Consider the following 72,089-nt stretch of genomic DNA (forward strand, 5'->3'; position numbering starts at 1 on the left):
ATCCCCCACCATATTTAATTAACCCCTGTCCATAATTAATTGATTGATTCCCCAGACCACAATTAATTATTTCCCCAGTCCATATTTATTGATATTATTGATACTTATTGATCCCCAGTCCTTAGTTAATTGACCCACCGTCCATACCTATTTATTTGCTTTACCCCCCATCCTATTTAATTAAACCCCCTGTCCATAATTAATTGATTGAATCCCTAGTCCACAATTAATTATTTCCCCAGTCCATACTTATTGATCCCAGTCCATAGTTAATTGACACACCGTCCACACTTAATTAATCCACCTGACCCACTCAGCTGATCCCCCGTCCATACTTAATTGATACTTAATTGATCCCCCGTCCATACTTAACTGATCCCGCGCCGATATCTAATCGATACACTTGCACATCCCTAATTGATCCCCGTCCATACACCTATATATAAATAATTGTGTTTTGTACTTGTACATATATACTGACTGTATCCCCATATTTAGAATGACGTCCATGTTGGCCGGAGCCGTGCAGTGTACATCTTGCGCAATGTATGCATTCCCTGAGCTACCGCTCAGGGATCCATACTGCTGTGAGAGATGTGAGCATATCGTGCACTTGGAAGCCCAAATCCTGGATCTAAGTGCTCAGATAGCGGTACTGAGGAGCATCGACAACATGGAACGGAGTTTGCTGCTCACCGAGCAGACACTCAATGGGTCAACACTGGGGGTGGAGCTTAGTGGGGAAGCGCAGGCTGAACAGGCAGGGAGCTGGGTAACGGTTAGAAGGGATAGAGGGAAGAAGTATAGGAAGGCTGGTTCAGAACCGGCATTATTGGAGCACGACAGATCCTCTGACCACCGGGGGAGTGTATGCTCCAGTAATGAGGGGGAGGGGGGAAGTGTAGGGCAGGCTAGACAGGTCCTGGTAGTGGGTGACTCTATTATTAGGGGGACAGACAGGGCAATCTGTCACAAAGACCGGGATCGCCGAACGGTGTGCTGCCTCCCTGGCGCTCGAGTCCGGCACATCGCGGATCGGGTTGACAGGTTACTGGGTGGGGCTGGCGAAGACCCAGCGGTCATGGTCCACATTGGCACCAATGACAAAGTGAGTGGTAGATGGAGGGTCCTTAAAAATGATTTCAGGGATCTAGGTAGGAAGCTTAGGGCAAGGACCTCCAAGGTAGTTTTCTCAGAAATACTACCAATCCCGCGAGCCACACAGGAGCGCCAACGGGAGGTTAGGGAGGTGAATAAGTGGCTAAAGAGTTGGTGCAAGGCAGAAGGGTTTGGGTTCATGGAGAACTGGGCCGACTTCGCTGTCGGCTACAGGCTCTACCGTAGGGATGGGCTGCACCTCAATGGGGAGGGTGCAGCGGTGCTGGGGAAGAAGATGGCTAATAGGTTGGAGGAGTTTTTAAACTAGAGACGGGGGGGGGGAAACCAAGGAAATAGGTGGGATGTGAGGCAAGCAAGGGGGAAGGGGAGAAGTGAATATAATGAGGGTGGAGAGGGGGGTGGGGATAGTACAGTTAGATCGTTAGAGAAGAATAGGATGCTAAATAACCCCAAAGTTTTATCTTGCATGCTGACCAACGCAAGAAGCCTGACCAATAAGGCAGATGAGCTGCGGGCGCTTATATCGGAGGAGAGGTATGACATCGTAGGTATAACAGAGACTTGGCTAGACGATAGCTACGACTGGGCGGTAAATTTAACAGATTATAGTTTATTTAGAAGGGACCGGAAACAGGGGAAGGGCGGAGGAGTCTGCTTATATGTAAAGTCACGTCTAAAGCCCAGACTAAGGGAAGATATAGGAGAGGGAGAAGAGGGGGTCGAGTCCATGTGGGTAGAGATAGAGGGGGCAAAAAATAATAATAAAATATTACTGGGGGTCTGCTATAAGCCACCCAATATAACAGAGGAGAATGAGAAACTGCTATTAGGACAAATAGACAAAGTAGCAAAACATAATGAGGTGATTGTAATGGGGGACTTCAACTACCCGGATATTGACTGAGAAACAGAAACCTGTAGATCGAAGAAAAGAAAAAGGTTCTTGACAAATATCAAGGATAATTATCTCTCCCAACTAGTGCAGGAACCAACGAGAGGGAAGGCAGTGTTGGACTTAATATTGACTAATAGGCCTGATAGAATAACTGAGGTACAGATAGGGGGGCACCTAGGTAATAGCGATCATAATATTATCAATTTCAATATGCCCTTCAGTAGGGTTATCAATAAGGGAACAACTAAAACATTAAACTTTAGGAGGGCGAAGTTTGATCAGCTGAAAGAAAACCTTCAACTTATAGACTGGGACAAAGTTCTTAATCAAGGAAATACGAATAGTAAATGGGAAACCTTCAAAAGAATTCTGAATACTCAGTGCGAGAGGTATATACCGTATGGGAATAAAAGGGCCAGAAATAAGAGGAAACCAATATGGTTGAATAAGAACGTAAAAGGGGCGTTAAATAGCAAAAAAGAGGCATTCAAGAGATTAAAACAGGAAAACAGCAAGGAGGCACTAATGTGTTACAAGGAAAAAACTAGAACCTGCAAAAAACAAATAAAAATAGCAAAGGAGGAAACAGAGAGACGTATTGCTAGGGAAAGTAGATCAAATCCCAAACTGTTCTTTACGTATATAAATAGTAAAAGGATTAAATCGAATAATATTGGACCGATAAAAAGTGATGAAGGCAAAATCATAGAGAAAGATGAGGATAAAGCTAATCTATTAAATAAATTTTTTTCGTCAACTTTCACAAAGGAAAAAGAACTAACAGGCGAAATGAGAAGTGACAAGCTTAATCCTCCACTAAGTATGACAAATCTAACCCAAGCTGGGGTACAGAAACGCCTCAGTAACATTAAAATAAACAAATCACCAGGACCTGATGGCATACACCCATGGGTACTAAGGGAACTAAGTAATGTGATAGACAGACCGTTATATCTTATATTTAAGGACTCTGTTGAGACTGGGTCTGTACCACTTGATTGGCGACAGGCGAATGTAGTGCCAATATTCAAAAAGGGAGCAAAAAGTGACGCCGGAAACTATCGGCCGGTGAGTCTGACGTCCGTTGTGGGCAAAATTTTTGAAGGCTTTATTAATGAGGCAATCATGGAGCATCTTGACGCTAATAATCTATTAACCCCGAACCAACATGGATTCATGAGGAATCGCTCCTGCCAAACAAACCTGATTGACTTCTACGAGGAGGTTAGCTCTCGAGTAGATCAGGGGGAACCAGTGGATGTCGTGTATCTCGACTTCTCAAAAGCGTTCGATAGCGTGCCACATAATAGGTTGGTATACAAAATGAGAATGATGGGGCTGGGGGAAAATGTCTGCAAGTGGGTAGCTAACTGGCTAAAGGATAGAAGGCAGAGGGTGGTTATAAATGGAATATACTCAGATTGGGTAAGCGTCACTAGTGGGGTACCACAGGGGTCTGTACTAGGCCCAATGTTATTTAATATCTTTATTAACGACATAGTCAACGGGATAAATAGTAAAATATCAATATTTGCAGATGACACAAAGTTATGTAAAACAATTAATACAAAAGAGGATAGTGAAGACCTACAGAGGGATTTGGATAAGCTGGGTAGGTGGAGCATTAAATGGCAAATGAGGTTTAACGAGGAGAAATGTAAGGTCATACATATTGGAAGGAAAAATGGAAGTCACCAGTACTCACTGAATGGGAAATCATTGGGGAATTCAGAGATGGAGAAGGACTTGGGCATCTTGATTGATAGCAAACTAAATTGGAGTGCCCAAAGTCAGGCCGCTGCTGTAAGGGCAAACAGGGTAATGGGATGTATCAGAAGAGGTATAGCTGCAAAGGATGAGAACATTGTTCTTCCACTGTACAAAGCACTGGTCAGACCACACTTGGAATACTGTGCTCAGTTATGGGCCCCAATATATAGAAAGGATATAAATGAGCTTGAAAAGGTACAAAGGAGGGCAACAAAATTAATAAAGGGAATGGAGGGACTGCAATACCCAGAGAGGTTGGCAAAACTAGGACTATTCAGCCTGGAAAAGAGAAGGTTGAGGGGGGACATAATAAATGTGTACAAATATGTTAGGGTACAGTATAGAGACCTTGCCCGGGATTTGTTCAAAAGGAGGGATATTACGGTAACAAGAGGGCACTCACTAAGACTGGAAGAGAAAAGGTTTCAGCACCAGCATAGGAAGGGGTTCTTTACGGTAAGAGCAGTGAGAATATGGAATTCACTGAGTGAGGAGACGGTAATGTCAGATTCACTACACCAGTTCAAGCGGGGACTGGATGCTTTTCTAGATACCAGGCAGATTTCTGCATATACTTAAAAATAGAATAAAATAGTAGGTTGATACAGGGATTTATTCTGACTGCTGGTTTCAGAGTCGGGAGGGAATTTTTCCTCAGGTGAAGATTGGCTAAATCATTTGGGGTTTTTGCCCTCCTCTGGATCAACTTTAGCAACTACAGAACTTACAGGTCGAACTTGATGGACGCAAGTCTTTATTCGGCTTTACAAACTATGTATCACAAGACCTATAAGAGCCTTAGAATCTGCATCTGCAGTCTGGTGGCTGGAGGAAAATTCTTCCAGATAGCAACTCACTTCAGTGGAGATATTACGGTACTTGGGCTGCGCTTACGGGAATGAAAAATCCTCGATGGTATAAAATTAAGGTTTTTAATCAACCAAGTGTTTTGGCATCAGACTGGTGACTTTTTCAAGGTAAAAAACAAAGTTTTTTTTTTTAAGTTGAAAAAGATGTCAGTTCTGTTCTGAAATGCGTTGGTTGAATAAAAATCTTAACCACTTTACAACCTGTGCCGTATTTGTACGCACAGGCTGTAACCCCACGGTTCAGTGCGGGCTCCGGTGCTGAGCCCGCACTGAACCGGGCACATGTCAGCTGATTATTACAGCTGACATGTGCCCGCAACAGCCGCGGGTGGAATCGCGATCCACCTGCGGCTCTTAACATGTTAAATGCTGCTGTCAATCTCTGACAGCGGCATTTAACATTGCTGCGCCGGAGGCGCGTCACTTCGCCCATCGGTGACCCCGTCACGTGATCGCGGGTCACCGATGGGTGGGCATGACAACCCTGGGTCTGCAGCAGACTCCAGTGGTTGTCATGAGCTGGTCGCTATGAGCGCCACCTAGTGGTCGGCGCTCATAGCACACGACCATTTCTGCTACATACAGGTGATCTGCTGATCATCAGTAAGTAGCAGAGACGATCAGACAAGTGCTGCTTCTAGTCTCCTATGGAGACTATAGAAGCAAGCAAAAAGTGAAAAAAAAATGTTGCTCTCAGTCACCATCGCTGTGAGTAGACTATATCACTGGCCAATAGAAAAGCTACCATTATTGTTGTTGGTAAAAAGGGGACATTTAAGTCCTACCCCCACTTTGGAACACCCCAGAGGATGTCCACAAATTAAATACTACCACTAGTGTTGAGTGAGCACTAAAATGCTCGGGTGCTCGAAGCTCGGGCCGAGCTCGCTGTGATACTCGGGTGCTCGACCCGAGCAACGAGCCCAATGTTAGTCTATGGGAGACTCGAGCATTTTTGCGGTGGCACCACTGGCAGTCTTTTAAAAGCCTAACAAGTGCCCAAAACGATAATGACAGTGCTCAAATGACATGGGGTCAGCATGGGAATTGCCCCAGGAAGCATTTCTGACCCCCAGGTCACTGCTGTCAACAACGTGGTCAGAGGTATTAAGCCACTTTTACAGGCTCACAATGAAACGAAAGTGAAACTTTTTTCCTGTGAAATATGTTAAGAAACATCCTTTCCAGGGAAAAGACTTGTGTATAAGTTAAAATAAATGACCAAAAACAAAAATACTCCTCCACACCTTCGGCTATGTTCACAAGTAGCATTTTTTATGCGTTTTTGCACTTTTGTATTGCTTTCAACTATGACAAATGCGTTCACCGGGAAATGTCATTTTAACATTTTATAACCTTATCTGGCCATGTGCTGTGTGACACATGCATAAAGTGCTGAAAAGACATGGGAACAGCATGGGGAAGACCCCTGGAAGCATCTCTAACTCCCAGGTCACTGTCTAAAAGTGTGCCCATCATAAGTGATCCTTGCCGCATCAGAAGATGCAGACTTGCAACTATCCCCATGCAAGTTCTAGTCCCAGGGCAGAGTTCAATTGTACCTCCCCCATTCCTTGCAATACAAGCGCAAGTATGCAGCCTGCCACCCACCCACCCCCAGGCTGCAATACCATACTAATCAAAGTTTCTCAGCAGGTGCATATTAACTAATAATTAGAGCTCCATGGCTAGCACCTAATGACATTTACTGTAGGCAAATCGCTAATGATACATATACCGCGAAGGAAAAAATGCGATCAAAGCTACACAGCAGGTAGTTGATCATAAAATATAGCTTTTATTAAATATATGATTTAAAAAAGAATACATCACATAATATGGCAGAACAGTGCACAACGTACATAACAAAAATATCTTAAAATACCATCATGCTCAATGGACAAAGAAGTCCACACGTGAGGCGCCCACCAAAAATATATATAGTATAGACACTAGTGGTCCTGATCAACAGATCTCTAATGTATATGTCCAAGTAGTGTATCATTGGTGGTCAGCTTTTATTTAATAAAAGCTATATTTTATGATCAACTACCTGCTGTGTAGCTTTGATCGCATTTTTTCCTTCGCGGTATATGCAATACCATACTGCTTGCTTGCTTGAACTTGAAATTGGGCCTTTCAGGCATGTGGAGGCGGAATCTGGCCACCACGTCATGGCTGTGTTGGCGGCCTGGAATCCATACTCAGTCCCCAGCCACCTGGCGGCCGGGTGTCCATACTCAGTCCCCAGCCGCCCCGCGGCCGAGTGTCCACACGGTCCCCAGCCGCCTGGGGGCAGTCGGGTGTCCATAAACGGTCCCCAGCCGCCCCCATTTCTCCTTGGAACATCCCCCCACACACTTTTCTTAGCCCGGCCTGCTTTAGGCAGCATTGGACGAGCCCACCAGAGAACCAAACTCCTCCTGTGGGCCCTGACTTCTCCATCGGTGGAGTTGAGAGTGCCAAGGTGAGGAGCATGATGATGATGACAGAAGTTAGCATCTGCTATGTTTTCTTTTAATGCAAGTGTAAGTGTGCAGCCTGCCACCCACCCACCCCCAGACTGCAATTCATACTGCTAGCTTGCACTTGAAATGGGGCCTTTTAGTTTAGAGGAGGCCGAAGCTGGCCACTACCTCATGGCTGCTTCGGCAGCGAGGTATCCATACTCAGTCCCCAGCCGCCCCTATGTGTCCTGGTGTGCCTTATACATAAGATTAAGCGCGTATACCAAAACATTACCTGTGCCCTCCCCAGTGCATTTAGTGGGAAGGAGAGCCTATTCCGCTGTAGTGTGTGCATGCCAAACCCCTGTTCATGGTACATGCGAAGATGCCTCCCACCTTGCACCTGTCGTTGCAGACTTGCAACTATCCCCATTCAAGTCCTTGTCCCAGGGCAGTGTTCAATTGTACCTCTCCCATTCCTTGCAATGCAAGTGCAAGTATGCAGCCTGCCACCCACCCACCCCCAGGCTGCAATACCATACTGCTCGCTTGCTTGCACTTTAAATTGGGCCTTTTAGGCATGTGGAGGCAGAATCTGGCCACCACGCCATGGCTGTGTCGGCGGCCTGGTATCCATACTCAGTCCCCAGCCGCCTGGTGGCCGGGTGTCCCCGCTTGCTCCCCAGCCTCCAGGGGGTGGCCGGGTGTCCATACTCGGTCCCCAGCCACCCCTATTTGTACCGGTAACCTTTCCCACACTTTTCTTAGCCTGGCCTGCTTTAGGGCAGCATTGGACGAGCCCACCGGACTATCAGACTCCTCCGGTGGGCCCTGGCTTCTCCATCAGGGGAGTTGAGAGTTCCAAGGTGAGGAGCATGATGAGGATGATAGAAGTTAGCATCTGCTTTGTTTTGTTGTACTGCAAGCGCATGTATGTAGTAGCTGCTAGGCCTGAGGAGGTCAGCGTTTTGGCGCATATCCTACCTCCTCTCAGGATTGCTGGATGTTTTCCTGCTACTATCCAAGTTCTATGACTCCCATTAAAACAAAGCTTCAGGTGATAAATGATGGATGAGGTAGTGGCAAAGGAGAAAGAGCAGGAGGAACAGGGACCATTCACATCAATATCAGGCCAGTCAACCAGATATGTCTTGTAGGATATGTTTCTGTAACAAAAGGAGCGGTTCGGCTACACAGTTGTAGGGCATACAGTGAGTGCAATGCCTACAAAAAATTTCGAGGCACTCCAATGCCCCTTGGAAATGACATGGAGGTCAGAGGGCGTTGACTAAACCTTTTTTTCCATTTATAGCAACTGGGTCTCCTGTGCACTGTTGGCCTAAGGAGTGAATGGAATGCTTTCCAAAAATTATGAGGTACTGCAATACCCCTTACAAGAGCCATGTGTAGCACCCCAGGGGTCTGGTCACCACAGTAATAGAGATTACGTCGGAGAGCAAGTGGGAGGTTTCCTGGTCAGGATCCCTTAAACATGCAACATCCTCCTGCCCCAGTCCTGGGAGGGGAGAATTCTGCCCTTATAAACTGGATCCGGGGCGGGGTTGAGTGAGTCAGAGAACAGAGAACAGTCAGAGTCAGAGTGAGAGCAAGGGAAAGTAACAGCAAGGAGCTCTGTAGGAGCTAGGAGCTAAAGACGAGGGGCTGGAAGCTGAGCAGAGCTCGCCCAGGCAGAAGACAATAGGAACCGGACACAGGAGTCCGAAGCTGTGAGGACTTATATATCCAGCAGCAGAAACTAGCCGGCAGGGGATTTCAGGTCCTCTGGCCATAGAAGCTCGGAGGCTCAGTCACAAGCAAGGGACCAGCACCGCCGTCGTGGAGCGGAGGCTAACAGAAGGCCCCAAGTCACCAGCCATACGGGTGAGCACTACACGGTACACTCAGGGACGTGGGCTACTTCTACCCGCTTACAGCAAGGTAGCCAGGAAGAGTGCAGACAGACGGGGAGGCCTACAACTCCACCTGGCTAGGGGAACTCCTGCTTGCTCACAGACTGACCAGGCCTCTTATGCTAGCCAGTACTCCCGGGAGGGTCTACCTTATAATCATCAGTAAAGACCCTGAACTGCACTGCAAAGACTCTGAGTCATTCCTGCTGCGCTCGTGCACCATCACCCCCATCATCCACACTCACTGCCCTAGGCTATACTCGTCCCGAGGGGAGTTATCCCATTTTATGCTGCGCACACAACACCAGCCTCAGCGGTCTGCCTCGCAGCGGTGGTACTCCCTGACCGCAATCCACGGGTGGCGCAGTCGGACAATTAACCTCAAAATCTAAGAAAGATTGCCACTGGTTTGACCAGCCTGAGCCACGGGACCGGGTCACCGCCACGGAGACTACAGACCCCAGAGACCCGGCACCGAGTATCCCACACACGTGTACACACGGCCCAGGGGGCGCGTCACATGCAGTACAGCATATTACAAACATAAGTCCCATTATTGGGGATTGGGTCTCCCATAGTATTTGCTTATGCTTTCCCAGCAAAAGCTGCCAAAAATTAGGACGGAGCAACTTGCAATGCCCCTTACAAGAGTCATGCAGTACAGCATATTACAAACATAAGTCCCATTATTGGGGAGTGGGTCTCCCATAGTATTTGCTTATGCTTTCCCAGCAAAAGCTGCCAAAAATTAGGACGGAGCAACTTGCAATGCCCCTTACAAGAGCCATGCAGTACAGCATATTACAAACATAAGTCCCATTATTGGGGAGTGGGTCTCCCATAGTATTTGCTTATGCTTTCCCAGCAAAAGCTGCCAAAAATTAGGACGGAGCAACTTGCAATGCCCCTTACAAGAGCCATGCAGTACAGCATATTACAAACATAAGTCCCATTATTGGGGAGTGGGTGTCCCATGGTATTTGCTTATGCTTTCCCAGCAAAAGCTGCCAAAAATTAGGACGGAGGAACTTGCAATGCTGGCACCCTGGTGGTATAGTGGTGGTGGAGGCTGAAGATAAGGAGAAGAAGATTAAACAGCCGAAACGAGGAAGCGTATACCCATGTGGGGGTGTGAAGCGGTGCATGTGAATACACCTCCCGAAATAACACAGTGGATTTGACTTTATGTTACTCTGCTGTCATTTGGTGGTGATGAGAAGTCTGGCCCAATCCAGCCCTTGTTCATTTTGATGAGGGTCAGCTTGTCAGCATTGTCAGTTGACAGGCGAGTGCGCTTATCAGTTATAATTCCCCCAGCGGCACTAAAAACACGCTCCGATAACAAGCTAGCGGCAGGGCAGGCCAGGACCTCCAAGGCGTACAGAGCGAGTTCATTCCAAGTGTCCAGCTTGGATACCCAATAATTAAAAGGCACAGAGGAGTCACGGAGGACGCTGGTACGGCAAGGTACTCCCTCACCATCTTTTGAAACTTTCCACTCCTTGTGAGAGTACCCCGCGCCTCAGGGCCTGTAAGCTGGGCGTGTGTCAGAAAACTGTCCCAGAATGTTGACAGTGTTCCCCTGCCTCTGCTGGATTGGAGTTGCATCTCTCTCGCCTGTACGCCTTGGTTGGGCAACAAACTGTGACCTCTGCCGCTAGCGTGTTCAGATGGGAATTTTTTTAAGAGTTCTGCAGCAAGGGCCTTCTGGTATTGCCCCATTTTTGTAGACCTCTCCACCTCAGGAATAAGAGAGTGAAAGTTCTCCTTGTAGCGGGGGTCTACAAGTGTCACCAACCAGTAATGACTGTCACCCAATATTTTGACAACGCGAGGGTCACGGTTAAGGCAGCGTAACATAAAGTCAGCCATGCGTGCCAGACTGGTAACGGGCAAGATTTCTGTGTCCTCACCAAGATGATGACTGACCATGCTCTCCTCCTCCTCCTCCTCATCCTCCTCCCCCCTGTCCTCAGGCCATCCACGCTGAACCGACGGTATGACACTTGTACAGGCACTACCGTCTACAACGCATGATAGCAGCTCCTGTTCTTCCTCCTCCTCCTCTCCCTCATTGTCCCCCAATGCACGTTGGGATGAGATGAGGCTGGGCTGTGTGTAATCGCCCTCTACGGCTTCTTGATCCATCTCATCATACTCTGGCTGCAATGCCTCCTCTTTAATTCTCTGCAGAGAGCGTTGCAAAAGACAGACAAGTGGGATGCTGACACTAATGATGGCGTCATCGCCACTCACCATCTTGGTGGCCTCCTCAAAGTTTGTCAGGATGGTACATATGTCAGACATCCAGGTCCACTCCTGAGGTCTTATGTGTGGAGTCTGACCTGAATATCGACGGCCTTGTTGCAGCTGGTACTCCACAACTGCTCTCTTCTGCTCACAAATCCTTTGCAACATGTGGAGGGTAGAGTTCCAACGTGTGGGGACATCACACACCAGTCGGTGTGCCGGAAGCTGCAAACACTGCTGCAACACAGCAAGGGCGGCGGAAGCTGTAGACGACTTGCGAAAATGAGCTGACAGGCGGCGTACTTTCACGAGCAGATCTGGCAACTCGGGGTACGATTTAAGAAACCGCTGAACCACGAGGTTAAGCACATGAGCCAGGCATGGTACGTGTGTGATCTCACCTCGCCTCAGAGCCGCCACCAGGTTACGGCCATTGTCACACACGACCATGCCGGGATGTAGGTTCAGCGGTCTCAGCCACAGGTCTGCCTGCTCTTTCACAGCTGTCCACAACTTACAAGCAGTGTGAGGTTTATCACCTAAGCTTATGAGTTTCAGCACAGCCTGTTGCTGCTTGGCGGAGGCAGTACTGCAATGCTTCCAGCTTGTAACTGATGTGGTGATATCTGAGATGGAGGCTGAATATGAGGAGGAGGAGGATGAGGTGCAGGAGCTGTACACTGTGGGCGCAACTCTGACTGACATAGGGCCCGCAATCCTCGGTGTGGGGAGGATGTGTTCCGTCCCAAGGTCCGACTGGGTCCCGGCTTCCACTATGTTTACCCAGTGTGCCGTCAGAGAGATGTACCATCCCTGGCCACAAGCACTTGTCCACGTGTCCGTTGTCAGGTGGACTCTCCCAGTAACTGCGTTGTTGAGGGCACGGCACATGCTTTGGGACATGTGCTTGTGTATTGCGGGGATGGCACACCGGGCAAAATAGTGTCGGCTGGGGACCGAGTACCGAGGGACGGCCACCGCCATAAGATTGCGGAAGGATTCTGTCTCCACCAGCCTAAAAGGCAGCATTTCCAATGCAAGCAGTCGTGAAATGTGCGAATTTAGGACTGTGGCCTGTGGGGCGTTAGCTGCGAATTTCCGCTTTCGTTCAAAGGTTTGGGATATGGACAATTGAACGCTGCGGTGGGACGTGGACGTGGATGTTGATGCTGTTTCTTGAGAAACTGCCATAACAAGTGAAGACTGAGAGGAGGGGGCATCTTTACATGCAGTATGGACAGGGGATTGCCTTGCACACACAACAGGGGGTTCTATTGCACGCACAACAGTGGAAGAAGCAGTGGTGACACCGGCTGACACTGGTCGTGGACCCTGGGTTTCGCCCCACAAAGTCGGGTGCTTTGCTGCCATGTGCCTGATCATGCTGGTGGTGGTCAGGCTGGTAGTTTTGTCACCCCTGTTGATGCTGGCATGGCAGGTGGAACATATGGCCTTTTTGGGGTTATCAGCAGAGTCTTTAAAAAAATTCCAGACTCTGGAAGACCTACCGCTTGTACTGGCGACGTCTCTCGTGTTGGTGTTACGGGGAACAGTTGCCTGCCTTCTGTCTGCGGCCAGCACACTGCTTCTTCCTGCCTGTTGGGGTACTCTGTCTCCCTCCCCCTGTGTGCTGCTGGCCTCACTCTGCATGTCCTCCTTCCACGTTGGGTCAGTTACTAGATCATCCACCACCTCCTCCTCTTCCACTTGCGCACCACGATCCTCCTCCTCACTTCCTGGCAATTGTGTCTCGTCATCGTCCACCTCTTGTGACAGATTGCCAACGTCGACTTCCTGTGGCTGTGGCTGTTCAAATATTTGGGCATCGCAACATGGGATCTCCTCTTCCACCACTTCAAGCGTATCGGGCGAGGGGCCCAAATATGGAAATGGACCAGTGAACAGCTCTTCAGAGTGTCCAAGTGTGGGATCACTTGCTGTCTGACGACACTCGGCATGGTGGGAGTAAGGAGCATCAGGGTGAGGAGGAGTATGCGGTCGAGACTCACGGCTACTAAGAGTTGACTCTGTGGAAGTCAGACCGGAGGTGGTGGTGCCCAGGTAACTGGAAGTATTGTCTGCTATCCAATTAATAACCTGTTCACACTGATCAGTTCTCAATACTGGTGTTGTTCTGTGCTTCCCTAGTAATTCGGTCAAGAATTGGGAGCGAGAAGATGTGGCTGTTGGTTGTGGCACATTTTCACCTTGGCCACGGTCCCGTCCTCTGCACGAACCATCACCAGAACGTCCACTTCCACGTCCCTTGCCATGCGCCTTGCCCATTGTAAATGAAGTAAAATAGCTTACACTTGCACTATCAATGGAAAAAGGGTAATAAAGATTAGATTAGAACCGTGGAAGAGGAAAACCACAGTTATTGTTTACTTGGGTATACCACGCTTTTTAAATAGAGATATTTGCGGCTGAACAGTGAGCGACACACTCAAACTGCTTTTTTTTTAGATACCAAAGGCCCAAAACTGGATAGTACAGTGATTTTACCCGTGGAACTGCGAAACCACACTGGGATGTCGGGCCTACACCAGACTATTTTCAACAGATATATTTTTGTGCCACAACAGTCAGGAGACACTACTGTTTTTCTTTACTGAAAAAACTACCAAAACCCGAATAATAGCGATTTTTTACCGTGGAACAGCAAAACCACAGTTATAATTTACTGGTGTATACCAGGCATTTTAAAATATATATATATTTGCGGCTGAACAGTGAGCGACACACTCAAACTGTTTTTTTTAGATACAAATGGCCCAAAAGTGGATAATACAGAGGTTTGTACCGTGGAACTGCAAAACCACACTTGTATTTCTCGGGCATACACCAGACTATTTTCAACAGATATATTTGTGTCTGAAAAATCAGGGAGACACTATTTTTTTTTTTTTACAGCAAAAAATGCAAAAAGCAGGATAATAGAGATTTTTTACCGTGGAACAGCAAAAGCACACTTCTGTCTCTCTGGCCTACACCAGACTATTTTCAACAGATATATTTGTGTCTGAAAAATCAGGGAGACACTATTATTATTTTTATACAGCAAAAAATGCCAAAAACAGGATAATAGAGATGTTTTACCGTGGAACATCAAAACCACAGTAATAATTTACTGGTGTATACCAGGCTTTTTAAAATATATATATATTTGCGGCTGAACAGTGAGCGACACACTCAAATTGTTTTTTTTAGATACAAATGGCCCAAAAGTGGATAATACAGAGGTTTGTACCGTGGAACTGCAAAACCACACTTGTATTTCTTGGGCCTACACCAGACTATTTTCAACAGATATATTTGTGTCTGAAAAATCAGGGAAACACTATTTTTTTTTTTTTTACAGCAAAAAATGCAAAAAGCAGGATAATAGAGATTTTTTACCGTGGAACAGCAAAAGCACACTTCTGTCTCTCTGGCCTACACCAGACTATTTTCAACAGATATATTTGTGTCTGAAAAATCAGGGAGACACTATTATTATTTTTATACAGCAAAAAATGCCAAAAACAGGATAATAGAGATGTTTTACTGTGGAACATCAAAACCACAGTAATAATTTACTGGTGTATACCAGGCTTTTTAAAATATATATATATTTGCGGCTGAACAGTGAGCGACACACTCAAACTGTTTAGATACAAATGGCCCAAAAGTGGATAATACAGAGCTTTGTACCGTGGAACTGCAAAACCACACTTGTATTTCTCGGGCCTACACCAGACTATTTTCAACAGATATATTTGTGTCTGAAAAATCAGGGAGATACTATTTTTTTTTTTTTACAGCAAAAAATGCAAAAAGCAGGATAATAGAGATTTTTTACCGTGGAACAGCAAAAGCACACTTCTGTCTCTCTGGCCTACACCAGACTATTTTCAACAGATATATTTGTGTCTGAAAAATCAGGGAGACACTATTATTATTTTTATACAGCAAAAAATGCCAAAAACAGGATAATAGAGATGTTTTACCGTGGAACATCAAAACCACAGTAATAATTTACTGGTGTATACCAGGCTTTTTAATATATATATATATATTTGCGGCTGAACAGTGAGCGACACACTTAAACTGTTTTTTTTAGATACAAATGGCCCAAAAGTGGATAATACAGAGGTTTGTACCGTGGAACTGCAAAACCACACTTGTATTTCTCGGGCCTACACCAGACTATTTTCAACAGATATATTTGTGTCTGAAAAATCAGGGAGACACTATTTTTTTTTTTTTACAGCAAAAAATGCAAAAAGCAGGATAATAGAGATTTTTTACTGTGGAACAGCAAAAGCACACTTCTGTCTCTCTGGCCTACACCAGACTATTTTCAACAGATATATTTGTGTCTGAAAAATCAGGGAGACACTATTATTATTTTTATACAGCAAAAAATGCCAAAAACAGGATAATAGAGATGTTTTACCGTGGAACATCAAAACCACAGTAATAATTTACTGGTGTATACCAGGCTTTTTAAAATATATATATATTTGCGGCTGAACAGTGAGCGACACACTCAAACTCTTTTTTTTAGATACAAATGGCCCAAAAGTGGATAATACAGAGGTTTGTACCGTGTAACTGCAAAACCACACTTGTATTTCTCGGGCCTACACCAGACTATTTTCAACAGATATATTTATGTCTGAAAAATCAGGGAGACACTATTTTTTTTTTTTTTACAGCAAAAAATGCAAAAAGCAGGATAATAGAGATTTTTTACCGTGGAACAGCAAAAGCATACTTCTGTCTCTCTGGCCTACACCAGACTATTTTCAACAGATATATTTGTGTCTGAAAAATCAGGGAGACACTATTTTTTTTTTTTTTTACAGCAAAAAATGCAAAAAGCAGGATAATAGAGATGTTTTACCGTGGAACATCAAAAGCACACTTCTGTCTCTCTGGCCTACACCAGACTATTTTCAACAGATATATTTGTGTTTGAAAAATCAGGGAGACACTATTATTATTTTTATACAGCAAAAAATGCCAAAAACAGGATAATAGAGATGTTTTACCGTGGAACATCAAAACCACAGTAATAATTTACTGGTGTATACCAGGCTTTTTAAAATATATATATATTTGCAGCTGAATAGTGAGCGACACACTCAAACTGTTTTTTTTAGATACAAATGGCCCATAGAACTGCAAAACCACACTTCTATTTCTCTGGCCTACACCAGACTATTTTCAACAGATATATTTGTGTCTGAAAAATCAGAGGCACACTTTTTTTTTGGGGGGGGGGGGGCACCAAAAGGTTAATAAGATGGGTATTTGTACATTGTGAAGGAGGAAAAAAAAGGAGGATTTAGATGAAGAAAAAAGGATTTTTCCTTGCCCCCGGGACCTGGAGCTAAGTCCAGCAATTTCAGCAACAGGAGCAGCACGCAGGACTGTAATGCAGCGTTTGCTGGTATAACCACTGCGTCTCCTATACAGCCTGCCTGCCTGCCTGCCTGATATACCTGGGATGGATATTAGTCCTGAGAAGGACTGTTTGTTTGATCTGGCAGCCTTTACAGACCCTACACTAACTATTTTGCAGGATATATCTCTCCCTATATCAGCAGCGCTGTCCCTACACTGTCTGATCCGGAGCGTCTGTGGCGGCGCCCGGCTTTAAATACTCGAGGTGACGCTGTGCGGCCAGCCAATCACTGTAATGCCCACAAACAACATGGCTGCGGCATTACAGTGACTGGCTGGCAATCCCTGCATGTTCATTGGCTCTGTAAAGAGCGCCAAACATGCAGGGCGGAGACCCGAGCTCCCGCCCGAGTAACCCGGAAATGCTCGGTGCTCGCCGAACATCCCGAGTAGCGTGATGCTCGGGCGAGTACCGAGCAGTGTCGAGCATGTTCGCTCAACTCTATCTACCACATTTTGGGTAGGGTTTTACACAAACCCCATCCCTTTCAGCTTGGGAGCACCAAACTATATGGGGAGTGTTTGGGAAAAATGGGACAACTCCTGCCAAATCCAGGACTGCTGATAACTATGCAATAGTTGTTAAGTGACATTCATCAGTTCATGAATTGTCTCTTTTTCAGCAGGATGTCATTACATTACATCACCCCCCCACCTCCATATATTTAAAGCTTTTGATAACCACAAGATTATCTAATAGATGCCAAAATAAAATACACCAGTATTATAGAGAACACAGTGTAAATGGGAGTCAAAGAAGCTTCAGGTTCCACCTCTGCTGAAGGGCCACTGTATCATGTGCAGCACTCCTTTAAGCCCTGCACTAAGCATATCATACATCAATTTTGCCTGGAGTGTCCCCTTAAGTTTCTCAGACAAACTAAATCAAGTCATGGGGTGGACTTTATATATTAGTAGGTTTTCAGCTCTGTGTCATGTCATGTTCCAAAACCCGCTGGGTCCAGCTGTTACAATTACTATGTAAATTGTATTTGGTAATTTGTTCTCCTGAATAAGAATGATTGGATATTCTCCCTAACTTTTTAATGTTCAGGTGAAGTATTACATTTCTACAGACAGGAATTAATTAAACTTCTATAGATTTCATCTTCCAACTAAAAAGAAAAAATCGGATTTGAAAGAAGTGACATAATTACAGTTCATAGTCGGTTTTCTAAGACAATTTATTAGTCTCTAATGCTTTTATTCTTTGTCAATTGAGCAAAAAAGTGTGCTGGTAAACATTACAGCTTACAAACTAGATTTTACAGTCGTTTCACTGGAGTCTCAGATATAGAAATTTTAGGTACTTAATCAGGCTCTATACGTATTTCAGCTTTCAGAAATTAGATATTTACTCTTTTAATGTCTTCTTGTAATTGATGTGAATACTCCACTTTCCTCATGTTGTGTAATGCTAGTAGTTCTTTCTATAGGACCCTATAGGAGTCCCTCATTTTTGTTAACATTGCTTGAAGGAATTATGTGCTTAAAATTATATATTACATTGTCACATATTATATTTTACTAGCGGATATTTTCCCATAAGATGACAGGAGTGGAGCTAGTGGGTTTAACATTATCTTTTAGGTTCTTAATCTATCAAGTTTCTATATAATTTAACTAGGGTTTCTCTTTCCAAAAATACTTTTATCACCTATTTATGGTTTCTGATTACTGGGAGTCCTGGTACTGGGATATGTACCTGTTCCTCTTCATTCCAATCAGGATTAGTGGTGCAGTATAACTGTGCATGACTACTGCTGTTCCTTTTAGTGTCTATGGGATATATAAAGATAGCTAAGAACTTAAACATGTATAGAACAGCAGTGGTCATGCAAACCTTAGTGTTTAAAGGGACTTTGCCAGCACAAAATGACTGTTTAAACCAAGTACAGGCACTTGTTGTATCATGATATAGCCAAACATTTAGCTACACCCTCCCCACCTGCTTGTTTTCCCTCTTTCCACCCCACCTCTTCTTTGATTGACATCTTTGGCTTTACAGAACTAGAGAAGGTGGGAGATAGATGGAAAACAAGAAGCAAATGGGAAGGTACACTTAATTGTTGACCCCACCATGATGCACTGAGCACCTGTACTTGGTTTGAATAGTAATTCTGTGCTGACAGACTCCCTTTAATTTATTCTCAACCATAGTGAGAAGGAATAGGGCTTGGAGACCACTATTCTAATGTACAGTGGATGTTTCAGAAATGAGGTCTCCACTCTAAAGCCCAGTATCAGAGATAACTTCAATCTTGGTCGTTTGACCCCTTAGATGCTGTGGTCAATGTTGTGATCATTGCATCTAACTGGTTAAACAAAAGCAAAAACTGCTGTTATTACTTTTATACTGTCTCCATGAAAAATAAATGAAAGCTCTGCAATACACTCTAGCCCCAATTCATCAAGACTGGCAATTCTCACACCTGTCTTAATGAAGGAGCATGGTGGAGCCAGATGCTTTTGATTCATTGAGAGGCGCAAGCTTCTCAGTAAATCTGTCACGTCTAAGAAATGGGATTTGCCTTCGTGTGCCTCAAAGACTGGAATAAGATTACTGCTTATCATCACAAGCTGTGATGTCACGCACTTAGACAGCTCTACCCATTTTGACGGAGGTGGGTGAAACTGGTGAAAAAAATGGCAAAAGTTGCAAAATTCTTGCACAACTACGTGTAGCACAAACCTTTTTCCACTTTTTAAAAAATGTCATGCCAATTTTCTGGTGTAAAAGCTTTTCACTCATATGCTGGATATGTAGATTGAATTACTTTGCTATTGTACTTACCTTCTTTCTTTTGCAAATAAGACTATTAAATTCTCATTTTAATATTATCTTACGGGGAACATTATGTTATCACTATTTGTGCTACTAAGCCACACCCAACCTACTGTATATACCGTATTTTTCGAACTATAAGACACATCAGACCATAAGACGCACCCCAAATTTTGGGGTGGAAAATAAAAAAAAAATATTTTTTATAAGATGGGGGTCCATCTTATAGTCTGAATAGATAGGGTATCTTACCTGGGTGGTGGTGGAGCGAGGGTCACAGGAGGCAGGGTCCCTCAGAAAGCCAGCGGCTGCAGCTGAAGAAGTGAGATGCTGAGTAGCCTGTGCTGGGCCGGGGCCTGTGCCTGGCTGGGGCCCTTAGCCTGGTCGGTTCCTGTGCTGGGGCCTGTGGCTGAGGCCAGGGCCTGTGGCTGATGCCTGGGCCTGTGGCTGATGCCGGGGCCTGTGGCTGAGGCCAGGGCCTGTGGCTGATGCCTGGGCCTGTGGCTGGGGCCGAGGCCTGTGTCTGGGGCCTGTACCAGACTGGGGCTGGTGCCGGGTTGTGAGCAGCATCGGGCGTCAAAGCAGAGTGGCCTGCGCAGGTTTCCGGTGTGCGCGGCCATCTTCCTAGAGCTGTGATCTACAGGAAAATGGCTGCCGGAGCTACCAGTCTGCGCATGCACCGGCTCGGGCGGCCATTTTCCTGTAGATCACAGCTCTAGGAAGATGGCCGCGCACACCGGAAACCTGCGCAGGCCGCTCTCCTCTGCCGCCCGATGTTGCTCACTGCCCAACACCGGCCGCAGCCCCTGTACTGGCCAGGCACAGGCCCCAGCCGCTCAGCCTCACCTCTGCTGCCGCGGCCGCTACCACCACCGTGCTCCTGAAGGAGGGAGGGCCCTACGATCCCACTTCACCACCACCGCAGGTAACGTTCGGACCATAAGACACCCCCCCCCCATTTTCCTCCCAAATTTGGGTGAAAAAAAGTGTATCTTGTGGTCCAAAAAATATGGCACTTACCACACATAATCTATGTACTTACCCTCTTAGCAGGCTGCCAGGGACTATTGTGATTACAGATGAGTGAATCCTTTACGATGCAATTTTCCCCAGAATTTCATTTGCGGTAAATAAACTTGCGTGCATCTCAATATTGGAAAACTTGTAATTGTTTGGAAAGAATACACATAGTGGAGAGAAAACTCAACTGCACATAAGAGCTTACACTTTTCAGGCGAGAAACAGAAGACTCTGCTGATGATAAGATCTTACACTCTACAGGAGAGAGAGAGAGAGAGAGAGAGAGAGGACCCTGCTGACCATAAGAGCTTCCACTCTATAGATGAAAGAGAGAGAGAAAGGACCCTGCAGACCATAAAAGCTTACACTCTACAGGTGAAAGAGAGACAAAGGACCTTGCTGACCATAAGAGCTTACATTCTACAGGTGATATAGACTCACTTAGTGACTCTGGAGATGGAATATTACTCTGCAAATTGTGCACTGAGAACCACGGATCTGTGAAGGACCAGGTACTGACCACCACTGTACAAGATATGATAATCCATAAGATGTCATAGCTGAAGGGTATTATGAGTAGGCCTATATTGCAGCACAAATTGATGTTTTCCTGCTCTCAACAGTGTGGGAAATGGTGCTTGTCAAGTTTTTTTTTTTTTGGCGAATCAAATCTTAAAGTGTTAGAAATCACATGAGACCGTTAATGTCAGTTAATTCAAGTTGACCTCGATCTTCCGTGGATCAATTTGCTCATCTCTAATTTTGATCTGTTACTGCTCTCTGACTGGGATGAACGCGCCTTGCCTCTGGTCTTCTGTGCAACTGAACAGGCATTAAATCCGCCTCTGAAACATACGTCAAACAACCTCAAATTTTGCTCTTGTTTCTGATGTTGGAGTTAGCATATGCAAATTACATCATTGCACTTAAGCCTAAAGATATGAATAATAGATATAGGAATAATTCGTATATATGACAATTTCAAATGTAGAATTTTTAATAAAATTACTTCAAAACAAAAAAAATGGCCAGAATCTGCTAGAAAAATGAATCAAATGTGAAGAGAGGCATGCTACTGTGACAGCAGTTACTACTGTTTGCAGGGACAGTAGTTTGGTCTTGTTAACATTTGACTAATTTTGTCAGGAGGTGTTACTTTTGAATTTTGTAGTATACACTTGGGGGAAGTGAGTGCCTTGGTATGGGGCTAAGTACTCCTCCCAAATGCCTAAGGCTGATGTTAAATGAGAACTGGATCCTACCTTCTCTTTTAATTTGTAGGCAACATAGTAACATAGTAACGTAGGTTGAATAAAGACCTAGGTCCATCAAATTCAACCTTTCTCCCCCAATTGTACTCTCTACACTAACACCACACTAACTTACTGGGACTAGGCCTCACAAATGTATTACCATTTTTATTATTGCTGCACTATTGCTATTACAAATGAACCAGTTTATAATCTTTTTAATTAGTTGTATTTTTTGTATTACTCTTATGATTCTAATAATAGTATTACTAAAATCCCAATACCTAAATCTGTTGATCCAGAAGAAGGCAAAAACTCCAGAACACATTCAGCCAATTTGCATCACGGGGAAAAATTCTTTCTTGACCACGAGAAAAGGCGATCAGTAAAAGAACCCTGGATCAAATTTACTACTACTATAGGTGTTACATTTTGTCTAATTTAACTGTAACCCACAAAGTTATGTGTATCGAGGAAATCGTCCAGCCCTTTTTTGAAAGCTGTTATAGTGTCTGCCAACACTACCTCTTGTGGTAGGGCATTCTACAGCCCGACTGCTCTGACTTTAACCCCTTAACAACATCTGACGTACTAATACGCGTCTGTGCCCTGGGATTTAAGAGCCAGACCCGTATTAGTACGTCATGGCGATCGCGCGCGCACACAGGCTGTGCGGGCGCGATCGCCGCCGGGTGTCAGCTGATTGTCACAGCTGACACCCGATACTATGTGCAGGGAGCGGTCCTGCACCGCTCTCAGCACATTAACCCCCGCGATGCTGCGATCGAAGTCGATCGAAGTCGATCGCAGCATTGCGGTGGGAAGGGGAGGTGATCGCAGATACTCACCTCCTCTTCCGGCTTCCAGCGCTGTCTCACGCGGCTTCCCGGGTGTTGCCATGACGACCCGATGTCGTCATGACAACATCCGGGTCACCAGACAAACAGGAAGATTGTTTGGACATGCGCAGTGCATCTCCAAACAATCTTCTCCCTGTCCAGCGCTGATAGCCTGCATGGCACAGGGATGGTGCTGCATTCCTGTGCCATGCAGGCGATCAGAGAAAAAACAGTGAAAGTCCCATAGTGGGACAAAGTAATAAAGCATATAAACTTTCAGAAAGCGAAAAAAAAAAATATATATATATATAAAAAAATAAATAAATAAATAATCCACCAAAAATAAAAAAAAATTTACCCATCAATAAATATTATTATAAAAAAAAAAAAGGAAAAAACAATAAAAGTACACATATTTGGTATCGCCGCGTCCGGAACAACCTGACCTATAAAACTGTCCCACTAGTTAACCCCTTCAGTGAACACGGTAAAAAAAAAAAAAAAAAAAACAAAGCAAAAAACAATGCTTTATCACCATACTGCCAAACAAAAAATGGAATAACACGCGATCAAAAAGACAAATATAAATAAAAATGGTACTGCTGAAAACGTCATCTCGTCCCGCAAAAAACAAGCTGACATACAGCTCCATCAGCCAAAAAATAAAAAAGTTATAGCTCTCAGAATAAAGCTATGCTAAAAATATTTTTTTCTATAAAATTGCTTTTATTATGTAAAAGTGCAAAACATAGAAAAACGATATAAATGTTGTACCGCTGTTAACGTACTGACCCGAAGAATAAAGCTGCCTTATCAATTTTACCACACGCGGAACAGAATTAAAAAAAAATAAAAAAAACAATTCCTGAATTGTTGGTTTTTGTTTATTCTGCCTCCCAAAAATCGGAATAGAAAGCGATCAAAAAATGTCACGTGCCTGAAAATGGCACCAATAACAACGTCAACTCATCCCACAAAAAAACAAGCCATCACATGACTGTCTGCCAAAATCTGGAAAAATTATAGCTCTCAAAATATGGCGATGCAAAAACTAGATTTTACAAAAAATGCATCTTTTAGTGTGAGACAGCTGTCAGTCATAAAAACCCCATATGATTCTGGTATTGCTGTAATCACACCGACCCGAAGAATAAAGTCGTCTAATCACTTATACCGCACAAGGAACGGCGTCAAAAATAAACTCTCGGGTTAGGGTTGGGCTATGGTTAGGGCTGGGTTTGGGGTTAGGGTTGTGATGGGGTTGGGATTTTTTTCAAAAGTAAGAAAAAAAGATGACGATATGGCGACTAGTGTTGAGCGCAAGTGCTCGCTACTTGAGTTTGCATCGGATGCTCTGGTATGCATTGAGTATCGTGGGTATTTAAGTGACATGCTCGAGTCTCCGCCCCATATGCTTCTCGGCCAAAAAAACTTTACGGGGATTGCCTGCCATGCACGAGCGATCCCCGCATGTTTTTTTTTGGGTGTCTAATAACCGTGAAACATGCGGAGCAGGGACTCGAGCATGTCACTCGAGCACACGCTGTACATGGTGCATACCTGAGTACCCGATGCAAACTCAAGTAGCGAGCACTTGCGCTCAAGACTAATGACAACTTATTCAATATGATGACCTAATGTTATCAAATTCTGTGTCGTACCTCTGGGTTCAAAATGTTCACTATACACCTTAATAAAATCCTTGAGGGGTATAGTTTCCAAAATGGGGTCACTTGTGGGGTAGCTCCACTGTTTAGGCACATCACAGGCTCTCCAAACGCGACATGGTGTCCACTAACAAATTGAATGGAAAATCGGCTCAAATTGTTAGCGGACGCCATGTTGCGTTTGGAGAGGCCCTGTGTGCCCAAACACTGGAGCTCCCCCACAAGTGACCCCATTTTGGAAACTAGACCCCCCAAGGCACCTATCTAGATGCATAGTGAGCACTTGGAACCCCCAAGTGCTTCACAAATTGATTCATAAAAATGAAAAAGTGTTCTTTTTTCACTTTTTCATTTTTATGAATCAATTTGAGCCGACAATTTGTTAGCGGACACAATGTTGCATTTGAAGAGTCCCTGTGTGCCCAAACATTGGAGCTCCTCCACAAGTGACCCCATTTTGGAAACTATACCCCCCAAGGCACCTATCTAGATGAATAGTGAGCACTTGGAACCCCCAGGTGCTTCACAAATTGATTCATAAAAATGAAAAAGTGTTTTTTTTTCACTTTTTTATTTTTATGAATCAATTTGTGAAGCACCTGGGGGTTCCAAGTGCTCACTATGCATCTAGATAAGTGCCTTGGGGGTCTAGTTTCCAAAATGGGGTCACTTTTGGGGGAGCTCCAATGTTTGGGCACACAGGGCCTCTCCAAACGCAACATGGTGTCCGCTAACAATTTGAGCCGACAATTTGTTAGCGGACACCATGTTGCATTTGAAGAGTCCCTGTGTGCCCAAACATTAGAGCTCCCCCACAAGTGACCCCATTTTGGAAACTAGACCCCCCAAGGCACCTATCTAGATGCATAGTGAGCACTTGGAACCCCCAGGTGCTTCACAAATTGATTCATAAAAATGAAAATGTGTTTTTTTTTCACTTTTTCATTTTTATGAATCAATTTGTGAAGCACCTGGGGGTTCCAAGTGCTCAATATGCATCTAGATAGGTGCCTTGGGGGGTCTAGTTTCCAAAATGGGGTCACTTGTGGGGGAGCTCCAATTTTTGGGCACACAGGGGCTCTCCTAACGCAATATGGTGTCCGCTAACAATTTGAGCCGACAATTTGTTAGCGGATACCATGTTGCATTTGGAGAGTCCCTGTGTGCCCAAACATTAGAGCTCCCCCACAAGTGACCCCATTTTGGAAACTAGACCCCCCCAAGGCACCTATCTAGATGCATAGTGAGCACTTGGAACCCCCAGGTGCTTCACAAATTGATTCATAAAAATGAAAAAGTGTTTTTTTTTTCACTTTTTCATTTTTACGAATCAATTTGTGAAGCACCTGGGGGTTCCAAGTGCTCACTATGCATCTAGATAGGTGCCTTGGGGGGTCTAGTTTCCAAAATGGGGTCACTTGTGGGGGAGCTCCAATGTTTGGGCACACAAGGTCTCTCCAAATGCAACATGGTGTCCGCTAACAATTTGAGCCGATTTTCCATTCAATTTGTTAGCCCTTCTAAAACCAAAAAAGTGCGAAGCCGACATGGCCAGTCTGTTCCTGCCCGTGCCACCTCCGTGTTGCCGGCTTTGTGCCAGAGCTGCGGTGGACCCTGACAGCCAGCCCCCCTCTCCCAATACTGGTGCCTGTCCGCTGGTGGGTCGAGCGAGCCCCCTTGTGGTGGAGGCAGGTCTAAGCTTTTTAATTTAAATTGTCTCTCTAATTTGAATGAATACACTTTAAATCCTTTTACAAGGATCTATTGGAGGGCAAGTCTCATGCCAGCAGCCGCGTAATTCCAGCTCCAGTAGCGTCCACTAAAGCTGCTGCAGTTAAAAAGCTTTTATAAGGATCGAGCTCGGCGGTAGACCGCCAAGGCGTCCTACTGCCAGTCCCAGCCCCTATGCCTTGGGGTGCCTCCTGATGCTCTTCACTGAGTATCCCGGGGTCCTGAAGCATTTCCTTTGAAAAAATTAAGTGTCCAAACTACAGGTGGTGTAGCTTGCTTAACAGCTGGGATAATCCGCTGACTAGCAGACACTGCTACTAGGCACAAAGTATTTCCTCGGCTAGATGCAGTTAAAAATTTGTAATTAGATACTCTCGTTGGATGCTGAGAAAGCATTCCATAGAGTCTCCTGGCACGCCATATATTATTCTCTTAAAAAGCTTGGGGTAGGGGTCTAGGGGACCCTTTTATAGCCAAAATCACGGCCCTGTATCGCAATACGTCACCTAGGCTGAAGATAAATGGAACTGTAGCACCCCGAGGGCTCGGTTGCTACAGAGGTATTGCACCTCACCCAGAGGTGTGATATCTCACTCTCAGGTAAGGATGGAATGTGGATCAGGACCCCGACACTTGCATGCATTACACCACATTGCCGTGGGGCAGGGCGACCAATATGCCACTGAGAAGGGCACGACAGTCCCTGTCCCTGGCTGGAGTGGGGGGAGGGAACACCGAGGAAGGGGAACCCTGTAGTCCAGGAGCAGGGAGGAAGCAGTTCCTGGGTGCATTGAGAAGGGAGTATAAAAGGTGGGCACCATCTTAGTTCAGTGCAGAGAAGTCTGAGCAGAAGTGACAGGGAGCAGGGGCTCTGCATGAGCTCTGCTCCAGATGCGGGCCTAGTAACAGAGGCCCAGGCCTGGAAGAGGGAGAAGGAAGGAAGAGGAGCGGAGAAGGCTCCAGGAACGAGGAATGAAGGGATCCCAGGGGTGCGGACGGGCGAGTTTCCACCGCACGCCCGAATCCACCTGCGTGGAGGGGTCAGGCAAAAGGGGGAGACCGGTCCCCGAAACTAGTGGAGGCGGGAAATGACCCTCAGCTAGAAACCGGAGGCTGTGACATTTTATGTGGCGCAGCCCCTCGCTACACCCGCTAGGAAGGCACCACATAGGGTCAGGGAAACTGGCGCCACGTTTACCAAGAGGAGGCCCGAGGCAGCCGGACAGAAGCGTTGGTAAGAAAGGCCAGACAAAGGACACACAAAGGGGGTCCTGTGAAGTGCTCCAAAGTTATCTGGGACTTGTCTGAGCCCCTCACCTGGTGAGCACAGTACGACGTGGGCAGCCGTTACCTGCAGAAGTGGTCTGGATAATAAAAACTGTGAGTAAAGGCCCTGGACTGCATCACTGACTCCGTGTCGTTACTGCTGCTACCCTGCACCATCACCCCCATCCTCCGCATACACTGCCCTGAGGCTATACTCCTCCCGTGGGGAGTTGTACTACGCTCTGCTGCACCCACAACACCAGCCTCAGCGGTCTGCCCTGCAGCGGCTGTTCACTCTGACCGCAATCTATGGGTGGCGTAGTCGGACATTTAAACATCAAAACCACATAAATAGTTCCGCCACTGGTTTGACCGCCCTGAGCCACGGAACCGGAGACTACAACCACCAGCATCCACCAAAAAGGGTCCGGCTCCGGGTGTCCCAAGGCCCAGGGGGCGCGTCAGAACATTTTCATCACCTTTCATAATCACCAATGGGACAAGACAGGGATGTCCTTTGTCCCCTCTCTTATACATCCTAGTGATGGAGCACCTGCTCTCATTAATTCGCCATAACCCCAATATTAGGTGGATTGAGGTGGGAGGCACCGATTACAAGTGCTCTGCATTTGCTGATAATGTCCTAGTATATATCACTCAATCACATATATCCATCCCTGCTGTTATGGCTGAAATAGATCACTTTGTTACATGGTCAATTTTTAAAATCAATGCAGCGAAGTCTGAGGCCCTCGATGTCTCCCTCCCCAAATCCATACAGGATTGCATCCAGTCCAACTTTCCCTTTGCCTGGCCCTCACAGGGTATCAAATACTTAGGAATTCCTATTCATAGAGACCTCTCCCGTCTATGTTATCTTACTTTTGGGCCCTTTATTGAACAACTCCATGCAGACCATGGTTAGCAAGTTAGAACTGTAAGATTCACTACCTGAACCACTGGTGTTTTGTGGAAAAGCACATGTACACTGTGTTCCAAATTATTATGCAAAAAGTGTTTAGGAGTGATAAGGGAAGAATTTGTTTGTTTTTCAGTTAAACTCATTGATGGTGATGTGTGTCAGGGCTCTTTATATCACTGTAAGCAATTGCAGACACCTGTGCTAATTAGTTTGGCAGGTGAGTCCAATGAAAGGCAAGACTGGCTGTCCCACATTATTAAGCAGCTTACATTTTCTGCCAAAATGGGAAAGAAAAAGGATGTGTCGGCTGCTGAGAGGCAACAAATTGTGGAGTGTTTAGGTCAAGGCATGACTACAATCAACATTGCCAAGACACTTCATCCTGATCATCGCACAATCAAGAAGTATGTAGCTGATTCACAGTACACACGTGTGCGTGCTGATAAGGGAAAATTGAGGACTCTTTCCTACAGGCAATTACGTCAGGTTAAAAGAGCAGCGGCAAAAAAGCCTTGTCACAGCAGCAGACAAGTTTTTGAAGCTGCTGGTGCCTCCAACGTCCCCCGAACAACAAGATGCAGAGTCCTTCGGAGGTTTGCAGCTGTGCGTAAGCCATCCTGTCGACCTCCTCTATCCACTCCACACAAGCAGAAACGGCTCCAGTGGACCAAACAATACATGAAGACTGACTTCAAAACTGTTTTGTTCACCGATGAGTGCCGTGCAACGCTCGATGGTCCAGATGGATGGAGTGGAGGATGTCTGGTTGATGGACACCCCACGCAAACACGGCTACAGCGCCAACAAGGAGGAGGTGGAGTAATGTTTTGGGCTGGAATCATGGGGAGAGAGATTGTCGGCCCCTTTAGGATCCCTGAAGGGGTAAAGATTAACTCCATAATGTATGTGGAGTTTCTCAAACAGGACTTCCTGCCATGGTTCAAGAAGAAGAACCGTGTATTCCACAGCAAGATCATTTTCATGCATGATAATGCACCGTCTCATGCTGCACATAACACATCTGCATCTCTGGCTGATATGGGCATAAAAGGGTACAAACTTATGGTGTGACCCCCATGCTCCCCTGACCTCAACCCCATTCAGAACCTCTGGAGCATCATCAAAAGGAGTGTCTATGAAGGCGGGAGGCAGTTCACATCTAAGCAACAGCTCTGGGAGGGTATTCTCTCCTCATGCAAAACAATTGAAGCAGAAACCATCCAAAACCTGACAAATTAAATGGACGAGACAGTTCAGAAGCTCCTTTCGAACAAGGGGTCCTATGTGCAAATGTAACATCACCGAGAATAAAGTTTTGAGTTGAAAACTGTTTGATTTCAGTTTCTAATAACCTGCTAATGCTTATAATTTCAAAAATGACCATTTTTTTGTTCTTTATTAAAATGAAAAGGTTGATCGAGGAGTGTGGGGGATCTAAGAGTGTGGCAACCCAGCAGTCAGGATTACTTCGAATTCTGACAATCTGAGAGTCATGTTGCAGGTAGTGCAGCAAGAAGGCACTCATGTGTCTTGCGCATCCAGGAGACCCAAAATCATTTTACGGGCTAGATGCAGCTAAAAATTATTATTAATTTGAAAGCTGGTGGAGCTTAGTATAGATGGCCTAATAGAATCAGTACTGCACACTGTTACAAAGCCCAAATTATTTTCCAGCCAAGATACATATAAACATGATTAGTAATTTTAAATCTGATGGAGCTTAGTATAGATGGCCTAATAGAATCAGTACTGCACACTGCTACAAAGCCCAAATTATTTTCCAGCCAAGATACAGGTAAACATGATTAGTAATTTTAAATCTGGTGGAGCTTAGTATAGATAGCCTAATAGAATCAGTACTGCACACTGCTACAAAGCCCAAATTATTTTCCAGCCAAGATACAGATAAACATGATTAGTAATTTTAAATCTGGTGGAGCTTAGTATAGATGGCCTAATAGAATCAGTACTGCACACTGCTACAAAGCCCAAATTATTTACCAGCCAAGATACAGATAAACATGATTAGTAATTTTAAATCTGGTGGAGCTTAGTATAGATGGCCTAATAGAATCAGTACTGCACACTGCTACAAAGCCCAAATTATTTTCCAGCCAAGATAGAGATAAACATGATTAGTAATTTTAAAGCTGGTGGAGCTTAGTATAGATGGCCTAATAGAATCAATACTGCACACTGCTACAAAGCCCAAATTATTTTCCAGCCAAGATAGAGATAAACATGATTAGTAATTTTAAATCTGAAGGAGCTTAGTATAGATGGCCTAATAGAATCAGTACTGCACACTGCTACAAAGCCCAAATTATTTTCCAGCCAAGATACAGATAAACATGATTAGTAATTTTAAATCTGGTGCAGCTTAGTATAGATGGCCTAATAGAATCAGTACAGCACACTGCTACAAAGCCCAAATTATTTTCCAGCCAAGATACAGATAAACATGATTAGTAATTTTAAATCTAGTGGCGCTTAGTATAGATGGCCTAATAAAATCAGTACTGCACACTGCTACAAAGCCCAAATTATTTTCCAGCCAAGATACAGATAAACATGATTAGTAATTTTAAAACTGGTGGAGCTTAGTATAGATGGCCTAATAGAATCAGTACTGCACACTGCTACAAAGCCCAAATTATTTTCCAGCCAAGATACAGATAAACATGATTAGTAATTTTAAATCTGGTGGAGCTTAGTATAGATGGCCCAATAGAATCAATACTGCACACTGCTACAAAGCCCAAATTATTTTCCAGCCGAGATACAGATAAACATGATTAGTAATTTTAAATCTGAAGGAGCTTAGTATAGATGGCCTAATAGAATCAGTACTGCACACTGCTACAAAGACAAAATTATTTTCCAGGGAAGATACAGATAAACATGATTAGTAATTTTAAATCTGGTGGAGCTTAGTATAGATGGCCTAATAGAATCAGTACTGCACACTGCTACAAAGCCCAAATTATTTTCCAGCCAAGATACAGATAAACAAGATTAGTAATTTTAAATCTGGTGGAGCTTAGTATAGATGGTCTAAGAGAATCAGTACTGCACACTGCTACAAAGCCCAAATTATTTACCTGCCAAGATACAGGTAAACATGATAAGTAATTTTAAATCTGGTGCAGCTTAGTATAGATGGCCTAATAGAATCAGTACTGCACATTGCTACTTTGCCCAAATTATTTTCCAGCCAAGATACAGATAAACATGATTAGTAATTTTTTAATCTGGTGGAGCTTAGTATAGATGGCCTAATAGAATCAGTACTGCACACTGCTACAAAGCCCAAATTATTTTCCAGCCAAGATACAGATAAACAAGATTAGTAATTTTAAATCTGGTGGAGCTTAGTATAGATGGCCTAATAGAATCAGTACTGCACACTGCTACAAAGCTCAAATTATTTTCCAGCCAAGATACAGGTAAACATGATAAGTAATTTTAAATCTGGTGCAGCTTAGTATAGATGGCCTAATAGAATCAGTACTGCACATTGCTACTTTGCCCAAATTATTTTCCAGCCAAGATACAGATAAACATGATTAGTAATTTTAAATCTGGTGGAGCTAAGTATAGATGGCCTAGTAGAATCAGTACTGCACACTGCTACAAAGCCCAAATTATTTTCCAGCCAAGATACAGGTAAGCATGATTAGTAATTTTAAATCTGGTGGAGCTTAGTATAGATGACCTAATAGAATCAGCACTGCACACTGCTACAAAGCCCAAATTATTTTCCAGCCAAGATACAGATAAACATGATTAGTAATTTTAAATCTAGTGGAGCTTAGTATAGATGGCCTAATAGAATCAGTACTGCACACTGCTACAAAGCCCAAATTATTTTCCAGCCAAGATACAGATAAACAAGATTAGTAATTTTAAATCTGGTGGAGCTTAGTATAGATGGCCTAATAGAATCAGTACTGCACACTGCTACAAAGCCCAAATTATTTTCCAGCCAAGATACAGGTAAACATGATAAGTAATTTTAAATCTGGTGCAGCTTAGTATAGATGGCCTAATAGAATCAGTACTGCACATTGCTACTTTGCCCAAATTATTTTCCAGCCAAGATACAGATAAACATGATTAGTAATTTTAAATCTGGTGGAGCTTAGTATAGATGGCCTAATAGAATCAGTACTGCACACTGCTACAAAGCCCAAATTATTTTCCAGCCAAGATACAGGTAAACATGATAAGTAATTTTAAATCTGGTGCAGCTTAGTATAGATGGCCTAATAGAATCAGTAATGCACATTGCTACTTTGCCCAAATTATTTTCCAGCCAAGATACAGATAAACATGATTACTAATTTTAAATCTGGTGGAGCTTAGTATAGATGGCCTAATAGAATCAGTACTGCACACTGCTACAAAGCCCAAATTATTTACCAGCCAAGATACAGATAACCATGATTAGTAATTTTAAATCTGGTGGAGCTTAGTATAGATGGCCTAATAGAATCAGTACTGCACACTGCTACAAAGCCCAAATTATTTTCCAGCCAAGATACAGGTAAGCATGATTAGTAATTTTAAATCTGCTGGAGCTTAGTATAGATAACCTAATAGAATCAGCACTGCACACTGCTACAAAGCCCAAATTATTTTCCAGCCAAGATACAGATAAACATGATTAGTAATTTTAAATCTAGTGGAGCTTAGTATAGATGGCCTATTAGAATCAGTACTGCACACTGCTACAAAGCCCAAATTATTTTCCAGCCAAGATACAGATAAACATGATTAGTAATTTTAAATCTATTCGTGCTTAGTATAGATGGCCTAATAGAATCAGTACTGCACACTGCTACAAAGACCAAATTATTTTCCAGCCAAGATACAGATAAACATGATTAGTAATTTTAAATCTGGTGGAGCTTAGTATAGATGGCCTAATAGAATCAATACTGCACACTGCTACAAAGCCCAAATTATTTTCCAGCCAAGATACAGATAAACAAGATTAGTAATTTTAAATCTGGTGGAGCTTAGTATATATGGCCTAAGAGAATCAGTACTGCACACTGCTACAAATCCCAAATTATTTACCAGCCAAGATACAGATAAACATGATTAGTAATTTTAAATCTGGTGGAGCTTAGTATAGATGGCCTAGTAGAATCAGTACTGCACACTGCTACAAAGCCCAAATTATTTTCCAGCCAAGATACAGGTAAACATGATAAGTAATTTTAAATCTGGTGCAGCTTAGTATAGATGGCCTAATACAATCAGTACTGCACATTGCTATAAAGCCCAAATTATTTTCCAGCCAAGATACAGATAAACATGATTAGTAATTTTAAATCTGGTGGAGCTTAGTATAGATGGCCTAATAGAATCAGTACTGCACACTGCTACAAAGCCCAAATTATTTTCCAGCCAAGATACAGATAAACATGATTAGTAATTTTAAATCTGGTGGAGCTTAGTATAGATGGCCTAATAGAATTAGTACTGCACACTGCTACAAAGCCCAAATTATTTTCCAGCCAAGATACAGATAAACATGATTAGTAATTTGAAAGCTTAAAATGGTTGGTGAGGTGATTTTAACAAATCATCAAGCTTTTACTCTCCCCAGGATGACACAGGGGTAGAAAAGTTGTTTCGGATCCATGACAGAACGCTGGCTGCGGGGCATGACAAGATCTCCAAGGCATAAGTGGCGAGCTCCGGCCATTTATCCAGATTGGAAGCCCAAAAAGAGCAAGGGTCTAGTGACACAGTCATGGCTTCAATGTTTACTTGGAGATACTCCTGTTCCATCATCTCTAGGCGTTGACTATGTGTCAGACTTCTTGTCTCCTGTGGCCTTGCAAAGTTTGGGCTAAAAAAGTGGTGAAATGATTCCGCAAAATTGATGTTACCAGCAGATACTGTGTTTCTGTTATGGTTTGAGTGCTGAACACTCGACGGTCCCACGTTTGGCAAGTTGGAACTGTGAGATTCACTACATGCACCACTGGTGTTTTGTGGAAAAGCACATGTAAGATTCTGCAACAGTCTCTGCTGATACTCCTGCATGCGTGCATCCCTTTCTATGGCAGGAATAATTTCTGCAAATTTACTTTTGTACCGGGGATCTAACAGTGTGGCAACCCAGTAGTCAGGATTATTTCTAATTCTCACAATTCGAGGGTCATGTTGCAGGTAGTGCAGCAAGAAGGCACTCAGTTGTCTTGCGCATCCAGGAGTACCAAGTCCCTGTTGTGTTGGTGGCGAGGTAACAATCATGCTTCCTTCCTCTGTCCTCTCCCCCCAACCTCGCACAACAGAAATGTGATCAAGGTCTCCCTCATCTGATGAGTCTTCCATCAGTTCGTCCTCCACTTCTTCCTGGGCTCCTGCACCTTCCTCACTAGTTTGGCTGCTACCATGCGCCCTGGTAAAACCATCTCCCCCACCCTCACATGCCTGCCGCCTTGGTGCTGCCGACCGTCTGGACCTTGCAGATGTTAGCCCTTCCGCATACAACTCCTCCTCCTCCTCTACTTCCTCCACTTCCTCTTGTGCCACCACCTGACTCCGAATTCTGTTTAACATGTGCTCCAGCATGTAAGTCACCGGAAAATTCATGCTGATAATGGCATCGTCAGTACTAAACATCTTCATTGCCATTTCAAAACTGTGCAGAAGGGTGCATAGGTCCCTGATCTGAGACCACTCCTCCAGCGTGATTTGCCCCACCTCTGGATCTCGTTGGCCCAGGCTATACGTCAGAAAGTATTGCACCAGGGCTTGTCGGTGCTGCCACAGTCACTGCAACATGTGCAGAGTTGAATTCCACCGGGTTGGCACATCGCATTTTAGCCGGTGAAGTGGCAGGCCCAACGACTTCTGTAGAGATGTAAGTCGCTGAGCTGCGGGATGCGAACGGTGGAATTGAGCACACAGTGACCGTGCCCTCTGCAGAAGGCCATCTAGTCAGGGATAGAAGGCTAAAAATTGCTGGAAAACCAGGTTCAACACGTGAGCCATACAAGGCACGTGTGTGACATTGCCCCGGTGAAGGGCCGCACCTAGGTTTGCAGCATTGTTGCACACGGCCTTTCCTGGTTTCAGGTCCAGTGGAGACAACCATTCATGAAACAGGTTCTCCAGAGCTGACCACAACTCCTCAGCTGTGTGACTCACATTTCCCAGACATTTCAAAGTAAAAACCGCCTGATGACGTTGAGCCCAGCTGCCAGCATAGTAAGGAGGTGTGCAGGATCTCTTCTGCGCAGTTAGAAAGTTTGTGGCATGACCAGACAGGCTTTGAGTGCAGGTGGAGGACCGAGAGGAGGTTGAGGAGGCAGAAGCAGTGGAGGAACTTTGAGATAAAGAGGATTGACGCACAACTCGTGGGGACGGCAAGACTTGGACAGCAGCCCCTTGTCCTGCTGTCACCATAGTTACCCGGTGCCCAGTCAGCGACATGTAACGCCCCTGTACAAGCCTACTCGTCCAAGTGTCTGTGGTGAAATGCACCCTGTCACACACAGAGTTTCTCAAAGAAGCGGTGATGTTGTGTGCGACATGCTGGTGGAGCGCAGGCACACCTTTCTTTGAGAAGTAGTGCCGACTGGGCATCTGGTACTGGGGCACTGCGACGGACATAAGGTCTCGAAAATCCTCTGTGTCCACCAGGCGGAAAGGAAGCATTTCTGTAGCCAAGAGCTTGCAGATGGTGAAATTCAACCTCTTAGCTTTCTCATGGCTAGGAGGAAATGGTCTTTTACTTGTCCACATCTGAGGGACCGAGGGCTGGCTGTTGTGCTTAGACGGGGTTGAGAAGGGTGTCCCCGGCAAACTGCCGGTCTGTGAGGAAGATGCAGGCGGACATGTTAGGTTGCCTTGATCCAAAGGTGGTGCTATCGATGTCGGACAGCGCTCAACACCAGCTGGTGTTACCACCTCCAAAGAAAATGATGACCTGCCAATCACGCTGACTGTGAGTAAAGAGGTGGCAGGTCTGCATCCCAAAACAGGTGTGACTGCTGTCCCCCCAGTCACAGAGGATGAAGAGGCCGCAGATGCACAAGATGGGGCAGACGATGGTTGGCCCGGCTGGCTAGACCGCACTGTAGCACAGTGAGCTTCCCACTGCAACTTATGCTTCATGTCCATGAGCCGGCTCATGTATGAAGTACTCCAACTATGTATTTTTTGGCCTCTACTGACAAATGTTACAGATAACACGAGTTGGGTCATCTTTATCGATCTGCAGGCTATGCAAGGCTTAGCACTAGAGATGAGCGTTGTTCTACTCGAACTGTTCGCCAATCTCAAATTCGAGCTGTTTTGGGCGGTGTTCGAGCCGGTCGGCGAACACGAACAATTTGAGAAAAATTCGGCTGTTCGAGGTTATGTTCGATAACTGTTCGTGCACCAAAATCATAACTGGATTTTTTCTCAGTAATGATGAAAATTAATGTTAATACGCAGTTTGAGTGTACAGCGGGGCGGGGGGAGGGGCAGGGGATGGATCTCTGCAGGAACAATGAAGATCTCCATTTTTTTTCTCTTTCCCGCATTTGCAGTGGGGAGGTGCAATCTGTCAGCCTATCAGCAGCGCACACACGGAGCGAAGTGCTTTTTTTCACACAAGCAAGGGCATGTGTGATTGGCAGTGTATGTCACATGTCCTTGCCCTATAAGACCAAGCCATTTTCCCCGTCGCCACCATTTTCTCACTGCTGCAGCTGCGTGTTAGACGGCACCGCTGTTGCTGTGTGCGCTATACCTTGTTAATTTCAAGCCAATTTTCGCACAAATATACAGATAGCTTGGGAGTAGGGAATAGTTGTGATTGCAGTCCTTTTAAGGACTAGGTTACAGCATTTCCTACGACTTTTATCAGGCAGGTCTGTGCTCTTAAATAGATAGATTGTGGGAGTAAAGACTAATTGTAATTGGAGTCCTTTTCAGGACTAGGTTACATCAGTTCCTATCAGTTTTTGCCAGGCAGGTCTGTGCCAGTGCTGTGCAAGTTTTTTTCACAGCATTTGGCTGAATCTAGCAAAGCTAATCCTTTTTGGCCTATTGCAGAGTGTGTTAGTCAGTGGAGTAGCCTATCTGTGTTGCAAGATATACCACCTGTGTATAGAATACCAATTTTTTTACTGCACCTAGTGAAGTAAAATCTTTTGGGCATAGCATCATTCTATTAGTCCATCTATACTGACCTCCATCAGGTTGCAAACTGAATATAATTTTTTTCTGCATCTAGCTCTGAAAAAATATTTGGGCTTCTAGCAGTGTGTGGGACTTGGTCTATTAGTCCATCTATACTGACCTCCATCAGGTTGCAAATTAAAAATAATTTTTTTCTTCATTTAGCTCTGAAAAAATATTTGGGCTTCTAGCAGTGTGTGGGACTTGTTCTATTAGTCCTTCTATACTGACCTCCAGCAGGTTGCAAATTGAATATAATTTTTTTCTGCATCTAGCTCTGAAAAAATATTTGGGCTTCTAGCGGTGTGTGGGACTTGGTCTATTAGTCCATCTATACTGACCTCCATCAGGTTGCAAATTAAAAATAATTTTTTTCTGCATCTAGCTCTGAAAAAATATTTGGGCTTCTAGCAGTGTGTGGGACTTGGTCTATTAGTCCATCTATACTGACCTCCATCAGGTTGCAAATTAAAAATAATTTTTTTCTTCATTTATCTCTGAAAAAATATTTGGGCTTCTAGCAGCGTGTGGGACTTGTTCTATTAGTCCATCTATACTGACCTCCATCAGGTTGCAAATTAAAAATAATTTTTTTCTGCATCTAGCTCTGAAAAAATATTTGGGCTTCTAGCAGTGTGTGGGACTTGGTCTATTAGTCCATCTATACTGACCTCCATCAGGTTGCAAATTGAATAAAAAAAATTTCTGCATCTAGCTCTGAAAAAATATTTGGGCTTCTAGCGGTGTGTGGGACTTGGTCTATTAGTCCATCTATACTGACCTCCATCAGGTTGCAAATTAAAAATATTTTTTTTCTTCATTTAGCTCTGAAAAAATATTTGGGCTTCTAGCAGTGTGTGGGACTTGTTCTATTAGTCCTTCTATACTGACGTCCAGCAGGTTGCAAATTGAATATAATTTTTTTCTGCATCTAGCTCTGAAAAAATATTTGGGCTTCTAGCTGTGTGTGGGACTTGGTCTATTAGTCCATCTATACTGACCTCCATCAGGTTGCAAATTAAAAATAATTTTTTTCTGCATCTAGCTCTGAAAAAATATTTGGGCTTCTAGCAGTGTGTGGGACTTGGTCTATTAGTCCATCTATACTGACCTCCATCAGGTTGCAAATTAAAAATAATTTTTTTCTGCATCTAGCTCTGAAAAAATATTTGGGCTTCTAGCAGTGTGTGGGACTTGGTCTATTAGTCCATCTATACTGACCTCCATCAGGTTGCAAATTGAATAAAAAAAATTTCTGCATCTAGCTCTGAAAAAATATTTGGGCTTCTAGCGGTGTGTGGGACTTGGTCTATTAGTCCATCTATACTGACCTCCATCAGGTTGCAAATTAAAAATAATTTTTTTCTGCATCTAACCCAGCCAATAGTTTTGGCCTAATACCACAGTTTGGCCACTCAGCTCTGCTCGGTTACCATCCATTGTTTTTTTGTGCAAACAACTCCAGAGTTGTGAATTAGTTAACCACCAAAATGAGTGGAAAAAGGCCTGCTGCTGGTGGAAAGGGGAATAGGCGTGTTGGGAAGGGGAAAAAAGGTTGTGTCCGTGGGGTAGGTGCAGAAGAAAGACCATCTTCCAGCCAAACTAAAATGTCTACTTCTTTTAGCGGACAATGTGATAAGATCCCTTTCTTACGGCCACGCCAATCGCTACAAATTCCAGATGAGGCACAAAAACAGCAGGTGCTTCAACGGATATCAAGTGCTCCTTTAAGTGGGCTCTCCTCCACATCATCTTCAACATCACAAATACTCCAGTCCTCAAAAGTGTCACCCAAATCGCACTTGCTTCCTCACAGCTCCCAAATCTCCAGCTGCCCGTCTGAGTATGAGGTAGAACAGATGGTTAAGTCTGCAGAGCTGTTTACTCATACTATAGCCTGGGAATCAGAGGTCGACTCCAGCGCTTCTGTGAATCCAGACGAGGAAATGATCTGCACTGATGCCCAGAATCTTTATGAGTCGGATCCAGGACCAGACGCAGAAGGTTCTGACCATAATGTAGACCCTCATTCCCAAACTGTAACTCCTGTTGGTGGAGACAATGAGGAAGACGATGATATGACTCAAATACCTGATTGGAGCGACAACTTTAGTTTTTTGTCAGGGCAGGAACAGGTTGGCTCTGAGGACGACGGGTGTGATAACGCACAGGGTGATGATGATGAGGTCGGAGATCCCACTTACTGTCAACCCACAGTCAGCCAAGAGATGAGGTCAGCAGAGGAGGTGGAGGAAGATGCTAGTGACGACGAGGTCAGGTTGCGCCTTCCTGGACAGAGACGTAGTACTGGAAGCACGTCAACAACTGCATCCTCAAACACAACTCTGCCTCTCACCACAAGTCGTGGTGGCTCTTCAGGTCGCATGGGTGCTAAGCCTTGCATAGCCTGGGCATTTTTTCAGATCGATAAAGATGACCCAACTCGTGTTATCTGTAACATTTGTCAGCAAAAGCTAAGTAGAGGCCAAAAAATACATAGTTTGAGTACTTCATGCATGAACCGGCACATGGACATGAAGCATAAGTTGCAGTGGGAAGCTCAGTGTGCTACAATGCGGTCTAGCCGGCCGGGCCAACCACCGTCTGCCATATCTTGTGCATCCGCGGCCTCTTCATCCTCTGTGACTGGGGGGACAGCAGTCACACCTGTTTTGGGGCGCAGACCTGCCACCTCTTTACCCGCAACAGCCAGCGTGATTGGCAGGTCATCATTTTCTTTGGAGGTGGTAACACCAGCTGGTCTTGAGCGCTGTCCGACATCGATAGCACCACCTTTGGATCAAGGCAACCTAACATGTCCGCCTGCATCTTCCTCACAGACCGGCAGTTTGCCGGGGACACCCTTATCAACCCCGTCTAAGCACAATAGCCAGCCCTCGGTCCCTCAGATGTGGACAAGTAAAAGACCATTTCCTCCTAGCCATGAGAAAGCTAAGAGGTTGAATTTCACCATCTGCAAGCTCTTGGCTACAGAAATGCTGCCTTTCCGCCTGGTGGACACAGAGGATTTTTGAGACCTTATGTCCGTCGCAGTGCCCCAGTACCAGATGCCCAGTCGGCACTACTTCTCAAAGAAAGGTGTGCCTGCGCTCCACCAGCATGTCGCACACAACATCACCGCTTCTTTGAGAAACTCTGTGTGTGACAGGGTGCATTTCACCACAGACACTTGGACGAGTAGGCATGGACAGGGGCGTTACATGTCGCTGACTGGGCACTGGGTAACTATGGTGACAGCAGGACAAGGGGCTGCTGTCCAAGTCTTGCCGTCCCCACGAGTTGTGCGTCAATCCTCTTTATGTCATTTTTCCTCCACTGCTTCTGCCTCCTCAACCTCCTCTTGGTCTTCCACCTGCACCCAAAGCCTGTCTGGTCATGCCACAAGCTTTCTAACTGCGCAGAAGGGATCCTGCACACCTCCTTACTATGCTGGCAGTAGGGCTCAACGTCATCAGGCGGTTTTTACATTGAAATGTCTGGGAAATGTGAGTCACACAGCTGAGGAGTTGTGGTCAGCTCTGGAGAACCAATTTCATGAATGGTTGTCTCCACTGGACCTGAAACCAGGGAAGGCCGTGTGCGACAATGCTGCAAACCTGGGTGCGGCCCTTCGCCGGGGCAATGTCACACACGTGCCTTGTATGGCTCACGTGTTGAACCTGGTTGTCCAGCAATTTTTAGCCCACTATCCCAGACTAGATGGCCTTCTGCAGAGGGCACGGTCGCTGTGTGCTCACTTCCGCCGTTCGCATCCCGCAGCTCAGCGACTTACATCTCTACAGAAGTCGTTGGGCCTGCCACTTCACCGGCTAAAATGCGATGTGCCTACCCGGTGGAATTCAACTCTGCACATGTTGCAGCGACTGTGGCAGCACCGACAAGCCCTGGTGCAATACGTTCTGACGTATAGCCTGGGCCAACGAGATTCAGAGGTGGGGCAAATCACGCTGGAGGAGTGGTCTCAGATCAGGGACCTATGCACCCTTCTGCACAGTTTTGAAATGGCGACGAAGATGTTTAGTGCTGACGATGCCATTATCAGCATGACTATTCCGGTGATTTACATGCTGGAGCACATGTTAAACAGAATTCGGATTCAGGTGGTGGCACAAGAGGAGGTGGAGGAAGTAGAGGAGGAGGAGTTGTATGCGGAAGGGCTAACATCTGCAAGGTCCAGACGGTCGGCAGCACCAAGGCGGCAGGCATGTGAGGGTGGGGGAGATGATTTTACCAGGGCGCATGGTAGCAGCCAAACTAGTGAGGAAGGTGCAGGAGCCCAGGAAGAAGTGGAGGACGAACTGATGGAAGACTCATCAGATGAGGGAGACCTTGATCACATTTCTGTTGTGCGAGGTTGGGGGGAGAGGACAGAGGAAGGAAGCATGATTGCTACCTCGCCACCAACACAACAGGGACTTGGTGCTCCTGGATGCGCAACACACATGAGTGCCTTCTTGCTGCACTACCTGCAACATGACCCTCGAATTGTGAGAATTAGAAATAATCCTGACTACTGGGTTGCCACACTGTTAGATCCCCGGTACAAAAGTAAATTTGCAGAAATTATTCCTGCCATAGAAAGGGATGCACGCATGCAGGAGTATCAGCAGAGACTGTTGCAGAATCTTACATGTGCTTTTCCACAAAATACCAGTGGTGCTCGTAGTGAATCTCACAGTTCCAACTTGCCAACCGTGGGACCGTCAAGTGTTCAGCACTCAAACCGTAACAGAACCACAGTATCTGCTGGTAACATCAATTTTGCGGAATCATTTCACCACTTTTTTAGCCCATCCTTTGCAAGGCCACAGGAGACAAGAAGTCTGACACATAGTCAACGCCTAGAGACGATGGTACAGGAGTATCTCCAAGTAAACATTGAAGCCACGACTGTGTCACTGGACCCTTGCTCTTTTTGGGCTTCCAATCTGGATAAATGGCCGGAGCTAGCCACTTACGCCTTGGAGATCTTGTCATGCCCCGCAGCCAGCGTTCTGTCTGAACGTGTGTTCAGCGCTGCTGGTGGTGTGCTGACAGATAAGCGCACGCGGCTCTCCACTGATAATGTAGACAGACTCACGTTCATAAAGATGAACAAATCATGGATCCGAAACGACTTTTCTACCCCTGTGTCATCCTGGGGAGAGTAAAAGCTTGATGATTGGTTAAAATCACCCTACCAACCGTTTTAAGCTTTCAAATTACTAATCATGTTTATCTGTATCTTGACTGGAAAATAATTTGGGCTTTGTAGCAGTGTGCAGCACTGATCCTATTAGGCCATCTATAATAAGCTTCACCAGATTTAAAATTAAAAATAATTTTTAGCTGCATCTAGCCCGGAAAATAATTTTGGGGCTCCGAGATGCGCAAGACACATAAGTGCCTTCTTGCTGCACTACCTGCAGCATGACCCTCATATTGTCAGAATTCGAAGTAATCATGACTACTGGGTTGCCACACTCTTAGATCCCCCAAACTTTTCGATCAACCTTTTCATTTTAATAAAGACCAAAAAAATGGTCATTTTTGAAATTATAAGCATTAGCAGGTTGTTAGAAACTGAAATCAAACAGTTTTCAACTCAAAACTTTATTCTAGGTGATGTTACATTTTCACATAGGACCCCTTGTTCGAAAGGAGCTTCTGAACTCTCTCGTCCATTGAATTTGTCAGGTTTTGGATGGTTTCTGCTTCAATTGTTTTGCATGAGGACAGAATACCCTCCCAGAGCTGTTGCTTAGATGTGAACTGCCTCCCGCCATCATAGACACTCCTTTTAATGATGCTCCAAAGGTTCTGAATGGGGTAGAGGTCAGGGGAGCATGGGGGTCACACCATAAGTTTGTCCCCTTTTATGCCCATATCAGCCAGAGATGCAGATGTTTTATGTGCAGCATGAGATGGTGCATTATCATGCAGAAAAATGATCTTGCTGTGAAATACACGGTTCTTCTTCTTGAACCATGGCAGGAAGTGCTGTTTGAGAAAATCCACATACATTATGGAGTTCATCTTTAGCGCCTTCAGGGATCCTAAAGGGGCCGACAATCTCTCTCCCCATGATTCCAGCCCAAAACATTACTCCACCTCCTCCTTGTTGGCGCTGTAGCCGTGTTTGCGTGGGGTGTCCATCAACCAGCCATCCTCCACTCCATTCATCTGGACCATCGAGCGCTGCACGGCACTCATCCGTGAACAAAACAGTTTTGAAATCAGTCTTCATGTAATGTTTGGCCCACTGGAGCCGTTTCTGCTTGTGTGAAGTGGATAGAGGAGGTCGACAGGATGGCATATGCACAGCTGCAAACCTCTGAAGGACCCTGCATCTTGTTGTTCGGGGGACGTTGGAGGCACAAGCAGCTTCAAAAACTTGTCTGCTGCTATGACAAGGCTTTTTTGCCGCTGCTGTTTCAACCTGACGTAATTGCCTGTAGGAAAGAGTCCTCAATTTGCCCTTATCAGCACGCACACGTGTGTACTGTGAATCAGCTACATACTTCTTGATTGCCAAGACACTTCATCCTGATCATCGCACAATGTTGATTGTAGTCATGCCTTGACCTAAACACTCCACAATTTGTTGCTTCTCAGCAGCCGACACATCCTTTTTCTTTCCCATTTTGGCAGAAAATGTAGGCTGCTTAATAATGTGAGAGAGCCTTCTTAAGTAGTCTTGCCTTTCATTGGACACACCTGCCAAACTAATTAGCACAGGTGTCTGCAATTGCTTACAGTGATATAAAGAGCCCTGACACACATCACCATCAATGAGTTTAACTGACAAACAAACAAATTCTTCCCTTATCACTCCTAAATACTTTTTGCATAATAATTTGGAACGCGGTGTACATGTGCTTTTCCACAAAACACCAGTGGTTCACGTAGTGAATCTTACAGTTCTAACTTGCCAACCGTGGTCTGTATGGAATTGTTCAATAAAGGGCCCAAAATTAAGATAACATAGATGGGAGAGGTCTCTATGAATAGGAATTCCTAAGTATTTGATACCCTGTGAGGGCCAGGCAAAGGGAAAGTTGGACTGGATGGAATCCTATATGGATTTAGGGAGGGAGACATCGAGGGCCTCAGACTTCGCTGCATTGATTTTAAAATTTTACCATGTAACAAAGTGATCTATTTCAGCCATAACAGCAGGGATGGATATATGTGATTGAGTGATATATACTAGGACATCATCAGCAAATAGAGAGCACTTGTACTCGGTGCCTCCCACCTCAATCCACCTAATATTGGGGTTATGGCGAATTGATGAGAGCAGGTGCTCCGTCACTAGGATGTATAAGAGAGGGGACAGAGGACATCCCTGCCTTGTCCCATTGGTGATTGTGAAAGGTGATGAAAATGTTCTGACGCACCCCCTGGGCCTTGGGACACCCGGAGCCGGACCCTTTTTGGTGGATGCTGGTGGTTGTAGTCTTCGTGGCGGCGATCCGGTTCCGTGGCTCAGGGCGGTCAAACCAGTGGCGGAACTATTTATGTGGTTTTGATGTTTAAATGTCCGACTACGCCACCCGTGGATTGCGGTCAGAGTGAACCGCCGCTACAGGGCAGACCGCTAAGGCTGGTGTTGTGGGTGCAGCAGAGCGTAGCATAACTCCCCACGAGAGGAGTATAGCCTCAGGGCAGTGTATGCGGAGGATGGGGGTGATGGTGCAGGGCAGCAGCAGTAACGACACGGAGTCAGTGATGCAGTTCAGGGCCTTTACTCACATTTCTTATTATCCAGACTACGTCTGCAGGTAACGGCTGCCCACGTCGTACTGTGCTCACCAGGTGAGGGTCTCAGACAACTCCCAGATAACTTTGGAGCGCTTCACAGGACCCCCTTTGTGTGTCCTTTGTCTGGCCTTTCTTACCAACACTTCTGTCCGGCTGCCTCGGGCCTCCTCTTGGTAAACTTGGCGCCAGTTTCCCTGACCCTATGTGGTGCCTTCCTAGCGGGTGGAGCAAGGGGCTGCGCCACATAAAATGTCAGAGCCTCCGGTTTCTAGCTGAGGGTCGTTTCCTGCCTCCACTAGTTCGGGGACCGGTCTCCCCCTTTGGCCTGACCCCTCCACGCAGGTGGATTCGGGCGTGCGGTGGCGACTCGCCCGTCCGCACCCCTGGGATCCCTTCATTCCTCGTTCCTGGAGCCTTCTCCGCTCCTCTTCCTTCCTTCTCCCTCTTGCAGGCCTGGGCCTCTGTTACTAGGCCCGCCTCCGGAGCAGAGCTCATGCAGAGCCCCTGCTCCCTGCCACTTCTGCTCAGACTTCTCTGCACTGAACTAAGATGGTGCCCACCTTTTATACTCCCTTCTCAATGCACCCAGGAACTGCTTCCTCCCTGCTCCTGCACTGCAGGGTTCCCCTTCCTCAGTGTTCCCTCCCCCCACTCCAGCCAGGGACAGGGACTGTCGTGCCCATCTCAGGGGCATATTGGTCGCCCTGCCCCACGGCAATGTGGTGTAATGCATGCAGGTGTCGGGTCCTGATCCACACTCCATCCTTATCTGAGAGTGAGATATCACACCTCTGGGTGAGGTGCAATACGTCTGTAGCAACCGAGCCCTCGGTGCTACAGTTCCATTTATCTTCAGCCTAGGTGACGTATTGTGATACAGGGCCGTGATTTTGGCTATAAAAGGGTCCCCTAGACCCCTACCCCAAGCTTTTTAAGAGAATCATATATGGCGTGCCAGGAGACTCTATGGAATGCTTTCTCAGCATCCAACGAGAGTATCTACTTACAAATTTTTAACTGCATCTAGCCCAGGAAATACTTTGTGCCTAGTAGCAGTGTCTGCTAGTCAGCGGATTATCCCGGCTGTTAAGCAAGCTACACCACCTGTAGTTTGGACACTTAATTTTTTCAAAGGAAATGCTTCGGGACCACGGGATACTTAGTGAAGAGCATCAGGAGGCACCCCAAGGCATAGGGGCTGGGACTGGCACTAGGATGCCTTGCGGTGGACAGCCGAGCTCGATCCTTATAAAAGCTTTTTAACTGCAGCAGCTTTAGTGGACGCTACTGGAGCTGGAATTACGCGGCTGCTGGCATGAGACTTGCCCTCCAATAGATCCTTGTAAATGGATTTAAAGTGTATTCATTCAAATTAGAGGGACAATTTAAATTAAAAAGCTTAGAGCTGCCTCCACCACAGGAGGGCTCTCTCGACCCACCAGCGGACAGGCACCAGTATTGGGAGAGGGGGGCTGGCCGTCAGGGTTCACCGCGGCTCTGGCACAAACCCAGCGACACGGAGGTGGCACGGGCAGGAGCGGACTGGCCGTCTCGGCTTCTCACTTTTTGGATTTTAGAAGGGCATGACATGCCTATATCTGTGTCTCCCCCTCCTTTTACTCCTCCATCTCTTTTCTTAACGCATGACTATATGTACTTGTCACTTTTCCATGTGTTAGTTGTGTCTTCTGAGCAGTTTGTCAGCTTTTGGACACCTTTGAAGGTGTTTTCTATGTGTTTCTATGTGTTTTTGTTTGCCTGCCATTGGTTTTAACGGTGTTCGAAGGTGTTCGACGAACAGTTCGACGAACAGTTCGGCGAACACACGGGTGTTCGACGAACCGAACCGAACTCGAACACTACGGGGGTGGCTCAACACTACTTAGCACCCATGCGACCTGAAGAGCCACCACGACTTGTGGTCAGAGGCAGAGTTGTGTTTGAGGATGCAGTTGTTGACGTGCTTCCAGTACTACGTCTCTGTCCAGGAAGACGCAACCTGACCTCGTCGTCACTAGCATCCTCCTCCACCTACTCTGCTGACCTCATCTCTTGGCTGACTGTGGGTTGACAGTAAGTGGGATCTCCAACCTCATCATCATCACCCCGTCATCCTCAGGGCCAACCTGTTCCTGCCCTGACAAAAAACTAAAGTTGTCGCTCCAATCAGGTATTTGAGTCTCATCATCGTCTTCCTCATTGTCTCCACCAACAGGAGTTACAGTTTGGGAATGAGGGTCTACATTATGGTCAGAACCTTCTGCGTCTGGTCCTGGATCCGACTCATAAAGATTCTGGACATCAGTGCAGATCATTTCCTCATCTGGATTCACAGAAGCTCTGGAGCCGACCTCTGATTCCCAGGCTATAGTATGAGTAAACAGCTCTGCAAACTCAACTATCTGTTCTACTCCATACTCAGACGGGCAGCTGGAGACTTGGGAGCTGTGAGGAAGCAAGTGCGATTGGGGTGACACCTCTGAGGACTGGAGTATTTGTGATGTTGAAGTTGAGGTGGAGGAGAGCCCACTTAAAGGAGCACTTGATATCCGTTGAAGCACCTGCTGTTTTTGTGCCTCATCTGGAATTTGTAGCGATTGGCGTGGCCGTAAGAAAGGGATCTTATCACATTGTCCGCTAAAAGAAGTAGACATTTTAGTTTGGCTGGAAGATGGTCTTTCTTCTGCAGATGTTACTGTTGCTTTAACACCTACCCCACGGACACAACCTTTTTTCCCCTTCCCAACACGCCTATTCCCCTTTCCACCAGCAGCAGGCCTTTTTTCACTCATTTTGGTGGTTAACTAATTCACAACTCTGGAGTTGTTTGCACGAAAAAACAATGGATGGGAACCGAGCAAAGCTGAGTGGCCAAACTGTAGTATTAGGCCAAAAGTATTGGCTGGTTTAGATGCAGATAAAAATTATATTGAATTTGCAACCTGATGGAGGTCAGTATAGATGGACTAATAGACCAAGTCCCACCCACTGCTAGAAGCCTAAATATTTTTTCAGAGCTAGATGCAGAAAAAAATTAGATTGAATTTGCAACCAGATGGAGGTCAGTATAGATGGACTAATAGACCAAGTCCCACACACTGCTAGAAGCCTAAATATTTTTTCAGAGCTAGATGCAGATAAAAATAATTTTTAATTTGCAACCTGGTGGTGGTTAGTATAGATGGACTAATAGACCAAGTCCCACACACTGCTAGAAGCCTAAATATTTTTTCAGAACTAGATGCAGAAAAAAATTATATTGAATTTGCAACCTGATGGAGGTCAGTATAGATGGACTAATAGACCAAGTCCCACACACTGCTAGAAGCCTAAATATTTTTTCAGAGATAGATGCAGATAAAAATTATTTTTAATTTGCAACCTGGTGGAGGTTAGTATAGATGGACTAATAGACCAAGTCCCACACACTGCTAGAAGCCTAAATATTTTTTCAGAGCTAGATGCAGAAAAAAATTATTTTTAATTTTCCAACTGGTGGAGGTTAGTATAGATGGACTAATATACCAAGTTCCACATACTGCTAGAAGCCTAAATATTTTTTCAGAGCTGGATGCAGATAAAAATTATTTTTAATTTGCAACCTGGTGGAGGTTAGTATAGATGGACTAATAGACCAAGTCCCACACACTACTAGAAGCCTAAATATTTTTTCAGAGCTAGATGCAGAAAAAAATTAGATTGAATTTGCAACCTGATGGAGGTCAGTATAGATGGACTAATAGAACAAGTCCCACACACTGCTTGAAGCCTAAATATTTTTTCAGAGCTAGATGCAGATAAAAATTATTTTTAATTTGCAACCTGGTGGAGGTTAGCATAGATGGACTAATAGACCATGTCCCACACACTGCTAGAAGCCTAAATATTTTTTCAGAGCTAGATGCAGAAAAAAATTAGATTGAATTTGCAACCTGATGGAGGTCAGTATAGATGGACTAATAGAACAAGTTCCACACACTGCTACAAGCTGAAATATTTTTTCAGAGCTAGATGCAGAAAAAAATTAGATTGAATTTGCAACCTGATGGAGGTCAGTATAGATGGACTAATAGAACAAGTCCCACACACTGCTAGAAGCTGAAATATTTTTTCAGAGCTAGATGCAGAAAAAAAATTATATTGAATTTGCAACCTGGTGGAGGTTAGTATAGATGGACTAATAGAATGATGCTATGCCCAAAAGGTTTTACTTCACTAAGTGCAGTAAATAAATTTGTATTCTATACACACTTGGTGTAGCTTGCAACACAGATAGGCTACTCCACTGACTAACACACTCTGCAATAGGCCAAAAAGGATTTGCTTTGCTAGATTTAGCCAAATGCTGTGAAAAAAACTTGCACAGCACTGGTACAGACCTGCCTGGCAAAAAGTGATAGGAACTGATGTAACCTAGCCCTGTACAGGACTGCAATTACAGTTAGTCTTTACTCCCAAAACCTATCTATTTAAGAGCACAGACCTGCCTGATAAAAGTCGTAGGAAATGATGTAACCTAGTCCTTAAAAGGACTGCAATCACAACTCTTCCCTACTCCCAAGCTATCTGTAGATTTGTGCGAAAATTGGCTTGAAATCAACAAAGTATAGTGCACACAGCAACAGTGGTGCCGTCTAACACGCAGCTGCAGCAGTGAGAAAATGGTGGCGACGGGGAAAATGGCTTGGTCTTATAGGGCAAGGACATGTGGCATACACTGCCAATGACACATGCCCTTGCTTGTGTGAAAAAAAGCAGTTCGCTCCGTGTGTGCGCTGCTGATAGGCTGACAGACCTCACCTCCCCACTGTATATGCGGGAAAGAGAAAAAAAAATGGAGATCTTCATTATTCCTGCAGAGATCCATCCTCTGCCCCTCCCCCCACCCCGCTGTACACTCAAACTGCGTATTAACATTAATTTTCAGCATTACTGAGAAAAAGTCCAGTTATGATTTTGGCGCACGAACAGTTATCGAACATAACCTCGAACAGCCAAATTTTTTTCAAATCGTTCGTGTTCGCCGAACGGCTCGAACACCACCCAAAACAGCTCGAATTTGAGATTGGCGAACAGTTCGAGTCGAACACCGCTCATCTCTGATTACCAACATCCAGATTTGCACTTACCTCCTCATAAAACCCCTACATGTTGGTTAGACACTACCTATTTTTCATTAATCCGTCCTGATTATTATTTATTATATTATTCTCTGTGATATAACTCTTCAGGTCATCTGTTATGATGCCCTCAAAAACTTTGCACACTACCAATGTCAGACTTACTGAATGGTAGTTACCTGCATCCACCTTCTTACCTTTCTTAAATATCTGTACCACACTGGCTATCCTCTAATTCTGTGGCCCTACCCCTGTTACAAGAGAGTCTAAGAATATGAGATACAGCGGTTTGTCAATTACTGAGCTCAATTGCCTCAGTATCCGTGGATGAATACTACCTGGGCCAGGGGATTTGTCAATGTTTAATTTGCTCAAAACTAGCCATACTTCTTTTTGTGTTAAACTAGTTATATCAAGTGGTGAACTTTGATTTTTGCTCTGTTGAAAGATCCCTGGAACAGACTTTGGTAAACATGGATGAAAAGTATCTGTTTAATATCTCAGCCTTTTCTTTGTCCTCTATAATTATCTTGTTGTTATCGTCTTTTAAGAATCCGATCCCATCTGATTTTCTCTTTTTGGTATTGATGTATATATAAAAATTTTTGGGATTTATTTTAATGTCCCTGGCAATTTGTTGCTCTGTAGATAATTTTGCTAGCTTGATTTATTTTTTACATTTCTTATTTAGGCCTTTATACTCCTGAAATGCTATTTCTGTATTCTCAGCCTTCAAGATTTTGAATGCCCTTAGTTTTTTGTCTTATTAAACTTTGTACTATCTTATTTATCCAAAATGGTTTCTTTTTATTCCTAGACATTTTATTACCAGAGGGTATAAATTTTTGACAGGATTCTAGCAGTATTTCCTTAAACATGCCCCATTTACATTCGGTATCCCCAGTTACCATGACATGGTTCCAGTCTACACGATTAAGCTCTTCCCTTAATTTGTTGAAATCAGCTTTCCTAAAGTTCCAGGTTTTTGCATTTCCTTTTTGAAATGTTTTATTAAATATTACATTTGAAACTAACCATATTATGGTCGTTGTTTCCCAAATGCTCCCGGACCTGTAGATCTGAAATTGTATCTGGTCTATTTGACAGAACCAGATCTAGCAGATTACCTACCTGGTTGGCTCATCTACCAGCTGAGAGAGGTAATTGTCCTTAACTGTAAATGAGAACTTGCAGCTTTTAGCACAACTGGACAATTCTATGTCCCATTGAATATCTGGATAGTTAAAATCCCCCATAATAAGGACCCTATTATTATTTGCTACATTTTTAGTTTGTTCCAGCATTTCGTCCTCTACCAGTTCAGCTCCATTAGGAGGCTTGTAACAAACTCCAATTAGCAGCTTTCCATTATTGCCATCCCCATGTACATTTACACAAACTGACTACATTGTCGCAGCTTCTCCCAATGTCGTCATTGAGCACAGGTTTTAAGTTGGATCTTATGAAAATAAACACCCCTCCACCTTTTTTGTTTTTCCTGTCCTTTCTAAATGTAGTGTATCCCTATGTTTGTCACCCAGTCATGGCTTTCATCCAGCCAGGTTTCCGTAAAACCCACCACATCGTATTCCGTGACCGACATAACAGTCTCCAGTTCAGCCATTTTGTTTGCAAGACTTCTTGCATTTGCTAGCAGACATTTAATACAACTAGCACATTTGTTACTCCTACTCAGCTCCCTACTTTCCTTGCATATCCCAGCCCCCCTAGATCCTATATAACCCCTGCTGTCCCACTCTCTCTGTCTACTCTATCTATCCCCTTATTAGCACGACTACCCTCACTCCCCCCAGATCCTAGTTTAAAAGCTCCTCCATCTGTCTGATCTAGTTCCCTGTAATCATTTTTAAGGACCTTCCACCTCCCTCTAACTTTGTCATTAGTACCGATGTGTACCATGACCATTGTTGTCCCCAGCCCCACCCAGCAATCTTTCTATCCAATCCGCAATATGTCGAAACCGAGCACTCGGCAGACAACACACTGTTCAGCATTCATGGTCTCAGCGGCAGATAACCCTGTCTGTCCGCCTAATTATAGAGTCCTGTACCACCAACATCTGTCTGGCCTTTGCTGCACTCTTATTTCCCTCCTTCCTACAGCAGTCGTCTTCCTGGTTGCTAGGAGAAACGTCCTGTTGCAGTGATCCCAGTCCTGGGCTTGCATTCCTAATATCAGCCAAACAGGCATATTTATTAGGTTGTGCCAGATCAGGACTGGGCTCCCTGGCACTTTTCCCCCTACCCCTTCTTCTAACTTCGGGGTCCTGATCGTCCCCACTTCCACCCTCCTCCATATCACTGGCCCCAGCCAGCGCAAGCTCAGTGAGCTCTAAACTCCTCTCCAGGTTTGCAATGCTCCTGAGTGTTGCTAGTTGCACATTTAGATATATTATCTGGGCTTCCAAACATGTAACTCGCTGACATCAAGCGCAGACATATTCATCCTCAAATGTCTGTTCAAGGCATGCATACATCTCACAAGACGCACACCTGGTAGCATTGTCCATGGAGCACATATTATATGGGGATAAACAATACAAGTAAAAGCAGAAACACTAATGGAAGGCAAGTAAGGAAAACACTAAACTATGCTCTGGTGTTTTCTTATACCAGGAAATGTAAGTTTAAAATTCACAGTGTAGGTTCCCATCTACAGGGTACTCCTTGTTGTAGCAGAAGGGTGCAGGTTAATTGATCAATTTGTGTGTCAAGTACCTCAATTCTAGAATTATGGTAGGTACAGTATAGCAGTAATGTTATATTCACTGTCACATATATCACAGAAATCTTTGTGTGCTGCTTCATTTGTTTGTATGTTAATAAAATTGGTTACGTGAAGTTTTCTTACATGGTAATTATGCCATGTTGGCAAGACTACTGTCAATTTGCCGTTGACCTCTGTCCAGAAAGCCTCCACTGAAATATCCTTCAGGACTGATAGGTCATCACAACGAGGGACTTTCCTGAAATTAGTTATCAGTTTATCACTGCGGTTCATTTTTACAATTAACTGTTAATGTGTGAATTTAGGAACAGACATCAATTACATGTTAGTGGGACATAATTTCCCTTACACCAAACGACAACAATTTTACATTTTTTTGTATTAGGCCAATGTATTTTATTCATGTATTAACTCTGTGAAAAAGAGGTTTATCTAAGAATGCAACATAAATGTTTCATGACTGTGGTATATTTGAAATAAATGTTATTAATTCCATTATATTTATGATTTTAATAAGGGCTGCATGAAACCAGCGTGTTAATATAAATTACTTTAGACTCATAATCCACATTTGCCCTATGAAGCAAGAGGAAAAGGAAGGAATTAATTGTTTTCACTATTTAGTATATGAACTAAAATCTTTGTTTCAGCTGCAGATAGAAAAGTTGTGACATTATTTCTACTTTACATACTAATATAGTTGTATGCTTAACTGGAGAAAAATATGTGGTCAACTACTTCGAAAAATCCAACTACCGCTATTGCTAGGAAGGCTAATAGACAAAAACTAACTTGTGAGGAAGAACAGGTAATATTTATTCATTTTTTATTTGACATTGTCATAGGTTGCTACCTCTCCATAGAATGTACAGTAAGCCTTACTAAGCTGTTAAGATGCCAATAGAAAGCAAAGACTCAGTTTGGTGTAAAGATTAGTGTTGAGCGAGCACTAAAATGCTCGGGTGCTCGAAGCTCGGGCCGAGCTCACCGTGATACTCGGGTGCTCGACCCGAGCAACGAGCCCAATGTTAGTCTATGGGAAACCCGAGCATTTTGGCGGCGGCACCCCCGGCAGTCTGTAGAAAGCCTAAAAAGTGCCCAAAACGTTAGTGACAGTATTCAAATGACATGGGGACAGCATGGGGATCGCCCCAGGAAGCATTTCTGACCCCCAGGTGACTGTTGTCAACAACGTGGTCAGAGCTATTAAACCACTTTTACGGGCTCACAATAAAACGTTCAAAAGCTAAACTGAAACGGTTTTCCTGTGAAATACAGTACAGACCAAAAGTTTGGACACACCTTCTCATTTAAAGATTTTTCTGTATTTTCATGACTATGGAAATTGTACATTCACACTGAAGGCATCACAACTATGAATTAACACATGTGGAATTATATACTTAAAAAAAAAGTGTGAAACAACTGAAAATATGTCTTATATTCTAGGTTCTTCAAAGTAGCCACCTTTTGCTTTGATGACTGCTTTTCACACTCTTGGCATTCTCTTGATGAGCTTCAAGAGGTAGTTACCAGAAATGGTTTTCACTCACAGGTGTGCGCTGTCAGGTTTAATAAATGGGATTTCTTGCCTTATAAATGGAGTTGGGACCATCAGTTGTGTTGTGCAGAAGTCTGGTGGACACATAGCTGATAGTCCTACTGAATAGACTGTTAGAATTTGTATTATGGCAAGAAAAAAGCAGCTAAGTAAAGAAAAATGAGTGGCCATCATTTCTTTAAAAAATGAAGGTCAGTCAGTGCGAAAAATTGGGCAAACTTTGAAAGTGTAGTTGCAAAAACTATCAAGCGCTACAAAGAAACTGGCTCACATGAGGACCCCCCCAGGAAAGGAAGACCAAGAGTCACCTCTTATCCGAGTCACCAGCCTCAGAAATCGCAAGTTAACAGCAGCTCAGATTAGAAACCAGGTCAATGCCACACAGAGTTCTAGCAGCAGACACATCTCTTCAACAACTGTTAAGAGGAGACTTTGTGCAGCAGGCCTTCATGGTAAAATAGCTGCTAGGTAACCACTGCTAAGGACAGGCAACAAGCAGAAGAGACTTGTTTGGGCTAAAGAACACAAGGAATGGACATTAGACCAGTGGAAATCTGTGCTTTGGTCTGATGAGTCCAAATTTGAGATCTTTGGTTCCAACCACTGAGTCTTTGGGCGACACAGAAAAGGTGAACGGATGTACTCTACATGCCTGGTTCCCACCGTGAAGCATGGAGGAAGAGGTGTGATGGTGTGGGGGTGCTTTGCTGGTTACACTGTTGGGGACTTATTCAAAATTGAAGGCATACTGAACCAGCATGGCTACCACAGCATCTTGCAGCGGCATGTTATTCCATCCGGTTTGCGTTTAGTTGGACCATCATTTATTTTTTAACAGGACAATGACCCCAAACACACCTCCAGGCTGTGTAAGGGCTATTTGACCAAGAAGGAGAGTGATGGGGTGCTACGCCAGATGACCTGGCCTCCACAGTCACCAGACCTGAACCCAATCGAGATGGTTTGGGGTGAGCTGGACCACAGAGTGAAGGCAAAAGGGCCAACGAGTGCTAAGCATCTCTGGGAACTCCTTCAAGATTGTTGGAAGACAATTTCTGGTGACTACCTCTTGAAGCTCATCAAGAGAATGCCAAGAGTGTGCAAAGCAGTAATTAAAGCAAAAGGTGGCTACTTTTAAGAACCTAGAATATAAGACATATTTTCAGTTGTTTCACACTTTTTTGTTAAGTATATAATTCCACATGTGTTAATTCATAGTTTTGATGCCTTCAGTGTGAATGTACAATTTTCATAGTCATGAAAATACTGAAAAACCTTTAAATGAGAAGGTGTGTCCAAACTTTTGGTCTTTACTGTATGTTAAGGAACTTCCTTTCCAGGGTAAAGACTTGTGTATAAGGTAAAATAAATAACTAAAAACAAAAATACTCCTCCACACCTTGGACTATATTCACTAGTAGCATTTTTTATGCGTTTTTGCACTTTTGTATTGCTTTCAACCGTGACAAATGCATTCACCGGGAAATGTCATTTTAACATTTTACAATCTTATCTGGCCATGTGCTGTGTGACACATGCATACAGTGCTGAAAAGACACAGGAACAGCATGGGGAAGACCCCGGAAAGCATCTCTGACACCCAGGTCACTGCCAAAAAGTGTGCCCATCAGAAGTGATCCTTGCCGCATCAGAAGATGCAGACTTGCAACTATCCCTGTGCAAGTCCTTCTCCCAGAGCAGTGTTCAATTGTACCTCTCCCATTCCTTGCAACGCAAGTGTAAGTATGCTGCCTGCCACCCACCCACCCCCAGGCTGCAAAACCATACTGCTAGCTTGCTTGCACTTGAAATTGGGCCTTTTAGGCATGTGGAGGCAGATGCCGGCTACCATGTCATGGCTGCGTCGGTGGCCTGGTATCCATACTCAGTCCCCAGCCGCCCAGCTGCCGGATGTCAAGCTCGGTCCCCAGCCGCCTAGGGGGTGGCCGGGTGTCCATAAATGGTCCCCAGCGGCCCCTATTTCTCCTGGGAACTTCCCCCACACTTTTCTTAGCCTGGCCTGCTTTAGGGCAGCATTGGACGATCCCACCAGAGAACCAGACTCCTCTGGGGCCGTGGCTTCTCCATCAGGGGAGTTGAGAGTGCCAAGGTGAGGAGCATGATGATGATGATAGAAGTTAGCATCTGCTTTGTTTTCTTGGAATGCAAGCGTAAGTGTGCAACCTGCCACCCACCCACCCACAGGCGGCAATACCATACTGCTAGCTTGCACTTGAAATGGGGCCTTTTAGTTTGGAGGAGGTCGAAGCTGGCCACTACCTCATGGCTGCTTCGGCAGCGAGGTATCCATACTCAGTCCCCAGCCACCAGGCGGCGGGTGTCCAAGCTCGGTCCCCAGCCCCCAGGGGGCAGCCGGGTGTCCATACTCGGTCCCCAGCCGCCCCGCGGCCGGGTGTCCAAACACCGTTCCCAGACGCCTGGGTGCGGCTGGGTGTCCATAAATGGTCCCCAGCTACCCCTATTTCTCCTGTGAACTTCCCCCACACTTTTCTTAGCCTGGCCTGCTTTAGGGCAGCATTGGACGAGCCCACCAGAGAAACAGACTCCTCCGGTGGGCCCTGGTTTCTCCATCAGGGGAGTTGAGAGTGCCAAGGTGAGGAGCATGATGATGATGATAGAAGTTAGCATCTGCTTTGTTTTCTTGGAATGCAAGCGTAAGTGTGCAGCCTGCCACCCACCCACCCCCAGGCTGCAAAGCCATACTGCTAGCTTGTATTTGAAATTGGGCCTTTTAGTTTGGAGGAGGACGAAGCTGGCCACTACCTCATGGCTGCTTCGGCAGCAAGGTATCCATACTCGGTCCCCAGCCGCCCCGCGGCTGGGTGTCCACTTACGGTCCCCAGCCGCCTAGGGGCGGCTGGGTGTCCATAAACGGTCCCCAGCCGCTCCTATTTCTCCTGGGAACTTCCCCCACACTTTTCTTAGCCTGGCCTGCTTTAGGGCAGCATTGGATGAGCCCACCAGAGAACCAGACTCCTCCGGTGGGCCGTGGCTTCTCCATCAGGGGAGTTGAGAGTGCAAAGGTGAGAAGCATGATGATGATGATAGAAGTTAGCATCTGCTTTATTTTCTTGGAATGCACGTGTAAGTGTGCAACCTGCCACCCACCCACCCCCAGGCTGCAATACCATACTGCTAGCTTGCGCTTGAAATGGGGCCTTTTAGTTTGGAGGAGGCCGAAGCTGGCCACTACCTCATGGCTGCTTGGGCAGCGAGGTATCCATACTCAGTTCCCAGTCGCCCGGCGGCGGGTGTCCACGCTCTTTCCCCAGCCGCCAGGGGGCAGCCGGGTGTCCATACTCGGTCCCCAGCCGCCCCGCAGCCGGGTGCCCACACACCATCCCCAGCCGCCTGGTTGCGGCCGGGTGTCCATAAACGGTCCCCAGCCGCTCCTATTTCTCCTGGGAACTTCCCCCACACTTTTCTTAGCCTGGCCTGCTTTAGGGCAGCATTGGACAAGCCCACCAGAGAACCAGACTCCTCCGGTGGGCCCTGGCTTCTCTATCAGGGGAGTTGAGAGTGCCAAGGTGAGGAGTATGGAGTTTTCTTGGAATGCAAGCGTAAGTGTGCAGCCTGCCACCCACCCACCCCCAGGCTGCAATACCATACTGCTAGTTTGCACTTAAAATGGGGCCTTTCAGTTTGGAGGAGGCCGAAGCTGGCCACTACCTCATGGCTGATTCGGCAGCTAGGTATCCATACTCGGTCCCCAGCCGCCACGCGGCCGGGTGTCCACTTACGGTCCCCAGGAGCCTGAGGGCGGTCGGGTGTCCATAACCGGTTCCCAGCCACCCCTATTTCTACGCTGAACTTCCCCCCCACTTTTCTTAGCCTGGCCTGCTTTAGGGCAGCATTGGACGAGCCCACCAGAGAACCAGACTCCTCAAATGGGCCCTGGCTTCTCCATCAGGGAAGTTGAGAGTGCCAAGGTGAGGAGCATGATGATGATGATAGAAGTTAGCATCTGCTTTGTTTTCTTGGAATGCAAGCGCATGTATGTAGTAGCGGCTAGGCCTGAGGTGGTCAGCGTTTTGGCGCATATCCTACCTCCTCCGAGGATTGCTGGATGTTTTCCTGCTACTATCCCAGTTCTTTGACTCCCGTTAAAACAAAGCTTCAAGTGATGAATGATGGATGAGGGGGTGGCAAAGGAGAAAGAGCAGGAGGAACAGGGATCATTCACATCAATATCAGGCCAGACAACCACACATGTCTTGTAGGATATGTTTCTGTACCAAAAGGAGCGGTTCGGCTACACAGTTATAGGGCATGCAGTGAGTGCAATGCCTAACAAAAATTTCGAGGCACTCCAATGCCCCTTGGAAGTGACATGGAGGTCAGAGGGCCTTAACTAAACAGTTTTTTCCATTTATAGCAACTTGGTCTCCTGTGCACTGTTGGCCTAAGCAGTGAATGGAAGGCTTTCCAAAAATTATGAGGAACTGCAATGCCCCTTGAAACAGACATGGATTACAGCATACTAAAAACCTTCTACCCATTATTGGGGAGTGTGTCTCCCTTAGTGTTTGCGTATGCACTGAAAAGCAAAAGCTGACTAAAATTAGGAGGAAATGCAATGCCCGTTGGAAGAATGGTGGAGGTCGCAGTGGAATAAAAAGACACTATCAATGCCCCTTGGAAAAATGGTGGAGGTCGCAGTAGCTTAACAAAACGGTTTTAATGCCCCTTGGAAGAGACGTGGAGGTTGCAGTAGCTTAACAAGATGGTTTTAATGCCCCTTGGATGAGACGTGGAGGTCGCAGTGGAATAAAAAGACAATATGAATGCCCCTGGGAAAAGTGATGAAGGTCGCAGTAGCTTAACAAGACTGTTTTAATGCCCCTTGGAAGAGACGTGGCGGTTGCAGTAGATTAACAAAACTGTTTTAATGCCCGTGGAAGAGACGTGGAGGTCGCAGTGGAATAAAAAGACAATATCAATGCCCCTAGGAAAAGTGGTAGAGGTCGCAGTAGCTTAACAAGATGGTTTTAATGCCCTTTTGAAGAGACGTGGAGGTTGCAGTAGCTTAACAAGATGGTTTTCATAGAATCATAGAATCATAGAATGGTAGAGTTGGAAGGGACCTCCTGGGTCATCTGGTCCAACCCCCTGCTCAAAGCAGGATTCACTAGATCATCTCAGACAGATGTCTGTCCAGCCTCTGTTTGAAGACGTCCATTGAAGGGGAACTCACCACCTCTCGTGGCAGCCTGTTCCACTCATTAATCACCCTAACTGTCAAAAAGTTTTTTCTAATATCTAATCTGTGTCTCCTCTCATTTAGTTTCATCCCATTGCTTCTAGTCTTTCCTTGTGCAAATGAGAATAAAGATGATCCTTCTACAATGTGACAGCCCTTGACATATTTGTAGACAGCTATTAAGTCTCCTCTCAGTCTTCTTTTTTGCAAGCTAAACATTCCCAGATCCTGTAACCGTTCCTCATAGGACATGGTTTGCAGACCAGTCACCATTCTGGTCGCTCTTCTCTGAACTTGCTCCAGTTTGTCTATGTCTTTTTTAAAATGTGGTGCCCAAAACTGTACACAGTATTCCAGATGAGGTCTGACCAAAGAGGAGTAAAGACCGATAATGACTTCACGTGATCTAGACTGTATGCTTCTGTTAATACATCCCAGAATTGTATTTGCCTTTTTTGCTACTGCATCACACTGTTGACTCATGTTCAGTCTATGATCTATTAGTATACCTAAGTCTTTTTCACATGTACTGTTGCTTAGCTCTATTCCTCCCATTCTGTATATGCTTTTTTCATTTTTATTGCCCAGATGTAATACTTTGCATTTTTTCCTGTTAAAAACCATTCTGTTGGTTGCTGCCCACTGCTCCAGTTTATTTAGGTCTTTTTGAATCCTCTCTCTCTCTTCTCTAGTATTAGCTATCCCTCCTAGCTTTGTGTCATCAGCAAATTTAATCAGTTTACCCTCAATTCCTTCATCTAAATCATTGATAAAGATGTTTTAATGCCCCTTGGAAGAGACGTGGATGTCGCAAAGGAATAAAAAGACAATTTCAATGCCCCTGGGAAAAGTGATGGAGGTCGCAGTAGCTTAACAAGATGGTTTTAATTCCCCTTGGAAGAGACGTGGAGGTCGCAGTGGAATAAAAAGACAATATCAATGCCCCTGGGAAAAGTGGTGGAGGTCGCAGTAGCTTAACAAGACGGTTTTAATGCCCCTTGGAAGAGACGTGGAGGTTGCAGTAGCTTAACAAGACGGTTTTAATGTCCCTTGGAAGAGAAGTGGAGGTCGCAGTGGAATAAAAAGACAATATCAATGCCCCTTGGAAAAGTGGTGGAGGTCGCAGTAGCTTAACAAGACGGTTTTAATGCCCCTTGGAAGAGACGGGGAGGTCGCAGTGGAATAAAAAAACAATATCAATGCCCCTGGGAAAAGTGGTGGAGGTCGCAGTAGCTTAACAAGACGGTTTCATTGCCCCTTGGAAGAGACATGGAGGTTGCAGTAGCTTAACAAGACGGTTTTAATGCCCCTTGGAAGAGACGTGGAGATCGCAGTGGATAAAAAGACAATATCAATGCCCCTGGGAAAAGTGGAGGAGGTCGCAGTAGCTTAACAAAACTATTTTAATGCCCATTGGAAGAGACGTGGAGGTTGCAGTAGCTTAACGAGACGGTTTTAATGCCCCTTGGAAGAGACGTGGAGGTCGCAGTGGAATAAAAAGATAATATCAATGCCCCTGGGAAAAGTGGTGGAGGTCGCAGTAGCTTGACAAGACAGTTTTTATGACCCTTGGAAGAGACGTGGTGGTTGCAGTAGCTAAACAAAACGGTTTTAATGCCCCTTGGAAGAGACGTGGAGGTTGCAGTGGAATAAAAAGACAATATTAATGCCCCTGGGAAAAGTGGTGGAGGTCGCAGTAGCTTAACAAGATGGATTTAATGCCCCTTTGAAGAGATGTGGAGGCTGCAGTAGCTTAAGAAGACGGTTATAATGTCCCTTGGAAGAGAAGTGGAGGTCGCAGTGGAATAAAAAGACAATATCAATGCCCCTTGGAAAAGTTGTGGAGGTTGCAGTAGCTTAACAAGACGGTTTTAATGCCTCTTGAAAGAAACGTGGAGGTTGCAATAGCTTAACAAGACGGTTTTAATGCCCCTTGGAAGAGACGTGGAGGTCGCAGTGGAATAAAAAGACAATATCAATGCCCCTGGGAAAAGTGGTGGAGGTCGCAGTAGCTTAACAAGACGGTTTCAGTGCCCCTTGAAAGAGACATGGAGGTTGCAGTAGCTTAACAAGACGGTTTAAATGCACCTTGGAAGAGCCATGCAGTACAGCATCTTAAAAACATTATTCCCATTATTGGGGAGTGGTTCTCCCATAGTCTTTGCCTATGCCTTCCAAGCAAAAGCTGCCAAAAATTAGGACGGAGGAACTTGCAATGCTGGCAACATGGACCAAGGTCACCCTGGTGGTATAGTGGTGATGGAGGCTGAGGATAAGGAGAAGAGCAAAATACAGCTGAAATGAGGAAGCGTATACCCATGTGTGGGTGTGAAGCGGTGCATGGGAATACACCTCCCGAAATAACACAGTGGATTTGACTATGTTACTCTGCTGTCATTTGGTGCTGATGAGAAGTCTGGCCAAATCCAGCCCTTGTTCATTTTGATAAGGGTCAGCTCGTCAGCATTGTCAGTTGACAGGCGAGTGCGCTTATCTGTTATAATTCCCCCAGCGGCACTAAAAACACGCTCCGATAACACGCTAGCGGCAGGGCAGGCCAGGACCTCCAAGGCGTACAGAGCGAGTTCATTACAAGTGTCCAGCTTGGATACCCAAAAATTAAAAGGCGCAGAGGAATCACGGAGGATGCTGGAACGGTCGGAAAGGTACTCCCTCACCATCTTTTGAAACTTTCCACTCCTTGTGAGAGTACCCCGCGCCTCAGGGCCTGTAAGCTGGGCATGTCTCAGAAAACTGTCCCAGAACGTTGACAGTGTTCCCCTGCCTCTGCTGGATTGGAGTTGCGTCTGTCTCGCCTGTACGCCTTGGTTTGGCAATGAATTGTGACCTCTGCCGCTAGCGTGTTCAGATGGGAATTTTTTTAATAGTTCTGCAGCAAGAGCCTTCTGGTACTGCCCCATTTTTGAAGACCTCTCCACCTTAGGAATAAGAGAGTGAAAGTTCTCCTTGAAGTGGGGGTCTTAAAGTGTCACCAACCAGTAATGACTGTCACCCAACGTTTTGAAAATGCGAGGGTCACGGTTAAGGCAGCATAACATAAAGTCATCCTTGCGTGCCAGACTGGTAACGGGCAAGACTTCCGTGTCCTCACCAAGATGATGACTGACCATGCTCTCCTCCTCCTCCTCCTCGTCTACAGCGCCTGATACCAGCTCCTGTTCTTCCTCCTCCTCTTCCTTCTCCTCTCCCTCATTGTCCCCCAATGCACATTGGGATGAGATGAGGCTGGGCTGTGTGTAATCGCCCGCTGCGGCTTCTTCATCCATCTCATCATACTCTGGCTGCAATGCCTCCTCTTTAATTCTCTGCAGAGAGCGTTGCAAAAGAAAGACAAGTGGGATGCTGACGCTAATGATGGCGTCATCGCCACTCACCATCTTGGTGGACTCCTCAAAGTTTTTCAGGATGGTACATATGTCAGACATCCAGGTCCACTCCTGAGGTCTTATGTGTGGAGTCTGACCTGAATATCGATGGCCTTGTTGCAGCTGGTACTCCACAACTGCTCTCTCCTGCTCACAAATCCTTTGCAACATGTGGAGGGTAGAGTTCCAACATGTGGGGACATCACACACCAGTCATTGTGCCGGAAGCTGCAAACACTGCTGCAACACAGCAAGGGCGGCGGAAGCTGTAGCCGACTTGCGAAAATGAGCTGACAGGCGGAGTACTTTGACGAGCAGATCTGACAACTCGGGGTATGATTTAAGAAACTGTTGAACCACGAGGTTAAGCACATGAGCCAGGCATGGTATGTGTGTGATCTCGCCTCGCCTCAGAGCCGCCACCAGGTTACGGCCATAGTCATACACGACCATGCCTGGATGTAGGTTCAGCGGTCTCAGCCACAGATCTGCCTGCTCTTTCACAGTTGTCCACAACTCACAAGCAGTGTGAGGTTTATCACCTAAGCTTATGAGTTTCAGCACAGCCTGTTGCCGCTTGGCTGAGGCAGTACTGCAGTGCTTCCAGCTTGTAGCTAATGTGGTGATATCTGAGATGGAGGCTGAACATGAGGAGGAGGAGGAGGATGATGCGCAGGAGCTGTACACTGTGGGGGCAACTCTGACTGACATAGGGCCAGCAATCCTCGGTGTGGGGAGGATGTTTTCCATCACAAGGTCCGACTGGGTCCCGGCTTCCACTATGTTTACCCAGTGTGCCGTCAGGGAGATGTACAGTCATGGCCAAAAGTATTGAGAATGAGACAAATAGTAATTTTTCCAAAGTTTACTGCTTCATTTTTTGTAATGGCAATTTGCATATACTCCTGAATGTCAAAGAGTGATCAGCTTAATAGCAATTACTGTACTTGCAAAGTCAATATTTGCCCAGAAAATGAACTTTAACCCCCAAAACACATTTCAACATCATTGCAGTCCTGCCTTAAAAGGAGCAGCTAACATCGTTTTAGTGATTGATCCATTAACACAGGTGTGGGTGTTGATGAGGACAGGGCTGGCGATTAATCAGTCATGATAAAGTAAGAATGACATCACTGGACACTTTAAAAGGAGGCTGGTTCTTGGTATCATTGTTTCTCTTCAGTTAACCATGGTTATCTCTAAAGAAACACGTGCAGCCATCATTGCACTGCACAAAAGTGGCCTAACAGGGAAGAGTATCGCAGCTATAAAGATTGCACCTCAGTCAACAATCTATCGCATCATCAAGAACTTCAAGGAGAGAGCTTCCATTGTTGTCAAAAAGGCTCCAGGGCGCCCAAGAAAGACCAGCAAGCGCCAGGACCGTATCTTAAAACTGTTTCAGCTGCGGGATCGGACTACCAGCAGTGCCGAGCTTGCTCAGGAATGGCAGCAGACTGGTGTGAGTGCTTCTGCACGCACTGTGAGGTGGAGACTCTTTGAGCAAGGGCTGGTTTCAAGGAGGGCAGCAAAGAAGCCACTTCTCTCCAGAAAAAACATCAGGGACCGACTGATATTCTGCAAAAGGTACAGGGAGGGGACTGCTGAGGACTGGGGCAAAGTCATTTTCTCTGATGAATCCCCTTTTCGATTGTTTGGGACATCTGGAAAACAGCTTATTCGGAGAAGAAGAGGTGAGCGCTACCACCAGTCTTGTCTCATGCCATCTGTAAAGCATCCTGAAACCATTCATGTGTGGGGTTGCTTCTCAGCCAAGGGAATTGGCTCACTCACAGTCTTGCCTAAAAACACAGCCATGAATAAAGAATGGTACCAGAATGTCCTCCAAGAGCAACTTCTCCCAACCGTCCAAGAGCAGTTTGGCGCCCAACAATGCCTTTTCCAGCATGATGGAGCACCTTGCCATAAAGCAAAAGTGATAACTAAATGGCTCATGGAACAAAACATAGAGATTTTGGGTCCATGGCCTGGAAACTCCCCAGATCTTAATTGAGAACTTGTGGTCAATCATCAAGAGACGGGTGGACAAACAAAAACCAACAAATTCTGGCAAAATGCAAGCATTGATTATGCAAGAATGGACTGCTATCAGTCAGGATTTGGTCCAAAAGTTGATTGAGAGCATGCCAGGGAGAATTACAGAGGTCTTGAAGAAGAAGGGGCAACACTGCAAATATTGACTTGCTGCATTAACTCATTCTAACTGTCAATATAACCTATTGGTACTCATAATATGATTGCAATTATATTTCTGTATGTGATATAAACATCAGACAAACACTAATAAAAACCAGAGGCCAGCAGATCATGTGAAAATATAATTTTGGTGTCATTCTCAAAACTTTTGGCCATGACTGTACAGTGCCTGGCCACAAGCACTTGCCCTCATGTCTGTTGTCAGGTGGACTCTCTCAGTAACTGCGTTGTTGGGGGCACGGCCGATGTTTTGGGACACGTGCTTGTATAGTGCGGGGATGGCACACCGGGCAAAATGGTGTCGGCTGGGAACCGAGTACCGAGGGACGGCCACCGCCATAAGGTTGCGGAAGGATTCCGTCTCAACCAGCGTAAAAGGTAGCATTTCCAACGCAAGCAGTCATGAAATGTGCGAATTTAGGACTGTGGCCTGTGGGGCATTGGCTGCGAATTTGCTCTTTCGGTCAAAGCTCTGGGATATGGACAATTGAACGCTGCGGTGGAACTTGGATGTGGACGTTGATGCTGTTTCTTGAGAAACTGCCATAACAAGTAGAGATGAGCGGTTTTCGACTAGATCTGTTCGCCAATCTCAAATTCGAGCTGTTTTGGGCGGTGTTCGAGTCGTTCGACGAACGCGAACAATTTGCAAAAAATTCGGCTGTTCGAGGTTATGTTCGATAACTCTTCGTGCACCAAAAGCGGGTCCTGCATGTCTGGCGTTATTTAGAGCACCAATCATGCAGGGATTGTCTGCCACTCACTGTAATGCCACAGCCATGGTGGTTGTGGCATTACAGTGGTTGCCCAAATCGATGGGAACAGTGCTCACAGTGAAACATGAAAAGCCGGCAATTCACCAGCGGCATACACCGGTACCCGACAATTTAGAACCGAAAGAATAGAGTATCACACATAGATTAGATAGATAGAAACATGTCAGTCGCATATATAAGAAGTACAGTGACAGTGTTGGTTACTGTACTTGTCATTTAGTGTTAAAGTATTTATTAAAAAACATATTAGTGTTTTCATGCACCGCCTCTTTAAAAAAGCCAGCCGGCAATTCAGCATCGGTACCCGACAATTTATAACAGAAAGAATAGAGCATCACACATAGATTAGATAGATAGAAACATGTCAGTCACATATATAAGAAGTACAGTGATAGTGTTGATTACTGTACTTGTCATTTAGTGTTAAAATAAAGGATTTATTAAAAAAAAAATTGGCATGGGGTTCCCGGTAATTTTATTCTCTAGCGGAGGTTAAGCAGATGGCTGGGGCAGATGTTTGAAGCTTGGGAAGGGGGTAATACCCACGGAGCTTCCCAGGCTACTAATATCGGCCCCCAGCTGAATACCTAGCCTATACTAGCTATTAAAATGGGGGACCCCCAAAAAAATGACGTGGGGTCCCCCCTATTTTAATAGCTAGCAAAGGCTAGGCAGACAGCTGGGGGCAGATATTAATAGCCCAGGAAGGGTGCTATGAATATTGGGCCCCTCCCAGGCTAGAAACACCAGCCGTCAGCCGCCCCTCAGAGTGTCCAAGGGTGGGATCAGTTGCTGTCTGACGACACTCGGCATGGTGGGAGGAAGGAGCATCAGGGTGAAGAGGAGTATGCGGTCGAGACTCACGGCTACTAAAACTTGACCGTGTGGAAGACAGACCGGAGGTGGTGGTGCCCAGGTTTATGGAAGTATTATCTGCTATCCAATTAATAACCTGTTCACACTGATCAGTTCCCAATACTGGTGTTGTAGTGTGCTTCCCTAGTAATTCGGTCATGAAGTGGGAGCGAGAAGATGTCGCTGTTGGTTGTGGCACATTTTCACCTTGGTCACGGCCCCATCCTCTACACGCACCATCACAGATATATTTGTGACTGAACAGACAGGGAGACACTATTACTGGTTTTTTTTTCGTAAAACAGGCCAAAAGCTGGATAATACAGAGATTTGACCCGTGGAACTGCAAAACCTCAGTTATAGTTATGTGGCGTACACCAGACTCTTTTAAACAGATATATTGGAGTCTGACCAGTCAGGGAGACACTATTACAGTTTTTTTTTACGGCAAAAAATGCCAAAAACAGGATAATACAGAGATTTGACCTGTGGAACTGCAAAACCACAGTTCTATTTTTCTGGCCTACTCTAGACCCTTTTAAACAGATATATTGGTGTCTGAACAGTCAGGGAGACACTATTACCGTTTTTTTTTTAACGGCAAAAAATGCAAAAAGCAGAATAATACAGAGATTTGACCCGTGGAACTGCAAAACCACAGTTATAGCTATGTGGCGTACGCCAGACTCTTTTAAACAGATATATTGGAGTCTGATCAGTCAGGGGTACACTATTACTGTTTTTTTACTGGAAAAAATGCAAAAAGCAGGATAATACAGAGATTTGACCCGTGGAACTGCAAAAACACAGTTATAGTTATGTGGCGTATACCAGACTCTTTTAAACAGATATATTGGTGTCTGGCCAGTCAGGGAGACACTATTACAGTTTTTTTTCATGGCAAAAAATGCCAAAAACATGATAACACAGAGATTTGACCCGTGGAACTGCAAAACCACAGTTCTATTTTTCTAGCCTACACCAGACTCTTTTAAACAGATATATTGGTGTCTGAACAGTCAGGGAGACACTATTACTGCTTTTTTTTTACGGCAAAAAGTGCAAAAAGCAGAATAATACAGAGATTTGACCCGTGGAACTGCAAAACCACAGTTATAGTTATGTGGCGTACACCAGACTCTTTTAAACAGATATATTGGTGTCGGAACAGTCAGGGAGACACTATTAAAGTTTTTTTTACGGCAAAAAATGCCTAAAGCAGGATAATACAGAGATTTTATCAGTGGAACTGCAAAACCACAGTTATAGTTATGTGGCGTGTACCAGACTCTTTTAAACAGAAATTTTGGTGTCTGATAAGTCAAAGAGACACTATTACAGTTTCTTTTTACGGCAAAAAATTCTAAAAACAGGATAATACAGAGATTTGACCCGTGGAACTGCAAAACCACAGTTACAGTTATTTGGCGCACACCAGACTCTTTTAAACAGATATATTGGTGTCTGAACAGTCAGGGAGACACTATTACAGTTTTTTTTTTAAGGCAAAAAATGCCCAAAACAGGATAATACAGAGATTTGACCCGTGGAACTGCAAAACCACAATTCTATGTCTCTGGTCTACAACAGACTCTTTTAAAGAGATATATTGGTGTCTGACCAGTCAGGGAGACACTATTACTGTTTTTTTTCTACGGCAAAAATGCAAAAAGCAGGATAATACAGAGATTTGACCCGTGGTACTGAAAAACCACAGCTAAAGGTATGTGGCGTACACCAGACTCTTTTAAACAGATATATTGGTGTTGGACCAGTCAGGGAGACACTATTACAGTTTTTTCTTTACGGCAAAAAATGCCAAAAGCAGGATAATACAGAGATTTGACCCGTGGAACTGCAAAACCACAGTTATAGTTATGTGGCGTACACCAGACCCTTTTAAACAGAAATATTGGTGTCTGACAAGTCAAAGAGACACTATTACATTTTTTTTTACGGCAAAAAATGCCAAAAACAGGATAATACAGAGATTTGACCCGTGGAACTGCAAAATCACAGTTATAGTTATGTTGCGTACACCAGACTCTTTTAAACAGATATATTGGTGTCTGACCAGTCAGGGAGACACTGTTACATTTTTTTTACAGCAAAAAATGACAAAAACAGGATAATACAGAGATTTGAGCCGTGGAACTGCAAAACCACAGTTCTATTTTTCTGGCCTACACCAGATTCTTTTAAAAAGATATATTGGTGTCTGACCAGACAGGGAGACGCTATTACAGTTTTTTTTTACGGCCAAAAATGCCAAAAACAGGATAATACAGAGATTTGACCCGTGGAACTGCAAAACCAAAGTGCTATTTTTCTGGCCTACACCAGACTCTTTTAAACAGATATATTGGTGTCTGACCAGTCAGGGAGACACTATTACAGTTTTTTTTTTAAGGCAAAAAATGCCAAAAACAGAAAAATACAGAGATTTGACCAGTGGAACTGCAAAACCACCGTTATAGTTATGTGGCGTACACCAGACTCTTTTAAACAGATATATTGGTGTCTGAACAGTCAGGGAGACACTATTACTGTTTTTTTTTTACGGCAAAAATGCAAAAAGCAAGGTAATGCAGAGATTTGACCCGTGGTACTGCAAAACCACAGTTATAGTTATGTGGCGTACACCAGACTCTTTTAAACAGATATATTGGTGTCTGAACAGTCACAGACAGACTCAATTTTTTTTTTGGAGAAGGGAAATGCCAAAAGGTTAATAAGACGCGTATTTGGACAGTCTGACTGAGGAATAAAAAATAAAGGATTTAGATGTAAAATAAAAATAATTTTTCCTGGCCCCTGAGACCGGGGGATAAGTTTAGCAATTTGACCAACAGGAGCACACAGGACTGTAATGCAGCGTTTGCTGGTATAACCACTGCATCTCCTATACAGCCTGCCTGCCTGCCTGCCTGATATCTGGGATGGATATGAGTCCTGAGAAGGACTGTTTGTTTGATTTGGCAGCCTTTAGAGACCCTACACTACCTATTTCACACCATATATCTCTCCCTAACTCAGCAGCACTGACCCTACACTGGCTGATCCGGAGCGACTGTGTCAAAGATGGCGGCGCCCGGTTTTAAATACTCGAGGTGACACTGTGCGGCCACCCAATCACTGTAATGCCCACAAACAGCATGGCTGCGGTATTACAGTGACTGGCTGGCAATCCCTGCATGTTCATTGGCTCTGTAAAGAGCGCCAAACGTGCAGGACGGAGACCTGAGCTCCCGCCCGAGTAACCCGGAAATGCTCGGTGCTCGCCGAACATCCCGATTAGCGTGATGCTCGGACAAGTAACGAGCAGTGTCGAGCATGCTCCCTCAACACTACTTGCAATGCAAGCACAGGTATGCAGCCTGCCACCCACCCACGCCTAGGCTGCAATACCATACTGCATGATTGCTTGCACTTGAAATTGGGCCTTTTAGGCATGTGGAGGCGGAATCGGGCCACCACGTCATGGCTGCGTCGGCGGTGGGCCCTGGCTTCTCCATCAGGGGAGTTGAGAGTGCCAAGGTGAAGAGCATGATGATGATGATGATAGAAGTTAGCATCTGCTTTGTTTTCTTGGAATGCAAGCGTAAGTGTGCAACCTGCCACCCACCCACCACCAGGCTGCAATACCATAGAGCTAGCTTGCTTGCACTTGAAATTGGGCCTTTTAGGCATGTGGAGGCAGACGCCGGCCACCATGTCATGGCTGCGTCGGCGGCCTTGCATCCATACTCTGTCCCCAGCCGCCCGGCGGCCTGGTGTCCACGCTTTGTCCCCAGCCGCCAGGGGGCGGCGGGTGTCCATACTCGGTCCCCAGCCGCCTCGCGGCCGTGTGTCCACACACGGTCCCCAGCTGCCTGGGGGCGGCCGGGTGTCTATAAACATTCCCCAGCTGCCCCTATTTGTCCCGGTAACCTTCCCCACACTTTTCTTAGCTTGGCCTGGTGTAGGGCAGCATTGGCTGAGCCCACCAGAGAACCAGACTCCTCCGGTGGGCCCTGGCTTCTCCATCAGGGGAGTTGAGAGTGCCAAGGTGAGGAGCATGATGATGATAGAAGTTAGTATCTGCTGTGTTTTCTTGGAATGCAAGCGTAAGTGTGCAGCCTGCCACCCACCCACCCCCAGGCTGCAATACCATACTGCTAGCTTGCTTGCACTTGAAATTGGGCCTTTAAGGCATGTGGAGGCGGAATCTGGCCACCACGTCATGGCTGCGTCGGCTGCCTGGTATCCATACTCAGTCCCCAGCCGCCCTTCGGCTGGGTGTCCACGTTTGGTCCCCAGCCGCCTGGGGGCGGCCGGGTGTCCATAAATGGTCACCAGCCGCCCCTATTTGAAGGACAGCCTAACCACAAACACGTGGACAAGTGAATGTGGCCAGGGATGGTCCATCAGACTGACGCCTTCACACTGGGTTAAAATTGTGGAAGCCGGGACACAGTTGGACACTGGGATGCAACACATGCTCCAGACATAGAGGATTGCGGGTCCTGGGTCAATCAGGCTTCAACACAAAGTTCAGAAGGTAGACAGCAGCAGTGGTCGGCATCCAACACAACAAGTAAGTTATTCATGATCATGAGGCCATCCATCTCCTTAGCTTTCTGTTCCTTGGAATGCAAGCGCATATATGTAGTAGCGGCTAGGCCTGAGGTGGTCAGCGTTTTGGCGCATATCCTACCTCCTCCGAGGATTGCTGGATATTTTCCTGCTACTATCCCAGTTCTATGACTCCCATAAAAACAAAGCTTCAGGTGATGAATGATGGATGAGGTGGTGGCAAAGGAGAAAGAGCAGGAGGAACAGGGACCATTCACATCAATATCAGGCCAGTCAACCACACATGTCTTGTAGGATATTTTTCTGTACCAAAAGGAGCGGTTCAGCTACTCAGTTATAGGGCATACAGTGAGTGCAATGCCTACCAAAAATTTCGAGGCACTCCAATGCCCCTTGGAAGTGACATGGAGGTTAGAGGGCCTTAACTAAACTGTTTTTTCCATTTATAGCAACTGGGTCCCCTGTACACTGTTAGCCTAAGCA

Source organism: Phyllobates terribilis, unplaced genomic scaffold, assembly GCF_046119375.1.
Source record: "Phyllobates terribilis strain yellow unplaced genomic scaffold, ASM4611937v1 Scaffold_1__5_contigs__length_1240528914, whole genome shotgun sequence".
Lineage (NCBI taxonomy): Eukaryota > Metazoa > Chordata > Amphibia > Anura > Dendrobatidae > Phyllobates > Phyllobates terribilis.